We start from the raw sequence: 60,948 nt of genomic DNA, 5'->3' as shown, positions 1-60,948 counted from the left end.
TTTCCCTCTGGAAGCTCTTCGGAAGGTTCTCTCTCTCTCTTTCTTTCTTTCTCTCTCTCTTTTTCAGGGCCGCCTTTGCAGCCAAGCCACGCTGGGAAAGAGCGACCTCTAGCTGCGGAGGGCGGTTTTGGGGGGAGGAGAAGGCTTTCTCTGCCCACTTCCACCCTGATCTTTGCCGGCTGTTCAGCACGGGGTGGGGTGTGTGTGCGTGAGTGGGTGCGACCCGTCCATTTCTTACATGACCTTCGCGTTCCTTCGCCTCTTTAATCCCTAGATACCGCATCTGCTTGTTAATTTCCCTTTGATATCTTCTACAAACCGTTGATCTTTAAGAAAATAGAATTTTTAAAAAAAAAAATTAAAATACAGTATACGTAATAACTTAAAATAGGTGGCGCCGCTGGATAAAAATAAGGTTTTCATTCCAGCCGTCCACCATCCTTCTCATAAGGCAGGGGCGAAAATGGATTGGTGGACTTCGCCCGCTACGACAGGCGCTGCCAGCTGTATTAGGATGACACCTTCACAGAAAGAAGGATGAAAAGGAAGGAGGCTGCGGAGGTTGATTTCACCAAGGGTGTGGACGCCGTCGCCTACAACCCTGACACGCTTTTGCTCCAAAATTCATGCCTCTGTATCAGTGGCTCGGGCTGACCACTAGGAGCGCTTTGACGCCCGAGCGCTACTGGCATGTTACAGAGAAGGCAGTTGTTGGAAAAATGTTGCCCCCATCCCAGACGGTGCCGTTTTTGGATTACAAAGCACAGAATCCTCCAAGCTACCTGGCCTACAGTGGCCATACTCGGTAGAGGGTTCCAAACCAAAAAGCTAATTTCTAAGCATTGCTCAGGAGTACTATTGTACTTGTCCATGTAATCAAAGGCAAGTCATATTGAATTGTTTCAATGACGATACTGCCCTTTCCTGACTTTTAAAGAAAAGTCTGTGGACTTTTGTAATGAAACACTCTCAGGAAAGCTAGATAATGCATGTTGTATATTCCGAGGAAGAAAGAAAGGGAAAATATTTTCTCCATCAGCTTCTGCAGTTCTGGGCCTCCTTTTTGCAATAAAGTTGTTCTGGGCCAGAGCATATATGTTGGATAGCCTCTTGACTTCTCTTTATAAAGAGACATTTTTAGCTTCATTGTGATTTGGCTAAGTAGTTGCACTGAAACTTACTTGGGGTATTTTGTTTTCATATCATTTATTCCCATGCAGAAAAATGAGCCTTCACCAATGAATAATAACGATTTGCCACAATTAAATTTAGAACCAATGTGTGGCATACAAGGTTAACTGCAGCAGTAAATGTGAGGATGGATGGCAATGACATTGTTCTGAAGAGTTTACACTGTAGTTCTTTGTTTAAAGAGCTGAGTGGAAAAGTCCAACTCAGCGTTAAGTTTGGGGGTGAAGTTTGAAACCGCCCTCCAAGGTGGTTTGCACCCAGCATCTGAACTCATTTTAAGAAGTATAACTGCCATGATTTGTTTTCTTGTTTATAATTATTTTTTCTGCAGTATTGGTGCATGGCCTAAAGAAGTGGGATTTGGCCTGTAAAAAATTATCACTTCACCTGCACTTCACCTATACTAAATGTTACATACAGCACTGATGTTACCTGTCTGTCATGGGTTTGGAGGGAAAGTTCCATCCTATGGGGAGTGGAAGGCGGGACATCAGGAGGAGGGGCTGTACTGTATAAATATGTGATGCGTGTGTGGAGAAGCTAAGCAGACGAAGCAGCAGCTGGGAAGAAGGAGTTGGTGTGGGAGTCTGTGTGTCAGACAGGGTACTACTGTGTGTCAGAGTACCAACCTGATAGGTTCAGGTGTCTGTTGGTTAGCCAGAACTGATAGGTTCAGGGTCTGTGCTTTAAGTTAAGGTTCTGGGTGAACCAAACTGTGTGTATGTATGAGTGAGAATAAGCCACGTTACTTTATGTTATTCACCTAATTGTTTTATTTACCCTGTTTGTATTTAGAATAAACCTTATTCTTTTATTGTTTGAAAATCCATCCCTGGTCTGTGTGACTTATTATAGGGAATGGTTGGTGGCAGCTTAGTGTAACTGTGTGACAGGTCCCAGTAGGTCTGGGTTTGTCACATTGATTGGTGTCCAGCGTGTGGGATACGACTGGTCCAGTTGTCCAGTGGTCCAGCAAAGCCTTGGCAAGTGTGCCCAGAGCAAGGGGGGTCTAGTCAGGGACAGTCTGAGGCGCGTAGGTAATCTTCTAGGTGTACCTCACGGGGAGGTGCGCTAGTAGAAGAACGTGCCAACTGGGGAGACTTAGATTAAGGTGCTCTGAGGCAGCCTAGTTTTGGCGGGAAAAAGCTGAGGCAAAACTGCGTAGCAACAGTGAGCTAGCTTGCCAGCTGAGAGGCCCAGCAGAGGGGGGTAGGCTCTGACTCGATACTGTTGCAAATTTAGTGCTGAAGAACAGCAGCAATCTCTAGGGAGAGCTGGTTCTGAGGCAAAAAGGAAAAAAGTGGTCGTTTTATTCTGAGGCTTGACTTTTTAAAGCAGCCTGTTCTGAGGGGGGATTATGCCCTTGACTCGAAGCCAGATGGCAGAAATGAGTGACGTGAAAGACCCCCAGATTGACCAAGGTTCTGAGGATGAATTTGGCTCAGTGCAAGGTGACAGCACAGGAGAGCAGAACCCAGAACTCAGAAAATTGATCCTAGTCCAACAGCATGAACTGAGGATGAGGCAATTTGAAATGCAGGAAAGATTGGAGAGAGAGAGAATGGCGTTTGAATTAAAGAGATTGGAACTGATGAACCAGAACAATAATAATAATAGGGATTCTGAGGGAGGCCAATTGTCTAAGGCTGACCTGAAGAAATTCCCTGTGTACCACAAGGGAGATTGTCCTGAGGTGTTCTTTTCCTTAGTGGAAAGAGCGTTTGTGGACTTCTCAGTGAGGGAAACTGAGAAGATGACCATCATGCGGTCTTTAATCAGTGGTAGCCTGGCTGAGGTTTATGCCGAGATGCCTGAGGAACTGATGAAGGATTTTGCAGAGTTTAAGAAACTGGTGTTTGCCAGACATGGGATAAATGCAGAGCAGCTGAGACAAAGATTCAGGTCCCTCACGAAAAAACCAGAACAGACTTTTACCCAAGTGGGGGCCCAATTGGTGAGGCTGCTTGAGAAATGGCTATCGCAGGAGGGAACAGAGACCTATGAGCAGCTTAAAGATTTGATAGCACTGGAACAGTTCTATTCAGTCCTGCATGGGGAATTGAAATTCCAGGTGAGGGAAAGGAAACCGAAATCTGTGGCAGCAGCCGCAGAGATCGCGGATTTTATTTCCCAAATAAGAAAGCCCTTGGGTGAGGGGAAATCTGTAGGTAAACCCAAAGAAACCTACAGCAAGTACTCTCAGGGACCAGGGAGAAGCCAGCAAGGGGGAGGGGCCCATGGTGAAGGGAAGCCCTCAGACATGAAACCAAGACCTCAGATTTTGGAGGGAAAACCAAAACAAGATGAGAGAGAATCAAAATACACCAGAAAATGTTATTTCTGTCAGGGAAAGGGTCATCTAATCTCAGAGTGTGAGAAATTAAAGCAGCTAAAAGGAATGGTGCCTCAGAATTCTAGTGGGACCAAGCCAAAAGCTGTGTTCTGTGTCCAGAAGGAGCAAAGCTCATTGTCACAGAGGGAGCCTGTTGCCATGACTACTCAGTCTGGAACAGCTACCTCTGCTGATCAGGCTGAGGAAAATGGTCCTCTTGTGGAGGTAAAACGCTGCTTGCTGGTGAAAACAGATTCTCAGTTGTTTGAGACAGCAGGGGTGGACGTAGGAATACTTGACCGTCAGTATAGGGGGCTGCGGGACACTTGTTCCCAGGTAACCCTGTGCCATCCAGATATCATTCCTAGGGAGTTTATAATCCCAAATGAGAGCATGAAGGTGGCAGGGATTGAGGGGCAGGTAATCTCTCTGCCAGTAGCAGAGGTACCTGTCAACTTTCAAGGCTGGAGGGGAGATTGGCGGATAGCGATTTCATCGACTCTGCCAGCAGCCGTGCTCGTGGGAAATGACCTGGCTGAACATGTGAAACGGGTGCTAGTGATTACACGCTCACAAGCCACCACAGGGACAGTTCAGGGGGGTAATGATGAGCCAGAGACGGAAGCAGAGGGGAGTTCAGAAGCTGTGGTGGAAACCTTAACCACAGACAGCAGATTTGGACAGGAGCAAAAGGCAGACGCCACTCTCCAAAAGTGTTTTGAACAGGTGACTGACGCCCAGCTAACACCTGAAACCCCAGTGAGATTTCTGGAGAAAAAGGGGATTTTATATAGAGAAACCCTGAGGAATATCTCAAAAGGGGGAGATGGGATCAGAAGTCAGCTGGTGGTACCTGGAAAGTATCGCCCCATGATCTTACAAAGGGGTCACTCTGACATGTTTGCTGCACACTTAGGGGTGAAAGGGCCCCTTGATTTGATCAAACAAAATTGGGAGCAGATCACCCAGGATGACCCACAAGATGTTGTGACATACATAGACACCTTGATGAATGACCTAAGGAGAAATCTAGAGCTGGCAGCAGAAAACCTGCAAGCTCAGAAGGTCAGACAGAAAACATGGTATGACCGCAAAGCTAGAGAGAGGCACTTTGACCCAGGGGAGGAAGTGCTTTGGCTTAGGCCCTGCAGAGAGAATAAACTGCAGCTCAGATGGGCAGGACCATATAGGGTCATTTCCAAGATGTCAGACCTGAACTACCTTATAGAGCAGGAGGAGAACCAAGCAAGGAGGGTGGTTCATGTGAATGCCCTAAAACCCTACTACAGAGGGGAACAGAGGGTTTTATTCGCGATAAAAGCAGCTGAGAGTGAGGAAGCTGAATTACCCTTCTGGGAGGGTAGAGGGGAAGTAAAATACAACCCAGAGGAGGTAAAGATTAGTCCTGCACTCACCCAAGACCAGCAGCAAGAACTAAAAATGCTGCTTAGTAAATATCAGCAGGTGTTTTCCAACAAGCCGGGGATAGTGAAGGGAGTGATGCATCGGATCCATACAGGGGATGCACCCCTGCAGGCAGTATCCCCATACCGAGTAACGGGACCCTATAGGGACAAGGTGCGGAAGGAGCTGGACGAGATGCTGAGAGAGAACATAATCGTCCCCTCTTCTAGCCCTTGGTCCTCTCCGATAGTCCTTGTGGACAAGCCTGATGGGAGCATTAGGTTTTGTGTTGATTACAGGAAATTAAACCGTGTAACCACTCCTGATGCCTACCCAATGCCCAGGCTAGACAACCTGATTGAAACCATAGGGGGTTGTCGGTTCATTTCATCATTGGACCTGGTAAAGGGATATTGGCAATTAAGAATTGATCCCAGGGATCAAGAAAAGACTGCCTTTTGCAGCCCTTTTGGTCTCTATGAGTTTCGAGTCCTGAGCTTTGGTCTCAGAAATGCACCAGCCACATTCCAAAGGCTGATGGACCAGACCTTGGCAGGGCTCAGTGACTTTACAGTGGCCTACATTGACGACATAGGGATCTTCAGTAATACCTGGGAAGATCACCTGATACACCTGGAGTTAGTGCTGCAGAGGTTAAGTGCAGCAGGGCTAACAGTAAAGGCCAGCAAGTGTCAGCTGGGTAGCCCAGAAATAAAATACTTGGGTCACATGGTAGGGGGAGGAGTGATAAAACCCCTGGAGGCCAAAATAGAAGCTGTTCGTGATTGGCCTAGACCCAACACCAAGAAAAAAGTCAAATCATTTCTTGGGTTGGTGGGCTACTACAGAAAGTTCATCCCGAGGTTTAGCGAGATTGCGGCTCCGCTGACCGATCTGACGAGGAAGAAGGCTGATGACCGCATCCCGTGGACCAGCGACTGTGAGGCGGCGTTCCAGAGGTTGAAGGAGGCGTTAATCAACTATCCTGTCCTGCGTGCTCCAGACTTCGACCGGGAGTTCATCATCTACACCGATGCGTCTAACAGCGGGGTAGGAGCAGTTCTGTGCCAGGAGGATGAGAATGGTGACCAACATCCAGTGTCCTACCTGAGTAGGAAACTTCAAAAAGGTGAGAGACATTTGGCAACCGTGGAGAAGGAGTGTTTGGCCATAGTCTACGCGATCCAGAAGGCCAAGCCTTACATCTGGGGAAGACATTTTATTCTGTGTACTGACCATTCACCATTGCAATGGTTAAAGACAATGAAAACCCACAATAGCAAGCTTATGAGGTGGGCTTTAAACCTACAGGACTATGACTTTGAAGTGAAGGTGGTCAGAGGGTCAGTGAACTGTGTTGCTGACGCCTTATCAAGAAGACCTGAAGAATGAAGACGGCGAAGGAAACATGGACTATGTGTATATAATGCTGATAAAAAGTAAAATGTACCTGGTTTTGAATTTGGTTTGTATTAATAAAGGTAAATTGATGTACTGTATATGGTAAATGTTTAAATGCATATTTGCTATGGTTTAACTTAGAATGTAAGTATATGTAAGTATAATATGGTATGTATAACTGTTGTTGTGTATTTTATACAGGTTGTTTTTTTGGTGAAAAGCACCTTAGCTTTCCCCCTACAAAACAACTTTTAAAGAGGGGAGGTGTTACATACAGCACTGATGTTACCTGTCTGTCATGGGTTTGGAGGGAAAGTTCCATCCTATGGGGAGTGGAAGGCGGGACATCAGGAGGAGGGGCTGTACTGTATAAATATGTGATGCGTGTGTGGAGAAGCTAAGCAGACGAAGCAGCAGCTGGGAAGAAGGAGTTGGTGTGGGAGTCTGTGTGTCAGACAGGGTACTACTGTGTGTCAGAGTACCAACCTGATAGGTTCAGGTGTCTGTTGGTTAGCCAGAACTGATAGGTTCAGGGTCTGTGCTTTAAGTTAAGGTTCTGGGTGAACCAAACTGTGTGTATGTATGAGTGAGAATAAGCCACGTTACTTTATGTTATTCACCTAATTGTTTTATTTACCCTGTTTGTATTTAGAATAAACCTTATTCTTTTATTGTTTGAAAATCCATCCCTGGTCTGTGTGACTTATTATAGGGAATGGTTGGTGGCAGCTTAGTGTAACTGTGTGACAGGTCCCAGTAGGTCTGGGTTTGTCACACTAAACATCTAATTCCAATTCTGTGAAAAGGATAAAAGTTCCTCTGGTCCTCACTGGTCAGAATACTGTGATAAGGCCACTACCAGAGACAGCAGGAGCCACCCAAAGCAATACTTGGAACTTAAAGAGAGCCAACTGGCCACTCCTATGTCACTTCACCTCCCTATTTTTTCTTTACACAAAATGGTGGAACACTGGAAAAGACCCACCCCCCGCACCCTCCAGTGGCCAATTTTTTAAAAAATCAACATTTATAGAGGTGTGGAGAGGCTACAGTGCTGGGAGGTCCTATAGAATGTGACACATTTAAACCCAACCTGTCACTTCAGGGCAAAATACTGTATGCCCTTTTGAGCCACTTTCCTCTCATTTTTCCATTCGAAAAATGATATATGAAATACAGAAATCCTGGAGCCCACAAGCAATCTTTATGCCACTTTTCCCACTCCTCCACATAGATCAAAGTTTGAGAACCTCTTCCAGCCCGAGGTTAGAATTACATTTCAGATAAATTCTTGGGGGCATCAAGGCAAAAAAAAAGCTGTTCATTGGAATGTGACCATCAAAAATTATTTGAAAGTTAATTGTGTCCAGCATATATATACTGTATGCACTTATTTTAAACTAAAGCTGTGTTACTGGTTGCAACTAAACCTTAGAAGAGGCATTTCAGCCTTTTGGAATCGGGGTAGTGGCACCTCATACAATGCTGGAAACCTGCAAAGTGATAATGCCACATAGGAAGAATATGGCTGTATGGGGGGTCTCAGGAAGGTCTGAGCTTCTCAGCCTCTGAAATAGAACAAGAGGTGGTGCTAATTTTCTGCCTTCCCTTTGCAGAAAGTTCTTTCCTAATTAATTTTACCTTTGCCATTGTAGCATCCCATTTGCTTGCACATCTCTCTTCTGATGCAGTATAACAAGAGGAGTTTCACAGTCCTGAAAAATCATCAGGAAAGGCCACAGACATTTGAGTACAGACTTTACGATCATTGCTGATGTGTTTACTCCTTGACATTGTGCTAACATACACCTGAATGTTCCAGACGAGCAAAGTGCTAAAACTTTGCCTTTTATAGAGGTGGTCACACTTGCTGCTGATCAATTAGTCAAGGGCATTTGGTTAGCAGCACCTGGCTGCTACTTAGGTTCTTAATTCCTGTGGGAGCAGTAAGGATTTACTTAGTTTTTCACACATGGTGTCTCCATTTTGGCTTAATTTTCATCTAAAAAATAAAGACATGGTGTAATATGTCATGTGTTGTAGTTCATCTGAAGTTGTATTTATCTAATTTTCAGACCGGCTGTGGCCCAGATGATTTTTATTATGTCCTGATATACAAAACGATAGAATTCAAAGAGGGTGTACTCTCTTTTTCACATGAGTGTAGGATAATCAAGAGAATCCAAACATCTTTCCACTCAAAAAGCTAATTGCAGTGATTTCTTAGGTTGAGGGGGGAGGAAATGGAGAAATATCAGTTTCATATCTGCGAATGTGAGCAATAACACTAAGGACAGGAGACCCAAAGGGTGCCTTTGATGTTTTGAGTAACTCTGAGTGTCCAAGACACTGCCTGGTTCTCTCCCCACTTTTCCCCCCAACCCATACCATTTTGTGAAATATAGTTCTTGATGGATTTAAAGCCTTCTTGGTGCCATTCTTAAACATCCTCAACTTATGCCTGTTGTTCTTTTAATTTTGAAAAATGAGGTGGTTTTGCATCTTTGCTGGAAACTTTTAAGCTATTGTTTAAGAACATCATTAATGGCCATGCCTCCCCTCTAGAAACTGAACATGGAACTTTTGCTTCTCTGTCTCTTGCCAACCATGGCATTGCTTAACAGGACACAAACCTGTTTGTCTACATGGGTTGAAAATTTAACTACTGGTACCAAGGCTAGCAGATGACTCCCCGCTGCCCACTGCTGGCAAGGCTAGCAAAAGATGTTAAAGTAGTTTTTAAAAATAATTGTGAAGAGCTTTTTCTGTTACTGTTATAACCTGCAGCCTGTCTCCTGATAAAAAGTGTGCTGGTTTAATTGTTAAACTAATGTGACAGTTTATCTCCTTCCCTGTCTACTCTTTTAAGAATACCAACTTGACCAAGGATGTGTACTGGTTTTGAAGCCAACCCATCTTTAATAAACAAAAACTAGAACGTATTTGTGCAAAATTGTACTGATCCAATTATTAAACCTCAAGAAACTGCCTATTGATAGAACAATATATAAAAAATCCTATTTCCACAAACATGCTTCCAGGACCAAGACTAGGCAGGTGGTATGAAATGAAATTTACACACATTGTCTATGGAATTTTTTTTTTCAAAACCACATGGAAGCGTGGAGCTCATTGGTAAGCTGATCAATTGCTGCAAGAGGATACAGACAGTGTCCGTGCTGAGCAGCTTTATGTTCAGGATGTTTCCCCAAGTCCTCTGATCAGCAGAAGCCCCATTATTTTAATTTTCTTCTTTGTTTTTCATATACCTTCTATGTCAAACTGGCTGTTGGGATAACTGATACTATATTCCTCTTAGTTTGCAATCCTGTAAATCAGGCCCTGGAAAATATGTGGCCCTCTGGATGATTTCGGACTCCAGTACCCATCAGCATCTGCCAGCCTCATCAATAGTTAAGGAGGACGAGGAACAGCAGCCCAAGACTGGGTGGTAGTGGGGGATTAGTCATAGAATCAAGACCCAGGACAAGCATAGACCACAGTACGCTGAAAAGTTAAAAAAATATTTATTGATACTAAAACAATTAATTGAAAGTTATACAAAACTGTCCAGTATAACATCTTCTATGAGTTTTTTTATCCTGAAAAATAAATTAAAAAAAAAACACAAATGAAACAGCCTATTAAGTCTAAACTAATGTTAATGGCCAAGGAATACTGGAAGATAAGACAGCACACAAGAGAAGCAAGCAAGTCGGTCAGGGTCAAGCAAACAAACCCCCACAAAATGCATCAGTAAAGCCCACAGTGAAATCAATGGGCAGACCTTACTTTCAGCCTTATTTAATATTCTGGCTGGGAAGTCTGTCCCACTCTAACAAAGAACCTAAGCTTTCCCAGGGTAACAACATCTCCAACTTTTGTTCTCTTAGCACAAAAGCAAAGAAGCAGCTCTAGTTAAAGCAATTAGAAAATGTCATACAAGAACTATTTGGCTTTTTAAAAATTAAACACACAGTGATTGACACACATTACAAGAAGCAGTGAACCAATTTTCACAAGTTTCCATCTTGTGAAAGCTATTTCTTTTGAACTCAAAACTGAATACGCTGAATGTTATCGGACTGTCCCATACAAAGGAAATCTGATGTCTATGTATGTGTGTGTTTGATATTGTATATACTTCTTTTAAACTAGGGGACTAAAACTGACCACTTCTTTCAATCAAATCCTTGGTGGGAGAGGCCAACATCCAACTGAAATACAAAAGGTGTAGCACCGTTCAGTTTTTTTTTCCCAAATGATTCATAATTTGAGAAATATAGCAGTATCGTTTTAAGTTTGCCACACAACTAAAACATTGACAAATAGCAGCAAACTTAAGAACCCCCCCTCCTCATAAAGATTGGTTTTGAACACTAACATTTAATCAATTGATTAAATTTAACTGTGAATTCAAATGCAGTTTGCCTATGAGATGCCAATTTGTTTATATTTTTTAAATGTTCCGCTCACTTTAACACCTAGCAACTCATGGAGCCAACTCAAGTTATCAGAAACTTGTGGACCATTTTCCTGGTTAAGGTAAGGCGTTTTCAAGATTACAGACTTTGGGACTGAAGTAGCTGGTAAAAGAAAGGCACAGCATTTAGAGCTTCTAAATAAGAGAAAGACAGCAACAGGCCTTTCGGTCTTCCAAGCAAGCAAAGGAATATTAAAATGCCTGTTGACAATGGCACTGCCTGAAGACCAGAGTCAAGTGCTGCAAAGTGACAGCACAGAAATTTGAAAAACACATCACCCTAGCAAACAGGGAACCTGTTGCACTTTAAATTTACAACAGGAGAGTAAGCATATTGAAAATGAGCAGCTGCACAGGCTAGGAACAGAGGTTAGAACAAAGCCAAACAGGGCGCACTAGAGCAGAATAGATGTGGTGCAAGCTGCAACACTGGGAGTACAGTATAAGATCAGGCATATGTGTATATGTACACACACACACACATACTATAGCTAGGGCCTAAGATACATTAATGAAGATAGTGTGGCTGAATGGAGGCAATGTCACTCCTGATGTCTCAGACTGCATCAATGGGCACCTTCTAAAGAACAAGATGCCCCATTAATTCACCAGAAACCAGTCTTGTTTCTCTCACTTGTGAAAAGACAACGTCCTCTACAAAAAGAGGAAGATGGTACATCTAACCGAGAGCCGCCCAGCCAATTTAGCACAAGCATCAAGTGGGTATGAACTCTCTTCCCTTCACTTTGCTTGAGAACCGTGGCACTCCATGAAAAACAGGAACACCCACCTAGTTGTGGCAACAGCCTCAAACCACTGCAAGCAGATCCTTCTAAATAGGCACGCCATAGAGGTTAAAGGGAATTAAGATTTACAAATGCTAAATGTGGTATTAGTTTACATCCAGCAATGACAGTGAGGTAGCAGGTACCACCAGTTTGTCGATCCATCATCTTTAATACGAAAGCAGGGACCAGCCAATTCTATCTAAAGCACAGAAATAACCTCAGCAGCTTATTTGTCCAAGCCCAAACTGGCCAAGTTTTATCAAGTTTTCACTTCGTTGCCTACATGCAGAATCCCCTGGCTTGAGCTTAAACAAAAAAGACAGAAGCACCAACACACTGTTACATTATGCCACTCAGAATGGAAGAGACTGTTTCCTTGCTTGCCGGGGGGGGGGGGGGAAGAAATCATATATGCTAAACCCACACAGGTCTTAAGGGTTCTAATATTAGAGTAAAACAAATACAGCTCCCAAAACAGAGAAAACAGGAAGCCATGTCTCCTGAGTCATTCACTGTTCTATGAGATAGTTATATAGCAATTCACAGGCTCAACACACAAAAGGAGGGCACTTGAGTGGAGAAGATGAAAGAAAGATTTCCCCCCCCCCATCTCTGTGTACTTGTATTCAAAGTATATGTCGTGCTCCATTACCATTTATACAGATAGCTGAATTCTCAAGTTGACCACTATATTAGAAGAAGTGACATTCCTACAGATCTCTGCTTACTTTAGATGCAGCCAAGGTACCTTCTTATGATGCCATTGCCACTAAATAAACATGGAGGTCCATCTGTGTGCTGTCTGGGAGAACCAATCTCTCTGAACAATTGGAAAGCTGACTGTTTTTGCTACCAGAAAATGCATGAATTACCTAGTCAACTTTCACCACTTTATTCTATTCCATACTTCAGAGGCAGAAATGAGTTGGCAAGAGGAACCAGGAACTGTGTTATTGTAAAAACACTTCTTAAAACACAGTATCAATAGAAATCTTCACCCCAATTTTAAATGCAGCTAAATGGAAATGAATGCCACTGGATTTACCATGGCATTTATTTCTATACAATAAAACTTAGATAAATCCAGCTATCCATTTCTGAAGTAGAATCACTCAAATCAACTGCAGGCACCCATTTAGTGATGCAAGTTTTCAGGCTGCCTTTTTCTCCTCTTCCTTTTAAACAAGGGCAAAACATTGGTTTCAAAAGGTCCAAAAACCTGCAAACCAGTATGCATGATATATAAACAATAGGCCAAGATGCGCAAACCATCTGCCTCCTTTTCAGAAGCAAGTTAAGAGATATCACCTGTTGTCTGCATTGGCTCCAATCAAAAATATTTTAATGCCAATGTGCCCTGTGACTGTATTAGTCTTTGTAGAAGAATCCAAGGTTCGAGGGCATTTCTTTGGGAATAATTCAGCCACAACTCTTACTCCTTCCTGTATCTCCCCTCTTAGTATGCTGTGGGCTTGAGAATTCATCTAAAGAGCTTATCAAAGTTCTGGTTAAATAAGATAACTCAGGTCAGAGCCAAATATTCTGTTTAGTGCTAGCCCCAAGTGGCATACAGCTTTTGACCTACAGGAAACATTTGCTTCGGGATATATCTAAACTGATCTAGATCCTGGTAAATTTAACTGAAGGGCAAATATTGGTCTCAAGCTGCTTTCCAGCCCACCCGCCCCTGGTTTCATGGACTGGTGTCCAGTTGAAGGATGGTGTCACTGTAAATTCTTATTTCAGCTAAACAAACGTAAGGAGAACTTTCAATCCCCACTATGTCTGAAGATTAGCACTATGTCACAGAGGGATGCAAGACTTTAGCCTATTCATCCATCATTTCTCTTTGAGCACAGAGAGTGGAGCTCTGGAGTCACATTCAGCCAGATATGATTACAATTCCTTTTCAAGCCTTTCCTCCAATACTGGGAAGGCAGGAGGAGCTGGGGCTGAAGCACACACTCCCTTCTCAATGTGGAGAAAAGGATGCTTGAATAGGGCTATGGAGTTCCAATGCCTAGGACAGGAGAAAACGAGGAAATGGAATCTCCAACTGAACATTAAATCTATGGGATACTTAATGGTTAAGTCGGAGGCAAGGGTACAAGTCTGACAGAAACCCAAATCTTTCTCTAAACATCAAAGGCCCTCAATGGCTGTTCATACTTTACACCATTTTCTGAGAACACTTCTGTATCAGTCTTGCTTTTCTGTTTCTTCTCTGTAAGAAACACCATGCAACTGGTTTGGATACCATTTATCATTACTGCATGTACAATTCTTTTCCTATGGTTGTGGGGAGCCAATACTGACCGCATACATACAGAACTTCACTATATGGTTTTAAAAATGACCTGCATGCAACATGCACGACATTTTACACATGAATGCTTTCCTTGTCAAATTCTCGAACAGTTGTAGAAGGATAATCATGTTAGTCTGTGCAAGCATTATAGGTGAAAATGAAATTTTAAAAAGGTAAAATAAGAGACAAAAATGTGGTGGCATCTTAGACTTATATATATTTAACGTGAGCTTTCATGGACAATCTGATGAAGTGGACTTGTCTATGAAAGGTCATGTTAAAAAAATATAAAAATTAGTATTTAAGGTGCCACTATGTTTTTTTCTTTTTTTGCCTTTTATTTTTATTTTGTTTTCACCTAAATTCTCTAATGTGTGAGATACTCCTATGTATGCACAATCACACATACAGAGGTATTGATGAGGAAAAGAAGGCTGTGTTCTCCACTGAGTGTTGTATGGTAGCATGTGGCAAATGAAAGGGCATGCTGTGTTCATGGAAAGATCTGGTACTTAAAATTTCCAAAACTGCCTCCCTCTCCTGATTATTTCCTATCTACTGCAGTACAAGGATTTCCAGATAGCTCAGTTCCCTTCAAATGCTCAACCTGAGTCCCCTGTGTTCTTTATGCCCAACCCCTCAAATGCTCAGGGGGCTATGCCTCTTCTTCAAACTACCTGAGCTTCAGAAGCACGGCATACCATGTTTTCATTTCTTCTGCCCCTTTGCAGATGTCCTAAATGTAAAGATTTACTTCCAAGATTAGCTTGTGTTTAACTCACCATGGACAAGATCTGGATTGTTTGTTGGAAAAGCAAAGAACCATTTTCCTTCATGTTACTGTTTGGTAGGTTTATTTTTAGGACTTCTCTCTGCAGCCTATCTGGCAGTTGGATATCCAGTCTCTGCTATTTCAAAGGATAAAGCTAAGAAACCCAAGTACAGGGGGTGGGGAAGGGCTAGAAGCTAGCACCCAACTTCCTCTTTCCAACAACTAAAGCCAATTCTCATGGGGTTTCATGGGGGGGGGGGAAGAGTCTCAAAGCCCTTCTCTACATACTGATTGGCAGCTGCATAATATCTTGGCACCCAAGAAGAATTCCCTATAGGCTTCAGGATGTTTCCACAGATAACACTAGCAGAAGCCAAAAGCTACCAAGGCCAACATCTACAGAGTCTTCCAATACAGAGTTCTCATTTAATGGCATATAGCTTACAAGGGACAGTAGCAGCTGGGCTTCCCCACCCCCACCCCCACCCCTTTTTCTGGCATCTCAATCAACCATCAGGTAGAGCCAGTTGAGACAGACTGAGAGGGGAAATATTTCCCTTGCATGGCTCAGAGCTCAGTAATGTCTGAGATTAAAAAAGCCAACACTGGTTGGAGATTCTTTGACAGTGACTGTGATCAGATTAGCAGTCACATCTGTGACGAAGACATGTTCAATGAGGCTGCGAGTGGGCTTCCAGTCTTGGCTAGTCTGGATGGAGACAGACATGTTCTGGCCTCCTCCGGGGAAAGAAGCAGAGTCTCTATCGGAGTCAGAGCTCGTCTCCTCCTCTCCGGTGCTGACCTCTGAGAGGGCTGAAGTCTTGTGATTTTCTGCGGCAGGACATCCTTCCTGGGCACATGGGCCTTTTGTGGTTGGATCTCTCTTGTCAGTGGCTGTTCTTTGCACCCCTGACTTCTCACTCTTGCGAGTTTCTGGGTCCATCAACACTGACCCTGCAGTGGCAGCATTTGGACTCCCACCACCAGCCCCACTCCCTTTGGCTGCACCTATGCTTGTTGCTAGACTGCCGCCGCCGCTGCTTTTGGCTACAGTCCCACAGCTGTGGCGAGAAAGGCTGCTGCTGCTAGTGGAGCTCGGCCCGTTTTTCACGCTCTGCAGGTTTAAAGCTTGGAGATTGATCTCCTGATTGGAGGCTGGCTGGCTGCTGGGAGAGCCAGCAGGAACTTTATTGCCATTGTGCAAATTCTGAGCACCGACCCCGTACCCTGTCTTCTGTTCCCCCAATGCACTGCCGCTGGGCCTCTTAGTCACTTTGGACCCCTGCATGGTCAACTCCAGATCCCCAGCCCCTTTCTGGTTTTTCAGTTTCAAGTCCAGCCCTAGGCCACTGTTGACAGCCAGCCTTCCCACAGGGGAGGCATCTGCTGAGTTTTGGCTCTGGGACATCCTGTTCATATAATGCACAATGGAGCTTTGCCAGCTGATGCCACAGTTTGGGCTTCCAGGCGAGGTGCTCTTCACAATGCCAGAGAGCTTCTCAGTGGCAGGCGTTCCGGAACAGAAGCCACCCAACGCACCTTGGGCTTCCTTCATGTGGGATTTAAGCATGGCAATGCCGGAACTCTGAGCGCTGTGCGGCGGCAGCTGCATCTTGCTGATCAGTTTGGGTCCCCCTCCTGCTCCCATGTCCTTCCGGTTCGTTTTAAGCACCTTGGTCAGGTTGACGGTCTTCTTTGCTGCCTTCTGCTCTGGAGGCAATGGTTTGCGCCCGCGCTTCTTCCTCGCGGGCTCCTTGTTCTCAGGTTTGGCCACAAGAATCTGAGCTTTCTTTTGAGGCACCGGGTGACTCTCTCTGCTCCGCTGGGCTCTCTTTGCCTCAAGGTCACTTTCATCCTCCTCTTCAGAAGAGGAAGAGGAGGAGGACGTTGAGGAGGAAGAACTGCTGGATTTGCTCTTTGAGGGCACCTCAGGTTCCTTTAAACACAAAGTTAAAGACAAAAAAACAATACAATGGGAGCAACATTACTACTATGAACTACTCCTTCAGTACTACTGCCAGTAAAAAAAATCTGGGTGTCCAGCTGACAAGTCTATTGAAGTGGACAGATCTAGCCTGTAACAGGAAAGTGGCTAAAGCAGATGGCTATTTTTTGTTGCTAACAAAGGCTGGCTGCATCTGGTTCTCTTCCCTAGCATCCTAACCTCCGAGTGTTGTGTATAGCTGTATTATCTTAAGTAAGGTTAGAATAAGTACATTCCAGTTTTATTATGTGGACACCTTTTTGTTCTTCAAATTTGAGTACATGATATTTGCTTTCAGTTGCTTCAGTAAGGATATTGACATTAACATAGACATTAGTTATGTATTTTTCTGGTTTCCCATGGAGAGTGTCACGTCCCCCACAATATAGGATCTAGCCAGATTACACAAGAGATTCTTACCCATTAGAGCACAAGAAGCATGTCTTGAGCCCAAGCAAACATACCCCACAATGCCCAGCTATAGCTCAGCTTAGAGCTTTCTCCCAGAAGCTACCATTACTTACAATGTTTTTCCTAGGTCTTCCTCTTGGTCGCTTGCCCCTCTTCCGATTTTGCACCTCTTTCTCATGTTCCCTGAAAGACAACAAATCACATCATAATTGTTACACTCCCACATGTTCTCCCTCATCAAAGGATGGCTCATTTTAAATACAGCCACACTGCAAATTCAGTAGCACATTTTTATTAATCTACACAAATCTTTCTCTGCTTGACTGCAGCCATGCACAAATGCAGTTGTTATGTGTCATTCATTTGAATCTGGATCCTATGGTGACCTTAACAGGGTTTTCAAGGTAGGCGATATCTAAAGAGTTGTTTATCAGTACTATAGCTCCCCCCAACCATGTGAATTTACATGGCTGAGAAAGGAACCCAGGTCTCCGGAGTCTTAGTCTGACACTCTATCCTTCACACAGATGGCTATTTTAACACATGAGAGACATTGAAAGGTTGGCTGATTTCTTAAATGATCTGTTAACATGTTACAAAGCAAGATCCAAGGAATTTGGATTTGTAGAAGTCCTTGACTACTTTCTTTTATGAGCTTCTTCTGTTTCTATGGAGTAAAACTGTTAGTTCTGTCTAATCCTTTGTGCATAGCCTCATTCCCCCCCCCCCCCCGCATTTCCTTTCAGCAGATAATTTATTAGCCAGTCAAAGTGCAGTGGTGAAAATTACAGTGGAGAATCACTAGTTAATGAACCATGGCTTGTATTTATAACTTTGTACTACTGGTGTAACTTGGCATGTAACAAAGAACCCAAGTAGCAACCAATTCACTAGCAACAGTTTATTGCTGTGATTTAAGCCACTAAACCTATGCTAGTGTAAATAACCAATAGGATTCTGGCCATTTTCTTTATGCCACTTCAATCCCCTCCCCCCCCCCATATTAAGAATTGTGCAGAGGTCAGTAACAACTTCCCCTTTTTGGAGTTTCTCTGAACACAACATTCTGGTTTTTGAAAAAAGTCAACATCACTTTTAGAATAGCCAATTAAGTGTAATGCTGAATGATCTATATATTGTACCTTCAAACTAAATTGTGAAAAGACATTCTGATGCATACAATCACAAAATAAACCAATATGACATATTAAATCACATACAGTATAAGTACATCCCATAACACATAGAATAATGTATTTTTAAATACCCTTATTCTCTCATTTTCCCATACAGCAAAAGATATCAAAACACAGCTAAAGATATCAAAACAAAACTGCTTAACAGAACCAGTCATATCACTTAGATGACCATTCAACTACAGAGTAAATGTGCACAAATGGTATTTTGTAATACTCCAAATTTTCCAACACATTAGAATACATAAGAAAGGGGAAAATCACATCATATTTGTAGGAATGCTGACAACCAATCTGGTTTTAACGGCATTATGCTTGTCTTCTCCTATTATTCCTACAGTTATTTTTACTGTTGAAAGGCCTATGCAGTTGCAATGCTGCAGATATATTCCAATACCTGTATTCTGCTTTATTTCTTTCGTTTAAAAAAAAAACCCTAGATATTACATATTTACATTTTAAAGAAGCTATCTTTATGCACTGTGTCCTTAAATATGTTAGATACATATAGTAACAATGACCATTTCAGTGTTTTTACTAACTTTTTTAAAAAAATCACATTTTGATGTTCAAATGTTGCATCTTTTCAACTGTATCAAGTACATGCTGTTTGATTTCACATAACATGTACTGAATCCAAACAGATCTGCAATTTTATATCATTACAAGCAGAATAATTCTACACTGGCTTTATGCTAGAATAGAAGATACACCATTGCTATGTTGGCAGAATAGCCATACAGTACAATGGTGCCTCGCATGACGACATTAATTCGTTCCGCGAAAATTGCTGTAAAATGAAAACGTTGTCATGCAATTTTAAAAAGCCCATAGAAATGCATTAAAACCTGATTAATGTGTTCCTAGGGGCTCCAAACTCACCGTCCAGCGAAGATCCTCCATAGCGCGGCCATTTTCGCTGCCCGTGCAGCGAGGAATCCGTGCCAGAAAACAGCAGGCGGCCATTTTTTTTCCTGGTGGTCATTTTGAAACCGCCGATCAGCTGTGCGAAAATCATCGCTTTGCAATGACTGGTTACCGAAACAGGGGACCAATCATCGCAAAGCGAAATTCCCCCATAGGGAACATCGTTTTGCGATCGCTTTTGTGATCACAAAAACATCGACGTAAAGCGATTTTGTCGTCAAACGGAGAGCTTGTAATGTGAGGCACCACTATATATCAAATGCATGCTTAATTAAGGGGGGTGAATCAGTTACACAATATAAGTATGAAAGATTAGGCATTTAGTCCCCAGGGATTCAAATCACTTATGTCCACCGCAATCATTGTTTTGGAATGCAACATATACTCAAAGGGGATAAAGGAGAGTCAACAAGCACAATGTCTGCACAGCAGCCTGAGCAGGGGGTCTGTCAAGAGCATTCAGCGCCCCCTCTGGGAAAAAGGTCCAAGTCCCACCTAAGGGAGGAAACATTTTTGCAAAGCAAAGGAAGGATTAGGACACATGTGCACAGCCAGACTGGCTGAAACACTCTCTAGCAGCTCATACACACCACTCAGGGTTGGGAAGCACAGGTTTCTGAGCCCCATTGGGAGAAAAAAGCATGGCTCTACTCCTATTTTGCTTGTAGGGAGAAAAGTACGTCAGGGGCAAAGGAGCAGCTGCTCCTGGAACTGAAAACCACACTGCAAACTTCATAAAGCAGCTCCCTAATCATTCTGCTATAGTAAAAGACATACCATGGGACATTCATTTTCTCCATGATTCTCGGTTGAAGTCCCAGTCACAGAGGACCAGACTCAAAGGTTATTGGAGGAGCTCTAACCTGGTCAAACAGCTTACATGCCAGAGGTAACTCTGACAGTAAGTAAACCTAGTTCAAATCTATACCAGAACCATATACCAAGAAATGGGAAAGAAGACTCCTAGGTACACTGCCGCCAAACAGCTTGGCCCTGCATGGGCCAACCAGACTGTTTACCTCCTCTCTATGTTGCCCAATAGGCCAGTTGTTTTGGGTAGCATCCAAGTAGGCTAGACCTACACTATCACCTCTTAACATCACCCTTCTGACTCCCATATACATTCTAGTGGCAGCTGGCATTTCAGGTACAGTGGGATCTTGACTTGAGAACTTAATCCGTATTGGAAGGCGGTTCTCAAGTCAAAAAGTTCTCAGGTCAAATCTGCATTTCCCATAGGAATGCATTGAAAACCATTTGATCCGTATCTGTTCTTTTCCGACCATAGAAACTAATGGGAAGCTGCTATTCTGCCTTCGACCACTAGAGGGGGATATTAAGTTTCTTTTTTTTTCTTAGGTCAAGAAAGGTTCAGGGAAGGCAGGGAAAATACAGTCCAGGCAGTACCAGGCAGTCTGAAGACTCCCAATCCACTCTCTAAACGCTGGGAAGAGTGAGGAAGCAGACAGGCACCCTTTTCACTGGCCAACAGTTAGCTGAAAGTTCAAATTTTGCACTTTCCCTGCCTCCCATGTGGTTTTTTTTCAGTTCTTAACTCAAATCTAAGTACTTAAGTCAAGTCAATATTTTCCTACGAGACCAGTTCTTAAGTCAAAATGTTCTTAACTCGAGCCGTTCTTAAGTCAAGACCCCACTGTATATATATGGACTGATCTGCCATCTTATACTACACAGGAAAAGGAGGGGAGGCACTAACCTGCTCCAGTGTAACCCCCACCCCATTCCATCTTGACACCAGCTGAAACCAGAACATAGCATGTGAGAAAAGGCAAAAGGCAAACCAGCAATATGTTTGTATTGAGTAGCACCTAGGATGAAGTAGATCCTAAGTGGAAAAGATCCTGTGCCCAGTACTCCAACAGACACCACAGACAGTGTGCCTGATGATGATACCACCGCCTTGCTAGGAACACCTTCACCTGTTGCATCACTGAGTTGTCCTAGAGCATACAAAGGAATATGAGCCCATCTGAAGCCAGGAAGTCAAAAAAATCCAACAGGAACATTGCTGGGAGTATCCTATTCACTGCTAGGGGCTCCCTTCTGTTCTACATGGAACAGGATATAGGGCTGGCCATTTCTACCTGTTGAAGAGTGAAGTATGAGCACAGGAGATGCACAACACGAAGCAGCCAAAATTCTGTGGCTTAGCATAGTAAATTACACTAGAGTAAACTCAGCAACTCTGAAAGGATTGACTGGGTCAATGCCATAAGTTCCATAGATTCAAATGGATCTACTCCAACTGCAATGTGCTATGCTAAAGTAAGTTACAGTCAGTGTAGGCGAGAGAGGAAATACAGTATTCATATTTGTCTCCCAAGAGAGAAACATCACACCAATTGTGGAAGCAGCCTGGTTGGGGCATCCCAGCCTCCCTGTGCTGCTGACTACTCAGCAACTGAGAACAGAGATTCATCATCCTGCCTCCTTGCTGGAGTGGACAGCAGAGTGGGAAACTACAATAACTATGGGAACATTATTTCCCCTCTGGAATTGGAGGGATGCATTGCATGGTCAAGGGATAGTCGTTGTACTCCATACATGTTGCTCTCTGCTAACAGAGAGCTTGCCGGGGGAGGGGGGGCAGAAAGAATCTTCTCTGCTGTTTGAGGGCTAGGAAGTGTTAAAGCTGTACAATTCCAAAAAGACACAGTATTCACATATGGCAAAGTGGGTGGCTAGAGTCAGGAAAGACAGCTGGAGTGCTCACACATGAGAGCACATGTTCCTCATTGCCTTGCTTACCCAGATGATATTCTATCTTTGCTCTTGTAACTAATGGAATCCAGCAGAGCACAGGGTTCAGCTTTTATGCCTTGAGTCCCAAAGTGGGATACCTCTTTGGTTTCCAGGCAGAGATGTTAAAAATGTGCTTACATCCTCATGTTCTGTGAATACAGGTGTGTTTCAGAGTGCTTCCTCCCGGTATGAAGAGCACTTTCTCCACAGCTTCCTGCCACTTAAGAGTTCCCTCTTGCGACCTCTATGTATGCACAATGTGAGACTAGCACAGTGTGAGACCATGATGCACACTTTATAACCTGACTTAGTTGCCTGTGCAAGGTTTTTATGCTGGCAACGTGCTGTGACCAAGTATGGAATTAGACCATGTTGGCTGGATAGCTCATTTGAGTTGGGTACCTGGCTGCAGTGCAGAGTGGATGAAAATCAAAAATTGGTTCGGTTCAAATCATGATTTAAATGTCAAAACAAAGATTTCTGGATTCAAGTTGTGAAAAAAACTGATTCAAAAAAAGTTAATCATGATTTTAATCAAACTCACCCTGCTGCAGAGCCAGTTGTTGGAAGTGTGACTTCCCTTTGGGTCTCACAGGACAGTGGCCAGCCTGAGTGACCTTGGGAAAGCTGCACTCATCCCAAAGCACTCCCACAAGAAGGGAACTGTAAACAATTTCTGATTATTCTATAGCTTTGAAAATGCTGGAAAGGGCTGCCAGGAGTCAGATCCAGCTTGATGGCATGTAAATATTACTACAATTTTTCTGTCATGTTGATATACCCCACTTGGCTTTGCATGCTGCTGTCTATAACTTTCATGACCTTCATTTTCAGAATGTGTTCCCCCTGCCTTAGGCACTCAGCTTTCCATTTTATTTACTGTCGTTATGCACCATCAAGTTACATCCACCTTACGGAGATTCTAAATAGGGCTTCCAAGATATGTGAGGTATTTAAGGGGTGGGCTACCATTGCCACACACCCCCCACACAGAGTTTCTAAGGGCAAACAAGGATCTGAATCCCATTCATCTGAGTCCTACTCTGACCATCTGTCTATAAAACCACACTGGCAGCTCATTTTATTTATTAGCACCATCAATAGTAATATTCTTCCCATAACAACCATGACTTTTAAAACTGTATCATCCTCTTATTCTAGGGATCTTTTTTAATGTGTAGAATTAACAATTTACTGGAATTCAAATCTTTCATACCAACTGATAACATAAGATATTTTTATTTACCTTATTGAATTTGGATCAGGACAACTAAAACGTAATTTTGATGTAATTCCTACTTCTACCACACAGACAGGCAAATGAAGCTGCTGACCCTAGACTGGCTGAACTGGACAAGGGACAGCCAGAACAGGTAACAGCTGAAAATAGCAAGTTGAACCTTTAACAGTGCTAAAAGGCACAAGAGTCAGGGCAATATAAAGATAGCATTCCTGTTTTACAAAATAGGAAATTATTTTGACGTCTTGTGAAAAGTTTCACAGAAACCTAGTCTTCATATGTACTGTTCAAAATCTCCAAGACCTGCAGAAGGTACAGTCGTGGATCTCACTGCAAATAACCATAGCATCCATTGTCATGTTTTATTCTGGTAGTTCTGGGTCCTACACCTGTGAAAAGCCCTACACATATCAGCACTGAGATACAGCCAGAAATCTATGAAACACCTCTGCTTTTATCTTGTGTGCCAGAGCAAGAGATCTAAAATACAACTTCCTGCTTTTGCCACTTACTTCAGTGATATCTCTTTGGTGTGATACTGTATCTGGTTTCAGTTCTGAACACTTGCCTAATAAATTCTATCACTACACTTGTTTCTGTTACTGACAGAGTACACTGACCTGCCTAACATCTCCATAATCTTTAGTTTTGCCAGTGTTTTAACCAGTCAGCTTCTAAGTAACACAAAGTAGTTGGCAGCTGATTAGCTAGCCAAAACTGCTAGCAGCTGCCATATGATAAGAGGTGAGAGGGAAATTCCCAGCCCGTATAATTAGGTACAGTGTTACTTTGCCTCAACAACCAGCAATATTGCAGTCAAGCCTCTGCTCACAACCCAAGTTTGATCCCAACAGGTACAGGAAGCCAACTCAAGGTTAACTCAGCCCACTTGGGTGAGTGGGTGGGAGATATGTTTTTTCCATTATTATGTTGTAAACCATCCAAAGAGTGCTCTAGCACTGTGGGGCAATTGAAACAATAAACAAATAAGCATGGCATAACACACACTCCTTAATATCCAAGCAACCTTTGACCGTTTCATCTAGCAATCTCTCTTGCTACATATCACTGGTCCTTAGGATAATTTATCAATGCATATTACTTTAAAGTTAAGCTTGTCTGCCATTCTGTTTCTTCATCACACATATACAGAAAATTCCTTCTAGAGCCCTACACAGTTTGTTCACTCTTTGGTTTAAGCCTTGTAATGACATTTTGCTGGTCACCTTCCTTCAGAGAACTGGTGAGCAAGAATGGTCTTTAGCCTGATCCACAATAATTCTTTCTTAGGTACTTAAAATGAATGAAAAAACTAGGCACACCGCAGGCATCAGTACAGATGTTTGAGCACAACAATCAATCAAGTACAATCAGTACTACTTGATTTTATAAGAAATGTTGTCATAAATACACTGCCAGAAAAATTTTGTGCTGCTAATGGGGTAACTTCTGGACGTGAATTGCCTTAAGTTAAGAAACCACCACAGACATTATCTGTTGGCCAAAATCTTATTGCATAATGTAAGCAAAGTTTTGGTCTGTTTCTCACAAGTAAATAAAGCGCCCCTGCTACAATTCCCAGGGGTGGGTGCACATGCTGTCTTAATGTCTGAGTACACAGGCCCAAGAGTCAGTGGCGGCATTTAATTTAATTACCAAGGAGCATATCAAAACTTATGCCAACAGGATTTTGGCCACTATGTGCCAAGTCAGCTGCCTAGAGTGGTCGTATAGACCAGATGGGCGGGATACAAATCAATAAATAAATAAAATAAAGAGGTAATTTCTATGAGATTTCTCAGTTTGAAACAATTTGCCTCCAAAAGTAACACTGTTAGCATTACACCAGCATAATTTCACAAGATAATGGTTTATCGCCAAAAACATTAAACTGAAAAAAATGATAAATATATTAAGAGTTATTGTTGCAATCTCACACATAGAAGAAACAACAGCACTAAAAGCTACTGTAAGGGAAAAGAAACAGAATAATTTGAAATGTAATTATCACACTCCTGCCCATTTCACTTTTTAATTTTTTCTTTCCTTAATTAGACAACGAATGTGCCCCACTAACAACACACTGAAATTAAACAGTACAACTAATTCATGATCCAACTAGTTTAAGGGGCCCTCCCCCTACTTAACATTGCTGCATATGAACGGTGCTAATACAGCATGTAAAACAGGAGAAAGAGGCTTTATCTACTTAGTCAATTCATCCAGCCCAGAAGGAAAAGCAGGACAAATTAACCACTGTCTGAGAACACCCTGAACCAGTTTTATATTTGTTTCCACACTGGTCGTTAACTGTACCAGACTCTTAAACCCCTTCATATTTAGATATCAAAGAAGGTCTGGCTGATTTAGGTGGAACAATGAATACACAATGGCGTGCTCTGTATTCTGTGTCCATAAGCCCAGCAGGTCTGCTGGAAGAAACCATGCCCCTTCCTCCCCCCATCCCCAACCCTGGCAGTCCTACTCACTTCTTCTGAAAAGCCAAAAGAAGCCTGGGGTCAAGAATGTTCTCTTCAGGTTCCCAGCTGTTGTGCCTAGGAAAGAGGAACAGGTAACTGAAAACACACCTTGTTTTCTTAAACAGCTGGACATAGACTACTCTGAATGGTAAGTTATTAATCTGAGGCAAAGCATACTCGTTTTCACAAAGACACCACTCATCTGGTGAATGGGCATCCCATTTCATTACAGGGAGCCCTCCAGAAATGCACAGAGCACCAGTAGTGGCAGGCGATTGCTGGATCCCAGAGGAAATTTAAAACATTGATTGGGAAAGTGAGGTTTCAGGACTGTGGATCGTTAAATGCAGCAAGGATTTAGTGGCATAGGACAGGGCAGGTTCAATTTGGTTAATGAAAAAGACATGGGGAAGGAATCAGAAGAAGAATAGCCACTTATGAGAGGAAAGCTCAGATGGATTAGGAATAATTTGAGAACACACATCTGAGCTGTGGGGGCAGGGGAGTAAGATGAGAAGTCAAGCAAGGAAAGGATAAAACCAGAGAGGAAAGTCTGGCTTGCAGGAGCAGCTGGCGGGAGGGGTAAACAGAGAAGGTTCCCTCCGAGGTTGACAAACCCCCCCTCCTCTTCCAAAAGAGGGGGAGAAGCCCCACCATCTCCACATGGATCAATTGGGAACTCAGGTTTCATAAGGGAATCTACAGACAAGGGAAGGTTTCCCCCATTTCCGTCCAGGGGAGTTTTAAAGCTCCCACAGGCCTCTGCTCCTCAGGTTCCCTCAGACAGACAATCACCACCACCAGCACCGAACAGACAGGAAGGAAGGTGCCCCATCGCAAAGCAGGGAGTTTAGCGCCAGAAACAGAAGAAGATGCAACACATGGACGGAGAAGGAAACAACATCGAGGAGTTTGTGTAAGGCGGGGAGAGGGAGCGGCAAGAAAAAGAGAAAGAAAGACGGGGGAGGGGGGGGACGAATTGCTGGTAAACAAAAGGAGGTCCAGGGGGAGGAAGCTTGGCTCTTCAGACCCTCCCCTTCTTCTCGACTTAAATTTCTTTTTGAAACAAAACCTATAGTCACGCACGAACTCGAGGAACTTCCCAAACGACCCCCGAGAAGCAGCAGCGCCTCCCCAAAGTAGCCAACGTTTCGCGGAGTGTGTGTGGGGGGAGACACTCTCTCTCTCTCTCTCTCTCGCCTTTCCCTCCTCCCCGCCTTCCCGCCCGAGGAGCACTCCCCGCCACCCCTCTCGCCCTCGCTTGTCCGGTTCTCCTCCACACTCCCCCGGCCGCCGCCTCGGCCCGGCCGCCGCCTCGGCTCCAAGCCCCCAAGCCCCGCCCCGGGACCCCCTTCAGCCCCCACGGGCCGGCGGGCGCCCAGCTGCCGGGTCATTGTCCGAACTCACTTGGAAGACCAGCCTCTCCACTTCACCAAATACTCCAGCTTGCCCTGCGGAGGAGAAGGAACAAGAAAGAAAAAAAAGAGGCGGGTTAGCGGGAGGCCAGGCGGAGGCAACGGCTCCTGCGCCCGCCCGGCTGGCTCGCCCGCCCGCCCGCCTACCTTGCGGAGCCGCTTGCTGAGGATGCACTCGGCGGCGAAGACCTGCTCTCCCACGCTGCTCAGCTCCTCCATGGCGCCGGCTGGCTCGGCTGGGCTCCCGTCTCCTTCTCCGTCTCCTCCTCCTCTTCCTCCTCCTCTGGCTTGCTCTTAGCGGAGCCAGCGTTGTGCCTGCACCAGGCGAGAGGCCTCGGGAGCGCGCGCTCCCCCTCACCCGCTGCCGAGGCTGGTCTCGCGGCTGCCGCTGCTGCTGCTCCTCCTGCCGCCGCCGCCGCCGCCGCCCTCCCTCAGCAAGGAGGAGGAGGAGGAGGAGGAGGAGGAGGAGGAGGAAGCGCGCGCACACCGCACCGCCACCCCCCCCCCCCCTCCGCCGCCCGCCTCACTACCCTTCGCTTCGCTTCTGGAGCACACAATGCGGCGCGCGCGCGCGCAGCCGACTCCGCCTTCCCACGCCCAGCTCGGGGGGCTCCCCAAATTCCCAACGAGCCAATGAGAAACCGGGAAGGCGGAGCGGGCAGCTTCTGGCGAAGAAAGGGAGCGAAGCTGCTCCTATTGTCTCCCGTGGCGTTCGCGATCCTCTTTGATCCAGTAGTGGGATTGGAGCGATTCTCCGTCTCTTGAGTTTAAACCGTAGGAAAACGTCGCTACATTGCCCGGATTTGTGCTCAGCGTCCGTTTACACCTTCTTGAGCATGCTGCGCTGCGCCCCCTCCCCCCCCTCCCCCCCCCCGGAAACTTGCTGCTGGCGACGTTTGCTTCCATCGGAGGTTGCATTGCGCTCTGGAGTGGGGCTTTTAAACGCCTTTTCCGTCAACTTTCGAAAAACTCTCAAGCCCATTCACGGGGCGTTTTTCAAACTGTCCTAGTGAGTTTATAGAGGTGCCCGGAGGACGCGAGAAGTTTTTGCCTCCCCCATGCCCCCTCCCGTAATCTTTGCGGGGCTGGGTGCCATCAACTGGTTTCCAGTTTAAGGAGACCCTAGAAATTAAAGACTTCCCAAAACTCTTGTCATTAACATTCATACAAAATGAAGGCCCTGACTTGCTTTATTGAGGCCATCCATCTCATGTTCTGTCTTCCTTTTTTATTGCTGCTTTCCACTTTTCCCAACATTATTGTCTTTTCTGCTGAGTTTTCTCGTGGTGTGACCAAAATGTAGACTACTACATTCAATCATTTTTGCTTCAGACTTGTTCTGATTTGTTGTTATGTGGGGTCAAGTCAGAACTGCCTTTGAATGACCTTAATAAGGTGAGGTATTTAAGGAATGTTTTTAGTAGTTCCACCCACCCAGTGAGTTTCTAGAGCAGAGTCAGTGAATCAAACCCAAGTCTCCCAAGTTCTAGCTCATTACTCTTGTCTACTAAATCATACTGGGTAGGTACCTTGATCTAATGTAAGATCCACAGGTCTTCTAGCAGTCCATAGACTATAACACTGTCTTCCAACAGCACAATTCAGAAGAATCTATTTTGTTCCTGTCCAACTGTACATTCAACTGTACATAGCAATCAGAAATACTGCAGTATGGATTACCTTGTCTTTGGTGTCCAGTGACACATCCTGAAGAGGATATTTTCGGTTTCCCTCACAGCTTCTCCTCCAAATCTCTGTCTCCTCCTTTCCTGGATACAATTTTTAAAATTTTATTTATTTTTCGATTTTTATCCCGCCCTTCTAGACAAAAGTCTACTCAGGGCGGCTCACAATATATTGTGCATAAATAAGTTAAAAACAACAATTAAAATCTACAATAATGCTATAATCAAGATGGGAATAAACAACAAAAACCAAGAAAAGCAAAAGTCAAGTATTGGCAGGAGGGAAGGCTCAAAGAAATCTCCATTTTGATTGATCCAGGTATAGACAATCTTTCAACAACTGTTCTGTTTCTCTGTGTTCTATCCTAACAGTATCCTCTTGTCCAAAATATGAGTTGTCCAAATGTTGTGACACCCATAGATTTTTATCATCCACTCAGATTTATCATAATTTGTAAAGCTCAAAATCTTTTCCTTCTGAAATTATTTGATATGCTCCAATAGCCAACGCATATCTGAAGTATAATTTCTAATGCTTTTTGCTTTTCTGAATCTAGTTTAAACATCTGACATTTTGGGTTCCATATAAAGTAAAAGTTTGTGTTGAGAACTGCTTTGTATTCTTGGGAGACTAATATAATTAATATCCTACAGTTACTTCAGACTTTGGGCTCTCTTTTGTTTTGAATTGGAATGAATATTGAAAGTTTCCAGTCTGTGGTCCATTATTTGTTTAATATATTTGTTGGCATATTCTTTTGATAGATTCAGTGCATATAGCCTGGAATAGTTTTACTGGTATGCCATCTAATCCTGGGCCTTTATTTCCTCCATGTGCTTTGACAGTAGGTTTCACTTCACTATGTAAAACTGCAGATTCTTCATTAAAAAGGTTTTCATTGTGAAGGAATCATTTATTTATTTTTGTATAGTTCTTCATTACATTGCTTCCATCAAATAACATACTCCCTTTTTCATTTTTCAGCATCCCTAATTTTGATTTAAATTTCTTTTTTTATTTGTTGCATTTTTGGAAGCAATCTCTTGCTTTTTTCCTTTTTTTGCAGTGATTATTATAACAGGCCTTTTAGTCCCTATGAGCAAATAACTGAAATGTTGCATTTAGATTTTCATCTTATTTCTGTCACCTTTCTTTTTGTTTCTCATATGTTGTTAAAAATATTAAGAGTTTCCTCAGCTCTCTCTCAAGGTTTTTCTTTTTCTTTTTTTTTCCACAGCTATAAATACTCAACTATCCAACAAACAGCAACAGAGCATGGACAGAGTTCCTACTCCTGTCCTCTGAAGATGCCGGCCACAGAGACTGGTGAAAGGTCAGGAAGAACAACCTTCAGAACACGGCCAAAGAGCCCCAAAAATCCATAACAATCCCCAGGGATACTTCATTCTGTTTAATTTCTTAGCTTGGATTCTAATCACCTGTGATTATCAGCACATCCTATTTCGGTATGGATCAATTTCCTCCTGGACACTTGCACAACAGCTTTCCATTTCTTCTTCTTCTGCATATGTATTGAAGCATAAGCCTGAATTATTGTCATGTAGATAGGATTTCCATGAATTCTGCCTGGCATTATTTAGTCCTACCTTGCATTAGAGCCTGTAACACATGTGCTGGGTTTCACTTTATTATTAGGGCTACATCATTTCTTTTGAGTTTGTCATTCTCAGGGTAAAACATGTTGCCAGAATTCTGTTGCCAAATGCAGAACATAAGTGCTCCGTGGTCAGAAAAGGTTTACCCTTATGAACTTTGGCTTTCAGTTATACAGGGTGGAGATCACCGTGTTGATCCAGATCCAGGTTCCAGGTGTGAGTAGTCTGGACTGATAATGTCCCCTGTCTGGGCATACTAATTGGTGGGCAAGATAGCAGTCTCAATGCCACCTTGGCTAGACCTCCCCAAAAAGCCAGTTCTGCCACAAACCTACAGAAATAAATGTTCTCCATCAGAGAGAATGGCTGGTCATCCAGGACTATAATCTCTTCTAAGTGACAGATGGACCTGGCATTTTTACATTTGCAGAAGGCCTTTCTTTGCACCCTCCTGGACTCTTCCAGGACAGCCTGGAACTTATTCTTGAGATGTGGATCTGGCATTTCCTGCCTTCCACATCTTGCCTTTTGCCCATCTACCTCCTTGCTTCCTGGGCTGGTTAGCTTAACTTCTGCCTTCTGATAACTTGTACCCTTCACACTAAGGAAGCCACGTGCCTCCACGGTACCCACTTTATGTGCTGGCAGCAATGCCCTGTGCTGAGTCTTCAAATAACTTAGCATGCTACTATTGGAGAGGTGGCCCAAGTCCCTGCCCATTCTCGAGCACCTTTCTTGAAGCGCATGCACTCAGCCGTGTAAGTATTTGTTGCACATTGTTGAAATGCTTCCAGATTAGTGACTTCTTGGGAGCTCCACTTTTTGACTGCATGTTTCTAACAGGGATTGCTAACTTGTCATCACTACTGGTTCTGGCAGCTGGCGGGGCAAAGGCAGCTGGAGGGGCAGGGGTGCTTTCTGTGTCACATGCTTCTGAAATAGTGCCTGCCTGAGTCCCCTCAGTCTTCTCTCCCCCCCCCCCAGGCCAGATGTGTATGTACTTGAAGAGGAGTTCCCACCAACCACAATGCTTGCTTTGCACAGGAGAGATTGGCTGGGTCTGGGGGCTGGAAGCAAACCCTTCCTTGAATATGAGAGAGCTGCATGACATGGATATGGATGGCAATGTGTGGTGCTATAAAAACCTCTTTCCCAACCACAAGCGCAGCTGCATTGCTGCTGCCCAACTTGACAATGACAGTCTGAGTGCTAATGCCATCCTTCTCCTTCTCTGGCACATTGGCTCTTCGATGGAAAATAAGTGCCTTCCTCACCATCTTGTTGGTCCTTTGCCTTGGCTAGATTGCACAAATGAGTCTCCAAGCCTGGCAGAGGTAATGTTTCCTGGCTCATCAGCCACAGCCTTGGACATTAAAAACAAAACAAAAAGAAAAACAAAACAGAGAGAGAGAGAGAGAGAGAGAGAGAGAGAGAGAGAGCAGGAAAAGGAGTGGGGTGGAAGGGAAAAAATCCTGACTCATTTGGCAGCTCATGATTTTACACTCCCACTCAGGTATGTCAGAAATCTTTGGAATGTTTTGTGTTATATGCCACAGAAGTAGTGCAGTGCCTGTTATATTTTTAAGTAACTAGCCTTCAAATATACTTTAGGAGAGTAGGAGCTATACTTGGAGTTAACGATCCTGCTTAGGTGGAGCACAAGTTATTACAGTATGTCCCTTGGCTATTAGAGTCACATTCCTCTCTCCTCTTTGCAGTACCCACATCCTTTTCTTCCAGTTCCCTCTTGGGGCCCAGGAAATGGGATGGGGTAGGTGCTGCAGATTGGTGTCCCCCCATCCCAAGGCCAGGGGAATACATTTATGTGTGGCTTCAGAAAGCCATGCAGGCTGCTGGAAGCTCTCTCTCTCTCTCTCTCTCTGTCTCTCTCTGTGTGTGTGTGTGTGTGTGTTTGTGTGTTGAAAGTCAGCTAGTAGATAATTCCTTTTACCTCTCTTCCTGCCAAGCTTTTGGCATCTCAAAAACAAAAGGGGGTGTGTCTTTGTAGTCTCAAAGCTGGAGAGCAGAAGAATTGCTTCTTTTCCATATCAATCTGCTTCAGAACTGAAATCTGCATCACAGAGCTTAAATCAAAGTGTCTCCAATTCAGAGGTCATCAGTGGAGAAAGAGCCTTCCCACCAACCCCCAACCCCCGCCCTGCTCATAGCACCCATTCATGGTAGGACTTGCTGGGGTGACTTACTTGGAATATATATATTTCAGTCACCATTAAAAAATAATAGTAAAGAAATATTTGACTTTATATTAAAGGGTTTCATTTAGTTTTTTTTAACAAATTGAGCATTGGGCTTGTTTTTGTTGTGCTACCTCATTTTCAGAAGCCTTTTTAAAATTGTTCAAGGAATTTGCTGTTTTGGTTATTTTGTTAACTTGTGCCTTTTCTTACTGTAGATGTGGCCCCATGTCCTACCACACAGAGCAAACAGCCTTCTGTTTGTAAGTCTATCAGACGGCAAGCCTCAGTTTACAGCCATGCTTTGGTAGGAGGTCTGTGAGTTCCAGTTTAAAAAATGAGAACATGGATCAGAGAGTTTGGGGCCTAGGAGGCATGCAGTAAAGAGCTGGAAATTGCAGCAGGCCCATAGGTTACCTTGTCAGTGTATTCCCACCTATGGTAACATATATTAATTGTTACTTCATTCATACACATGGATCAGAATTTTGTTAGTTACACATGCCGGCATAAATCGAATACCTTAAATTTCAGCAGCAAACTGCCACCAGTTAAAACAAAGTTTGTATTTTTTTTTGTCACATACTAAGTCACACAACTGATGTGCAACAATGCATACAAGTGTTAAACTCTTAACTCATAGTAATTTACCAGTAAAATCTGTGCCCTCTGACTTTCACTAGCATATGTAAGCAAATAAGATTCTGGTAATTATTATAGCTGCCCAAGAGTTTACAGCTGCATGATAGTGCCTGTAGGTTATTGTGCAGCAGAGCAAATCAAGCTTCTACAAGGTGATTCTAAAAATGGGGGCAGCCGAAACAAAAAATAATAATTATAAATCCTGGTCTACAGATCACCCTCTTGTGCTCATTACCATTCATACTTGTTGAATAATAGCACCAACAATTGCTTTTTGTTTGGGTAAGGTTAACAAATGAAAAAAGGAATCAACTCAGGGATTTTCCCTTGTCATCTTGTGAATAGCAGTGAGCAGAAGAAGGTTGTCTTGTAGACCCTCTTGACGGCTGCCATGGGTGTGGTCAACATTCAGGCTGCCCTTTGCTATGTAAAGTTTGGCATCCTGTTTTCTGCTGGGCATGCTGGCAGAATTTTGTACAGCAAGATTCGGCCATTTCCTGGTGTTTTGAATTGTGAATACAAAAGCACAATATTCCACATTCATAAACTGAAGGATTTTTGAAGAAAATAATTGTTTCTAGTGTCCCTATATATCCATGCAAATAAGCACCTGTAGATGTTACACCAATCTCTTTCCTTGTTTTGTGCATGTGATGTATTCTTTGTCTCTCTTTTGAGGATATATTAGCTACCCAATGTGGGAATTTTTCCCATTTAGGCCGTGTTTCCCTACTTTGGGCCTCCAGAGGTTCTTGGACTACAACTCCCAGAAGCCTTTGTCGCCACCTCTGCTGACCAGGATTTCTGGGAGCTGAAGTCCATGAACCCCTGGAGGCCCAGGTTTGAGGACCACTGCCTTAATGGGGGGGGGGGGAATCAGTTAAAACTGTCTAAAATAAAATGTCCTTCATTGAATCTTGTACATGGTACACTTGGAATGAAATTGAAGATTCATCTAAGTCTAACCACTTTCCAGTGCAGGTAATCTATCACTAATGGATTCTAGACAGATGGCCATCTAACTTCTGTTCTCCCAGCCCACCTTTTAGGTAGAATGAAGTAGTTCTTGACAGGAAGGCAGGTAGGTTCATATGGTCAAGTTTACATATCTGGTTCTAAAAGCTTTACAAGTAAAAATGTATATGAGATTGAAAGTAGTATGATTTCATATCCCATGCTTCTCAGTGTTCTATTATATAGGGGAAAAAAGAGGCTGTATAGCTGTAGATGGCAGAGTAATCCTAAGCCCCCCCCCGTTCCAAAAAGGATGTGCACCAAAATGAGAAAGTTGGATGTGTGGCTTTGGTATCTCCTTCAATCTGTCAGCTAGTCACTTGTCATGTCCCAGCCTTAAGAACCAGAAGAACACCTGGAGCAACCCCCAAGCGGATCTCCTGACAGGCAGCTTTTCTGGACTCTCTATCCAGCGCTTTGGCCAGTTAAAGCCCCCACCACCACAACAACAAATGTCTTCCTAGCAGAGGAGAAAGCAAGGAGAACAAATGGTGTGGAAACACGTAGCAACCTGGGATGCTATATAACACACCCCACTCCCTGCTGAGCGGTGTGATTCACCTCCGTCTGGGAGGCAGGAGAAGCACAGGGGGAAGCCAGTCATTTTGGGAAGACTGTAACTCTCCTGCCAATCTTTCTGTTGAAACCAAACACTCTGAGGGTTCTTTGGCTTTTAGTAGGCAGCACCTCATCATGCTCTGGTCTCTTTGTTTGTTTAGTTATTTCTAAAACACATCTTTTAAAAGGTGCTACTGAATGAAATCTTAGAATGGGAGTCCAGAGGGAAGTAGTGGTGTATTTCCTTATTTATTTATTTATTTATTTATTTATTTATTTATTTATTTATTTATTTATTTATTTTTTTATTTTTTTATTTATTTTTTTATTTTATTTTATTTTATTTTATTTTATTTTATTTTATTTTATTTTATTTTATTTATATCCCGCCTATCTAGTCAATAGACCACTCTAGGCGGCTCACAACAGGGGTACAACAATAACTAAAAATGAATTTACAAAGAAGAAAACTTTCAACCATGAAATTATAAACTAAGAAAAAGGAAAAAGGAAAATCAGGATTAGCTAAGGGGGGGTGGGGGGGAAGGCCTGCCGAAACATCATTGTCTTTAATTGCTTTTTAAAAATACCCAGCGAGGGGGCCGCGCGAATGTCCGGGGGAAGGTTGTTCCAGAGGCGAGGAGCCACCGCCGAGAAGGCCCGATTTCTTGTCTTCTCCTTCCGGGCCTCCCTCGGCGTTAGGCTCCTCAACCTCACCTCCTGGCTCGCGCGAGTGACACGGGTAGAACGTGGTGGTAGAAGGCGTTCCGCCAAATATCGAGGCCCTAAACCGTTTAGGGCTTTGTACGTGAGCATCAACACCTTGAAGTCGATGCGGAATCGGATGGGCAGCCAGTGCAATGCGGCCAGAGTGGGTGAGATATGTTGGAATTTTCTCACCCCACTAAGGAGTCTGGCCGCCGCGTTCTGCACCACCTGAAGTTTCCGCAGCAGCCTCAAAGGTAGCCCCACGTAGAGCGCATTACAGTAGTCTAATCTTGAGATTACGAGCGCGTGCACCAAAGTGGTGAGCGCCCCAACATCAAGATAGGGCCGCAGCTGGGCCACCCGCCTGGGATTACTTACGTCATCCTTTCGAACCTGGTGCATTCCAGATATGCCTGACTACAACTCCTATCATGTTAACTGGCAATGGAAGTTGTTGTCCAAGAAGACATCTAAAGGGTATGAAGCTGGTTGCTGTATTCAGAGTTTTTTTTCCCTTTCATCCTTGTGTGATCCTTTGGGAACAGTCAAAGGAAGAAGATCATCTATGTTCCGTCCTGGGCACAAATCCTTGCAGCATAGACTATTCATAGAGCTTTTCATGGAGTACAGCACCCAGAATCCTATAACCAGCACAGGATTTTGGGGAATTGGGTAACCCCAAAATAAATCTTCCAAATTGTTCAAAGGTAATGAATACTTTCCTTTTTTGATCAACAAAAAGAGAATCCCCCCCCCTTGACATGCAGTTGTCCCTGGAAGAGAAATGACTCCCATTTTGTGTCAGGATATCTCTAAAAATGCCTTCAAATTCCCTTAAAAGTAATTAGATTTATGTGCTGCAAGTAAGTAAAGTGTTACTTTTTGCATCTAAAAAGTATTCTATGTACTAGTTACATTATTTCTTAACCCAAAATAATTCATTATGGTAACTGTAAGTGTTAATGTTTTCATTTTTGGATGACTTTATGTTTTTATATTGTTGTGTTTTATTATGTATGTAAGCCGCTCCGAGTAGACTTTGTCTAGAGGGGCAGGGTAAAATTCTAATAAATAAATAAATAAATAAATAAATAAATAAATAAATAAATAAATAAATAAAACTGTGTTGCTTATCACTAGTTACTTACAAGCCTCAAGGTGGCAGACTTTTAGAAACTAGTTTATGTTGATAAACTTTAGATTACTGTGTACAGTGGTGCCTCGCTTAATAGGTGCTCCGTTTAGCGACGAAACCGCATAGTGATGAAGATTTTGCGATCGCAAAAGCGATCACATTGCGATGTTTTAAAATTTTTTGCTTTGTGATGATCGGTTCCCTGTTTCGCTTACTGATCATCGCAAAGCGATGATTTTTTAACAGCTGATTGGTGGTTCCAAAATGGCCGCCGGGTAAAAAAAATGGCCGCCCACTGTGTTTAGGGACAGATTCCTCGCTTAAGAGGCAGCAAAAATGGCCGCTGTATGGAGGATCTTCGCTTTAAGGTCAGTTTTTTGTCCATAGGAACACATTAAACAGGTTTTAATGCGTTTCTATGGGCTTTTTAAAATCGCATAGCGACGAAATCGCTTAGCAGCGTTTTTTGCTGCATGGATTAACGTCACTATGTGAGGTACCACTGTATATACAATGCAGATTTCCTGCATGGATTCCTAATGCTTGTGAGATTTTAGATTAGGCATCCTTCAGTCTTGAGAGACTATGGTATCATGCTCTGTATGGAAGTCTTGTTACAGCGTCTAGTGTGGCTGGGAAGGTCAATTCAAAAGTGACAATCCTTTCCACACTGAAGGCAAATACAATCTGTCCCCTGTCCAGCTTCCTGATTTTGCTCATTTCGGGACTGCCTCTTTGCCTCAGCCTGCTGGACAAGGGTCTCTTCAAATTGGGAGAGGCCATGCTGCACCGCCTGCCTCTAGGCTGAATGCTCAGATGTCAAGGTTTCCCATCTGTTGAGGTCCATTCCTAAGGCCTTCAGATCCCGCTTGCAGATCTCCTTGTATCGCAGCTGTGGTCTCCCTCTGGGGCGATTTCCCTGCACTAATTTTCCATATAGATCTTTTGGAATCCAACCCTCAGCCATTCTCATGACATGCCTGAGACAATGTAGATGTATGCTTGTGAAGGGCTTTGAAATTAGCTTGGATTCCAGAACCTGGGTAAATCTGCTCAGAGAGACGCTTCATTTGCAGCACTCTGCATGCTACATACCTCTGCACCTTCCCTTCTGGTCTGACCTGGGAAGCTGACAGTTCCATAGCTGATGTTTCTTTATCACAGGTGTAGGCAAAATGGGAACCATGGACTACATGTGCCTCACAAGGTCTTATTATCTTTTTTTTTTAAAAAAAGACAGACCACTAAACATCAGTACTACCACCATAGGCAAAAACATTTGCAGGTCTGTCTCCCCATGCTCATTTTGTCCTCCTTGTTGAATCTTGTCCTCTTCCTTCCTTCCTTCCTTCCTTCCTTCCTTCCTTCCTTCCTTCCTTCCTTCCTTCCTTCCTTCCTTCCTTCCTTCCTTCCTTCCTTCCTTCCTTCCTTCCTTCCTTCCTTCCTTCCTTCCTTCCTTCACGCACTCACGCACTCACGCACTCACTCACACCAGAGAGAGCAGCCAGAGTTGCTGCTGGATTTTAGTTAACAGTAATGGAGGTGACACAGGAGCTTTACGGCCTTAATAATTTAATCCATGGGGATCTGACAACACTCCACCCCCCCACACACACCAGACAGTGAATTTGCCCACCCCTGCTTTATCTGTTGGTTTCTCAGCAGCAGTTGGTATAGGATTCACCAAACGTGGAGAGTCAGAGCTGTGCAGTCGGGGCATTCTGCATTTGCTCCAGTGGTCTATGGCTTGCACTGACACAAGCCAGGGAAGTCCTATTCCTAATCTCACCACTCCACTTCAGTGTTGTATGATTATATTCATACTGCATTTACGGGCATGACTGGAGCCTGGCAATGCTCACTTTAATTCATCCCACCCACACCGTTCCTCTACAGTAAAATTAATTTTGAGAAAATGTTGTCCTTTTTCCTGTTGTAAGATTGCATAATTCAAGTTTTGTCATGGTGTGTCATTTTAGAAATGTGATTATATCTGTAAACCTTCCTCTGTGGCACATAGGGCACCATCCTACACAGGGTTTCCAAGCAGCATCCTACCAGCAGCCAAACAGATACGGACCTGTCTAGCTTCAGAATGATATGAAAGTCAAGTCTGCAGTGTTAGAATGGTTTATTCCCACCCGCCCCATGAAAGTAGTCTCCAATGCGGCATTTAGGAAGTGGCCAACCTCTCTGTGTTAGCCAGAACTTAGATGGGCCATCAAAGTGAAAGCAGAGCGATGCTGGGCATCTGACTGCTTGAACATGAGAGTTACAGGCTGGGGTAAGTAGACAGTTGCTCCTATTATAGCTCTAGTAACAGGGGATTGAATCAGAGATGGCACATAGGATTAGAAGGGCCATGAACCTGACCTTGACTAGCAATGAGCTTGTGATGTAGACTAGAATTAGAAATTTCAAGGGTAAACTCCTTTATGCTGAGGCAGTAAAAAACATGTCATTTGGCTGCTTTTCTCCAGTGCAGTAGATTTTATACAGATAGAGGCACAGCTGAGAAATCTGCTGTTACTGTAACGCATCAGATCTACTGGCAAGATGTCTGTTCAAAAGTGATCGTTAACTAGGGATGCGCAGAAAGCGAGTTTTCATTTTGCTTCTATTTGAGGGTTTTTTTGGGTGGTGACTTCTCTCATGTTTTGGGGGAGCTTATGGTTATCAGATCTTTTGGCAAACTCAAAACTTTCTGGATGCTTTCATTTCAGGAGTATAACAGGGTTTGCAGAGGGGAAGAAATTACAGGAAGAAGGGGTAAATAATGGGGCTTGTATGGCAAGGAAATTACAGTAGAGGAGAGGGGGATAAAGAACAAGGTTCTTGGTGGTGAGACAATGACAGGAAGGGAAACACTTTACATGTTTGAGTCAAATGGAATCAACTCAACAGAAGAAATTCATAACAGATGCATACACTCTGGCCCCCTCTCTTTCAAAATCATGTATTTCAGATTGTCTCAGTCAGGAAGTCATGAAAGCCTCATGGCACAGTTGTTAAACTGTAGTACTGCAGTCAAGACTCTGCTCACAGCTTGTGTTAGATCCTGGGCTCAGGTACCCAGCTTGAGGTTGGCTGAGCCTTCCATCCTTCTGAGGTCAGTAAACTGAGTACCCAGCTCACTTGATGTGCGTGGGCGATGTGTACCCTGCATAATTAAATTGTAAACCACCCAGAGAGTGCTTTAAGTGCTATGGGGTGGTGTAAGAGCTGCACACTTTGCTTTGCATTGCATTGAAAAGCCCCAGAAATGATAGAGAGTGCCTCTTTCATGGGGTTTTCCATCCAAGTTAACCCAAAAACCCCACTCCTAATAGTAACTGGCCATGGATACAAACAGCTACTGCAGTGACTTTGGACAGTGGCGGGCATACCCTTGCTTTATGGATGATCGTCAGCTTTCAACGGGTGACTGTCTTCAGTCTGAGTTGCATCTTTCACCCTTTTTCAAGGAGAGAGACTCTTTTGGGAAAGAACATACAAGCCAAGTGAATTAGACTGTGGTACAAAGAACGTAAGTAGTGATCCTGGACCCCAATAATAAGAGTGGCAACTGGAACTGCTGGGTGTTTCAAGAATAAAATTGTGGGATACAGGTGTTTTTGTTTGTTTTTTAATACAGTAGAAGCTTGCTCTGGCATTGCAGCTGCAAAAGCTTTTGAGGGGCGGGGTTTAAATATGCTGCTGTAACCATTTCCAGAGAAGCACAGTTTGAGAGCCACCATCTGTTTGCAGAAGGTATTGCAGAATGTTGGAGTGGATGTATCTGGACTTTGGACCCCCATGGTGGCAAAGACATTTGAAGATGTGACCTTTCTATCCCAGGACATGAAGTGTGTTGACCTAGGAAATTGTGCAACTGTTAAAAACACCACAATGTTTCCTTGTATGAAGAATATAAAATAGGCAACACCCAAATTAATATGTACTGTATGTATGTATGTATGTATGTATGTATGTATGTATGTATGTATGTATGTATGTATGTATGTATGTATGTATGTGTGTGTATATATATATATGTATATATATGTATATATGTGTGTATATATATATATGTATATGTATATGTATATGTATATGTATATGTGTATGTGTGTGTGTGTGTGTATGTATGTATGTATGTATGTATGTATATGTATATGTATATGTATATATGTATATATGTATATATGTATATATGTATATTTAAGGTAATCTATATGCATTTCAGTCATGTTCCTGTACCAAGTGCAGATGGCAAGCACCAGCTGGTGATAAAAACAGTTTTTGATGAAACAAGAGTTGAAAGCCTCTCAGCAGAAAAAGTTGCAGCTAGAGCAGGCCAATTGCACCAGTGATCCTTTGGTGAAACAACAACTCTCTAAGTTCCTTTGATGCAATGGGCCTCTTCTAATAGCAATTTACTGGGCTAAGCAGCAAACATCTTTCAGCCATTATTTCTTGGAGACCTGCTTTTGCCAGCAGCTGGTGCTTGCCAGGGGCCCCCCCAAGCACGTGAAAATGAGTGATGTGCACATTGATAGCATTAAATGTATCATTTCCCTCTGTCCTGCATTTGTTGAAGTGGACTAGAATCTACAGAACCTTATGCAAAATAAAACCTGTTACTTTTTAAGTATTTAATTGCCACAAGATTCCTTGTGATCTCTAATCAGAGGGCATTTGTATATTGTTTATGAACAGGCTATCTTTGAAACTGAAGCCTTCCGGGGGGGAAAGGGTTTGATCAGAATCCATCTACAAAGCAGCACCTCTGCATTGTGAGAAACCAGTTAATTGGTTACATTGATCAGTGTTTTAAGTCATATGGATAAACAAGCCATTCCCCATATTTTATTATTTCCTGGCTTTTGGCATTCAGTGTTGTAAGGCACAATTGAATTTAAAATGATATCCGAATGTATTCTGGTTCACAAATAGCAAATTAATTTCCACATCATTAATTCTATTCTGCATTTTCCTGACTAGATTTGTTTATTAGTTTGCCTGCTTGCTTTGTCCTGCAATCTGTTGAAGATTTAAACAGATTGTTATATTTGTATTTATTAAATTAGTATGGGAAGACCTCATAATTTTGTCAGTATTTAAATACAGTGATCTAATGTTTCTTGTACTGTAGTAGAAATATTAAGCTGTATGAACAGAAATATTGAAATACTGCAAATAATGGATAATTCCTAATTATTAACTAACATGTGATATGGGAAGGAAAAATAAAAGGAGAGCTGGGGGGGGGGGGTAACCCCATGCATGCAATGTGTTTTTGTTGCCAAGGGAGACACTAACCTCAGATGATGATACTGCAGTTGTGCAGTTTTCTAGCAATGTCAGTGTTGTCAGATAGCCCCACCCCCACCCCTCTTTGGTGATTTTTGGCTGACATATCTTTGCGGTTGTCTGATGTTCTGTGGTTTTAAAAAAAGGGATGTACTTCTCAAAGCCAAACATCTCAGAAATTCTGATGGCAATCTTAAGCAGTACCCTTTTTGATGGCAAATTTGGACTACTGACATGGCCAGCTGAGGCAGGGATGGGAAGCAGAGAGGGTGATGTTCTGGCCTTGGTAGTGTTGCTGGTGGTGTTGATGGGTGGGGGTGCCTTTTGCTTTCCTTGAGTCTTCCTACCTGAGTTGGATGCTTTGCCCAGGCTAGGGTAGGGGCAGGTGATCTTGTTCTGAGTACCACACTGAGAGAAAAGAAGGAACTCTGAGGGGGCTAGCAGAGGGTGTCCGCATCCCTGCTAATCAAAAAGTCTACACCTCTGAGCGTCTGGTGTCATTAAACCACTTGCCTAAGCACACTTACTGTGGTGTAATGGAGCCTTTGGACTCGGTAAGATTTCGTTCTAATCAAGCATGCTCAAAGTTGCACTGTGAGTGTTTGAGGATTTTTTTTTTTTTTAAGGAAGTGGGCTCGTCCATGACACATTAAAATATAGCAGTTAGTCTTTAAGGTGTCTTCTTTATTTTTTTTATTTTTCTTTTGTTTTTGTCTGATTGTTTTAAAAAATATTTTTATTACTTTTGTTCTTCACCTTTCCTCCAAGGAGCTCTAGGTGGCTGGCTTCTTCGGTTCTGGCAACAGCCGTGGGGAAGAAATTCCTCTTGGGGGAAGGTTGATACCCTGGCTGGCTCATTTCTCTCGCATTTACTCTTCATTTCTTTTGTTTTTCTTGCTCCTGGGATAAATGATGTGGAGGATTTTGTACTGACCTGTTGCTTCCAAGCGTTGTGCAAAAGGCCTTTTAAGGTCTAAAATAGATGTTGAGAAGAATTTTATTTGTAGAGCAATTTGGTCCCTGAGGGTTCCGAAAGGTGTCGCTTGCAGTTTGGGGGCCTGAATGTTTTTGGTCAGGTTCAGGCATTTGGGACATGGGATGTGGGTGGAGGCCTGGGGTTGTGCTGGAATACTTGATAAGAATATTGTGCTGCACTTTGCCTTTCCTTGCTGTTGGAAGTTTATTTATTTTTATTTATTATGTACTTACAATATTTTTTTTTACCCTACCTTTCTCCTTAAAGAGGACCCGAGGTGGCTTACATCAATGAAATACAACATTTAAAGCTGAAAACAATGAGTATAAAGAGGCAGCTGACATCATTAAAAGACAACTGACAATATTGAAAGAGTTGGCAGTTTTTCTACCTGAACATAACACCACACCCTGAAACTCACCTTTGGAATAGCAGGATGGACAGATTTCTCCCTTTGTGACTTTGGAAAGTCCCACTCCACACAGACATAGAGAGAGTGAAAGAGGGAGTTGTGAATATTATAACCAGGCCATCATCAGGATATGTTCTTATTTGCACTTTCTCAGGCCCAGTGGGAGACCCACTGCCAATCTTAGGATCTTCCTAAATGGATGCTCCTTCTCTTCACTGCTTGTTCACCTCCAGAAAGGTGTACAGGCAGTCTGGTAACCGTCAAAGAAGAGTCAGCAAGAGGGACCCCAAAGGCACCAACTTACTGGATTTTGAAGTTAGTGAAATAATATACCTCAGGATCTACGGAGGCTGTCTCCTCATCAGACAATTAAGTACAGGATCTGAAATTACCTAACCCCACTCCTGAAAGAGCATCTTTCTCGTAAACAAGTCTCTTGCCTGAAACTTGGGACTGAGACGGATATATTTTCTCGAAAAGGATCTTCCAAACTTGTGCTTGCTTTGCTATGCCTAAAACTCTGGAGCAACAGCACGAGGGACAGACCAGTCCCCAAGACAGCTCCAAAATGCGTGCATGCTGGATACCACAAGTACCACAGGGAGAGAAAAGAAGGAACTTTCATTATTTTCACTGCTGGTGAATGGCTGCAAAGGTTATATTCACTGCACAAAGAGCGGTGAATTGTAAGATTGTAAAATCGAGTTGAGACTGACAATTCTTTATTATGCTCACAATAATGTTTGCTCTGACTTACTAAAAAAAAAATAAGAATAGAGTGGGGAATATATTTTGGAACATTGCCTCAGAACTCTGTGGCCTCTCTTCTCAACCTTTGCTCCCTCCCCTCCATGGCCCTCACTCCCCCCCCTCACCTCGCCTTGCAACAGGTTCTCAAGCCAAACATTTCCTTCCTGCTGTACTGAGTGAAGAGCGAGCGTCTCTTGTTTCATCTCATTAGTGGGAGAAATCTACCACCGGTGAGCGCAGCCGGAATTGGTTGCTATGGAAATGAATGTTTATTGAGCTCCTGAGATATGAGGTACTAGGCGGGGGAGAGGCGCTTTCAAACATTTGGGGGGGTGGGGTGGGGCTGTTGGTGAGAGTCTGAGGAGCTGCTGGGTTGACCGGCGGAGCTCTCCCCCTCGTGCTCGCTCCCCCAGTGTGGAAGTGTTCGGATAAGGAGGTGTGGGAGAGACAGGCTCCCTGCCATGAGACCCTTGGTTTCCCACCTGTCTATTGGAGGCGAAAGGGGCGTGCTTTGGTTTTCTGTAGGGGCCAAACAGTCTTTGAGCGGAGCCACATTATAGATTAGAATACTGTATAGACATAGAAATTGCCTTTATGTTACACAATGCCTTACAATGCCACTTCAGCAGACTTTGGGAATCAGCAGCTTTACAGTCACAGATATAATTTCTTCCTGATGCTTGGAGTGCAAAACCTGACTTGTATGCATGAAGGACTAGAGAAGGATGCAGAGACAGAGCTTGGACAAACAGGCAGGCATGCATGCATTTGGAGCACATTGCCTAGAATCCCCTAGCCATCTCTGGACTTTGGAGAGTTCTTCAAAACGGACCTTGAAAGGGTCAGCGCTTCAGTACAATATGGGGCTCCACGTCTCTTCTCATTAGGCAGCAGAAGCATCAAGTTGTTTATGTAACCTTATGGCCATCCTGAGAACTTTTGTATTGAGTACAGATCAAGTGCCTCTTGGACAATAAGGATTACCTGGGAGTATAATAATGTATGACAAGCCACTATAATGACAACAGGCTTCTACTTAATTTTTTTTTAAAAAATGTGGGAACATCAAGCTGTTCAGAGATGAATGACAGGCAGGTAAGTGAAATACAACAAGTACATCCAGTGAGGCGTACTGGGCACAATGTTTTTAGCCTCTTAGGTTCTTGCCCACAAAAATATGCTACTCTTAAGTAAACTGCAGTAATTGTAAGAAAAACAACAGAAGCAGCACTACTCTCAGCTCATGACAGCAGTGAGTTGAGATCCTCCTCAGTGGCTTCCATATGCCAATACTTCTTTGGTTTCTTCTTTACATCATAAAGAGTAGAATCTGCCCTTTTATTTTGCTATAAAAATGTGATTGATCTTCCAGTGGTGGGACTTTGCTGCTTCCTGCACACAGTTCATTGTAGCTTTGAAAACCATCTCTTTCTCCTTAGGTGACAGGAAAATTTGATCAGCCTGGCCAACAGACATAGTAGGCAATTGCTGTAGGGTCCTTGTGTTGCATATACATTTCCAGAATGTGCAGAACAGATGGAGCTGAAACATCGGCATTCAAGGCCAGGTGGAGGAATTAAGAATGAAGGTCTCACCAAGGTTGGCTGCTAAGGATACAACCACAGAAGCAGAAGAATTGAATAGAGCAGCAAGCAGCTTTCCAAAGCAGCCGGGGATTATTCCATGATGGGAGAAAGGTCCCCAAACTGCAGTTAAGCTTAACTAAATGCAACCCATGGAGAACAAACAAAGACACTGTTGATGGTTCAAAGCTGGACAAAATTGTATGCTAGCGCCATCCAAGACTAAGACTCTTTTTAAAAAAATGAAGTAGGGCACAAGAACCTTGATGTTTATTTTTACCCAGAGAAATCTCTGCCAGTGTGACAGACTATATTTACTCTCTCCAAGGAAGTCTGTGGGGAAAATTGACTTGTGTGAGAGGAAAGGGAGCACATTAGCATATAGTTGTATGGGGCTCATACTGGAGGTCTCACTGTGTGCAGCAGAGGGCCTTCACCAACTCCTATTCCTGATTGCATCCTATTTGCTCTCTTTTGAAGAAGATGATGACTATTATTGGAGTAAATAAAATTAATTACAATTGAGGATACAGCACGGAAGGAGGTAGAAGGGAAGAGTTTTGCTCAGATATTAACTCTTTTTCTAGTTGCAGCCCTGAGATCTATGAATGCATGTGAGCAATGAGGCTAACAAGGAAGATGATGGTTCTGCTGTTGTCTTGCTCCTGCAGGTTCTCTTCTTTATGGTCACTTTCATCCTAGGAGGAAGAGAACTGGGACAAGCGGACTTAAGCAATGCGTGTACAGAACCCGGCCTACTTTGTCTGTTGGTCATGCTGAGAAGAGTCTTAGAAACTATGACGCACAGGAATTCCAGCCTTCTCTCTTTGTATCAAAGTGTTGCACAGTTTTAAATTATGGACGTATTTGAAACGTAGGTCAAATTAAAAGCAAATTAAAATGGTTAGGAACACAACGAATGACATTTTGCCAAATGGAAGAATGATGAAGAGTATCTCGTGTGAAGGCAAGAGGAGAAGGGGACGACCGAGGATGAGATGGTTGGACAGTGTCATCGAAGCAACCAACATGAATTTGACACAACTCCGGGAGGCGGTGGAAGATAGGAGGGCCTGGCGTGCTCTGGTCCATGGGGTCACGAAGAGTCGGACACGTCGACTGAACAAACAAACAATCTCCCCTCAGGACAAGATGCTAATTGTACCATCTGGAATAGACACAGGAGCAAGTAAGAAGATCAAAGAAGAATCAAGTAAAATGGGGCCCCTTGGATACAGGATGAATTTTCTGTGACTGTGGATAAATTAAATTAATCCAACACTTAATATGCATGCAATTTATGCCCCTCCATGTATACAAAAGAAGATTTAGCAAATGGCTGAGATAACACTGTTCGAGCCACTCTTTTTCTGGTCAAAAACAGTCTATAATTTCAATGTGACCAGGGAAAGAAGCTAGGAACTTTGTTTTTTAAATACATTACTGTACTTGTTCATGTCTTCTAGAAGACAAACCTGTATGTTCTCTTAAGCTAAAAACATTAACATAAAGTACATATAATTGCAATTTCTTCAACCATTTAATTATTTCTTCTGTTATTATATGGCTGAAACAGAATCTGTTTTCTAAGGTTTGCTAGGCTGCAGAAGTGATAAAGCAAATATTCCCAATTATTTTGTTCTGGGACAATGTAGGATTTGGAGGTGAAAATCTCATATAGCATCCTAAAAGAAAAAAATGTTGCTCATGTTTGCAATGACAAAACTATAGAAAAATTGGTTGTGTACTTAGAAAAAGCTTCAAAACTTAATTTCATCCTGAAGCAGTAGGGATTTCCTAGTCAAATCCTTTTTGGAGAAGCCGTAGCAAAAATGTGCCACACAGTTTAAGTGCAAGTTTTAGATACCTGGTTCAGCGCTAGTCATTTCGTGTTTCTTCCCCCTCATGCTTGCCAGATGATGCAGAGCCTAGTAACTATTATCCATGCCCCTTCCTCTGACTTCAGTCTTCTTCTGTTGTTGTTGTTTCAAGGAGGAGGGCATTATTTTGTACCAAGCGTTGTGGTGGAGATTAGCACTACAGTGCTTCCTATAGAAAATTGATTTCAATAGGCTTTCAGTCTGTAGACTCTTAACTAATTCAGTCCAGTGTCTTTTTAAACATTCAGGGTGAGAGGACTGCAGAGGCAAAAATGCAGTGAGAACATCAGTGTATAAGGAATAATTTTTGAAAAGCTTAAGGATGATATTTGCTCTTTTTGTAAATCCTGCTCTTTGGGGGGAGAACAATTGCCAGTGCTCATCTGGTGCTGTGCTTTTGTCTGTCTTGTCAAGCCCCAAGTCAGGGGTCAGGAGGATTGTGTATGTATGTGTGGTAAGGAGGGCTGGTGTTCAGGGTGGGCAAACCAGATATCTGTCCTGCAAACTGTCTTGACAGGGTGCTCAGCTAAGGTGAATGCAGTGCCTCAGGGTTTGTTAACTGTAAGGGCAATTCTACAGTTAAATGAAGTATTCCAACGTGCCCAAAGCCCCTACTAGGCTTGTGGTGGGAAGAAGAAATGACTTTGGATTCCCTCCTGCAGCGGCTTCTGTTTTGTTTTGTTTCATGGCATGCCATAGGGAAGGAATCACGCAGGGAGCAGCGCCAGGGCTTGTCCAATAGCCTCTCCCATATTGAGGATGTGAGTGAGGGCTGGGCCTGGGTGCTCAGGATCCCCTAGATCCGCCACGTGCTACTGATCCCACCTGTGACACCAGAGCTCCCAACACAGGAGAGATGAAGAGTAGACATTTTCCACGGTGTGTCCAAGATCAGAGTGTTGCTTCCAAAATCTGATGGGACTTTTGTCCTACAGAATTATATGTCTAAACCTTGCCTTTAACCTTCCCTCCCTGCAGAGTTTACACGTTTGGATACTGTCCATAAAAACAAAGTCCACTACTGTAATTCACTTCTACAATTAAAAATTTAAAATATCCGTCTAGGAAAGAGTGAAGGAAAAAATTCCAGAAGCCAAGGTTCAGGAATAGGTTTGTTAAGATAAACCTTCTTTTTGAATTTTTCCAGTTTCCAGTTTGATCTAGATTAGGCACATGCAACCGTTTCTGTTCTAAAGGGGGTGCACCTGGTGCTTACATGTGTTCACGTGCACACAGTTATGCTGAGTTGGGGGAAAAGCTGCCTCAGGATGACTGAAGAAAGCAGAGCTATAGCCCTTGATCTTTCCTGTGCTCCAGTGGCCACCACTGCCAGGGCCAGCTCAGCCATTTGGTGCAGTGAAGTACCACTTCAGGCAGCAGAGTCCAAGGAGTGTCGAACTATGCTATTCTCTCGGGAGATCTCCTGTGTCTTCACTGTTTGAACAAACTGAGTGTCTCTGAAGTTCGCCAAACACATATAAACTGACCATGGTTCTGCCATCTCTGTGGAGGGCAGCACTGGCTGCTTTGTACAGCCAAGTCTGTGCTCCAGAGAGCCTGCCCTCCCCCTCTCTTATAGAGAAGGGGGCGAGGCCCTTGGGCCCTGAGGAGGAGTGGAAGGAAGGAAGGAAGGAAGGAAGGAAGGAAGGAAGGAAGGAAGGAAGGAAGGAAGGAAGGAAGGAAGGAAGGAAGGAAGGAAGGAAGGAAGGAAGGAAGGAAGGAAGGAAGGAAGGAGGAAGGAGGGAGGGAGGGAGGGAGGGAGGGAGGGAGGGAGGAAGGGAGGAAGGAAGGAAGGAAGGAAGGAAGGAAGGAAGGAAGAAAGAAAGAAAGAAAGAAAGAAAGAAAGAAAGAAAGAAAGAAAGAAAGAAAGAAAGAAAGAAAGAAAGAAAGAAAGAAAGAAAGAAAGAAAGAAAGAAAGAAAGAGTGGAGGGGTGTTAAAGATAGAAATTGCTGGCACTTCTGGCCATCTAGCTGGTAGGAGAGTTTGGGCTACCACTGGGCATTTCTGCTCCCATAGAGCCAAGTGCCGGGGAAACGAGTTGGAAGAAGGAAGGGAAGCGTGCAGCAGGAGTGGGAAGGGGTATGGAGGCTGCTCAACTAAGTTCTGGGGGGGGGGTGGTCACACAGACCCTGTGATCTATGTGTAATGCACCCATATTCTAGATAAAAATCAGGGAAACATGGCATTCCTTTGCTGACTTCTGCAATTCTGCCACAAGCTATAATAGTTGGCACCACTGTTGACCACGGAGGCAAGCTGAGGGAGGAGAAAATTGCTCAGCTAGGGAGATACAGTGGTGTCAGAGGGAAGTGTAGGAGTAGCAGCGATTGTTTTCCTTGTGCCCCAAATTCTTCCTTGTCTGGAACATTCCAACCAAAAGCTTTTTAACCAATGGTGTGCCTGAGGGCTATTTCATGTCCAGACATGTGCCGCCTCGTAAGAATTGTTTCCATTGAAGCATGCAGGCACACCAGTCTTGTGTGTGTAAAGTAATCAATATAGTAAGATTCTTGGCTGATCCATTACAGAAGGTGGGAGGCTCCTCTTGAGGTGTATGGTTTCTGTTGTTGCTCGCCGAGATAGCCTTCTTGTACCATCTAGGTGCTGCCATATTCATTTTCACTGTGGGACAGAAGAATTCTGAAGTGAGATAGCCTTTTCTACCATATCACATGAAAGAGCAACACAGAACCACTAAGAAGGTGTTGTTGTTGTGATTTTAGTGGCTCCTTTGGGGCTATAAATTGTTTGTTTTTTAAAGTCAATATATATCAAGCTGCTTTCCTTGCATTTCACAGAATCCTACCAGCCCACTGATCCCACCCCAACTCTTTTTCCAATGGCAAAAATTTTTTTTGTTCACATATTGAAATTTGTACATATGATTTTTTAAAGAGTACAGTTTTTCCACCTCACATAGGGTTTTAATGCATTTCCTCTACTGACTAAAGCATAGCTGTGCAGCTATGAGAAACAGTGGCATGTTTAGCTGGGTGCATTTTTCAGAGGCACACATGATTTTGTGTGCATTTGTCCTTGCTGAAATATATCACAAGCCTCAGAAATGTCGGAATTTCCAAGCAATGTGTGCTTTGTCCTGTAACTAGTACTAGGAGGTGCAAAGTGAATACTTTCATGGGGAAATGTGAACCCAGCGGATTTCTTTTCCATCCTTTCTCAGTCCAGCAGCTGCAGCTGCACTCAAACCACTCTCTTTTAAAAAATTGAAATCTTGCCAATTAGCTGTTCAGAAAAAGTAGTGGGAAGGGGAAGGGGGAAGGGGACTAGAACTCGTTCCCCTAGCACAAGATGCAAGCTCAACAAGGTACTGAAGAAATACTTTGAGCTCTTTACAGAAATGTTCTCAACATTCTGCTGTGACTGCTGAGGACTCTTGACTAATGTGCTTTGATAAAAACATCCAAACACCAAATTCAGAATATACTGTACAACTAATGTAGACATTAGGGCATTATCATGTTGCTCAAATATTTCAATGTACATTTATATTTCGGAAAAAAATTCTCTCAGGATCTCAATTATTGGAATCACTCTCCCCTTCCTGGCCAAACATCTGAGGTTAAAAGCTGATTATTTCACAGGGATCTATGCATGTTGCCTTTGCGCTTGGCCACATCTGAACTGCAATGTGATGTTGTTGTTGTTTAGTCGTTAAGTCATGTCCAACTCTTCATGAACCCATGGACCAGAGCATGCCAGGCCCTCCTGTCTTCCACTACCTTCCAGAGTTTGGTCAAATTCATGTTGGTAGCTTTGATGACATTGTCCAACCATCTCGTCCTCTGTCGTACCCTTCTCTTCTTGCCTTCACACTTTCCCAACATCAGGGTCTTTCCCAGGGAGTCTTCTCTGCTCATGAGATGCCCAAAGTATTGCAGTCTCAGCTTCAGGATCTGTCCTTCCAGTGAGCACTCAGGGTTGATTTCCTTCAAAATGGAGAGGTTTGTTTTCCTTGCAGTCCAAGAGACTCTCAACAATCTCCTCCAGCACCACAATTCAAAAACATCAATTATTTGGTGGTCAGCCTTCTTTATGGTCCATCTCTCACTTCCATACATCGCTACTGGAAAAACCATAGCTTTGATTATGCGGACCTTTGTTGGCAAGGTGATGTCTCTGCTTTTTAAGATGCTGTCTAGGTTTGTCATCGCTTTCCTTCCAAGAAGCAGGGGTCTTTTAATTTCGTGGCTGCTGTCACCACCTGCAGTGATCATGGAGCCCAAGAAAATAAAATATGTCACTGCCTCCATATCTTCCCATTCTGTTTGCCAGGAGGTGATGGGATTAGTGGCCATGATCTTTGTTTTTTTTATGTTGAGCTCCAGACCATTTTTTGCACTCTCCTTTTTCACCCTCATTACAAGGTTCTTTAGTTCCTCCTCACTTTCTGCCATCAGAGTGGTATCATCTATTGCAAGCTATTTCTGCCTTATTAGGAACTCAGTTGTTGAATCGGATCAAGGGTCTTTATAGCCCAGCATTCTCCTGGGGTGCCCTCTGGAAGGTCACAACAAGCAGGGCATGTATGGCAAAGAACATTGCAACCCTGGAGAGAGCCCACATTCCTTGATCCAAGAAGTTCCAGTAACACACAAAGTGCACAATACAGATGCATGCGTTTGATCCTTCTCAGATAGACAATGGGAAAGAATTTGCTTTGGAGCAGAAGTACTACATTTTGTTGCCCAACCATTTCTCTTCAAAAGTAAATGGGAAGAAGCTCACCCATCCAAGGCATTGCATACTTCTCTTATGCAGACAGGAAGTTTGTAAATAGAATACATCACCCCTAGGGTTGCCGCTGGAATCAAGCTGCATCCCTTACAGTGATGCCAGAGAAACAAACCCTGATGCACTGAAAAAAGATGTCCCACGTCAGCGCAACAGATACTGGAGCAGAGACCTACCTGTGGAACTCTCCTCAGCAGGGATTGCTTCTGGAGGGTACTGAATTGACTGAATGTGACAAGGGTCTGCCAATTCAGTCCCCTTGGGCAGGCACAGTAATACAGTTCCATATGGTCTGGATTTTAATCCTGTAGTATAAAGTACATACTGTAGAAAACATTCTGGCTGCTTGAGGGTTAATGTTGTAGGAGAGCCAGCAGCCTCCTAACTCTGTGCAGAGAAACAGAATCTGCCCAAACTATTTTAAGGTAGTTAGTTGTCCTGTAACAGAATGATGAGCCCTGCCTTATGAATTCATTGTTGGAGCTGTAATTTTGTAATTTACATACACTGTTGGCATAGTGTTGTTCTTGTTGTTTTTTAAAAAAAAAACATTTGCATATTTTAACAATTACGAAATTCCTTGAGTCCTTTTTGAAAGGACATCTAAGAACTGGAATAAAGAGAGTTCCAGTTGTTCATACCTGGTTGTTGTGTTTCTCGGGAGGTTGGAGAAGAGCTTCACAAAAGCAGTCGAAGGACACCCAACAACAACATCATTTTCCAAGTAGAAAGAAAGGCCATACTGGTCCCTGTAAGATGAAATAAAGTAATGGAAGACTTCAGGGTTGCTTGTTTTGCTTTTTTGCCTTTGGTTTTTTGCTTAAGACGTTCAAGATCAGGCAATTTTCAAGGTAATGGATTTTCCCCTAAGGAAAAGAGTAAGCGGTTATGCCTATACAGTATTTGGCCACTAGATGTCACTACGGAAACAAATATATCTCATAGCTGGCCTGTTGGCTCCATGCTGTACACTGAATGATCTCTATAACCTGTAAATCCACCACTGTGGGAGGAATGGCTTGCAGAGTTAACAGTCGTTGTGTATTTATCAAACTTTTTTCTTCTTAATGCATTCTTTTTCTGGTAAAAAAGAATGTGGAAGAGGCAGGGGAAAAACACAAAACAGGAGGATTGCAAAACAAATGAAATATGACGGTCTGTACATGCCATAATATTGTAAATTTGAGGCAGGATTACTGCATGACAGCACATTTTGGAAATTGCTCATTCATAGGGTTGCTCGGAGATGACTTGATGGCATGCAACAACAACATATAAGCACCCACAAGTTCCTGCACTCTTTCCATCACAAAGCAGAATTCTAAAAATAAAAATGGGCAGAACCAGGAGTTAAGTCCATCATATGTATGGCTTATGTTTTATCACACGCAAGGGGGCTGGGTCCCATACAGCCCTATGTCTACAGGGCATGCAGCATAGCAATGTTGGTTTGAGCCTTGGCACCAAGGGGGCTAGTGGACTACACCAAACTTCTTTATTGCTTCACTCGCTTGTGATTGTGGCTACTTAAAAGCTCAGATTTCACCACCAAGATTGCAGTTGGATCATGGTGTCTGAAATGTCTGACAGTCAGCACCAACGGTACCTGTTGCAACTGTACCCCACTGGGATTTGGGCCCTCAACTTGACTGCTACTATAAGTCTGTGTTGACTACTGTAGGTATTACTCCAGCTGAACACAGGTTCTACTCTGAGGCTAAATGAAGGATCTGCGCTCATGAACTACACATGTTCAGCAGAATTTCAGAGCTAGGACCAGGATATTCCAGGTACATTATAAACAAATAATTCATGCTTGCTAAGCGTTTTTCTTCTTTTCACTAGTTTCTTCCTCAAATGCTTCATTAGAAGGGCCTGATTATAGCCTTAAAAAGGTAAAGGTAAAGATTCCCCTTGACAATTTTTGTCCAGTCGTGTCCAACTCTAGGGGGCGGTGCTCATCCCTGTTTCCAAGCTATAGAGCCAGCGTTTGTCCAAAGACAATCTTCTGTGGTCACATGGCCAGTGCGACTTAGACACGGAACGCTGTTACCTTCCCACCGAGGTGGTCCCTATTGATCTACTTGCATTTGCATGCTTTCGAACCGCTAGGTTGGCGGGAGCTGGGACAAAGCAACGGGAGCTCACTCCGTCGCATGGATTCGATCTTGCGACTGCTTGGTCTTCTGACCCTGCAGCACAGGCTTCTGCGGTTTAGCCCGCAGCGCCACCACCCCAGTTCCATTTCTCTTTTGTTGCCCTTGTATGTCAGATAGCAGATGAGGCAGCCATTTGCTGCAGTTAAGCTGGCCTGAATCTGGTCAGTACCTGACTGGAAAGTTGCACCCTGCGTACAACACCTGGCCTTGCATGGCAGGAGAAAGGCCGGAGAGAAATGCACTGTATTAAAAGCCAGTTGAGATTTTGCTTTCTCTCCCATAAGCAAAGCTTCAAGCTGTAGTCCCAGTTTTCTGACCCTACAGCAACTGTACACAATATGTAGTAGCCCTCCATGTTGTTGTTGTGTTTTTTTACACAACTCCCATCATCCCTCACTACTGCCTGGGCCAACACCATTTGCAGCCCACATGTTCCCAGACTGTGCCCAACAGCTACTGCTCCTGGGCCTTTTTATAAGTTTGTCCAGGGAAACACTCACAGTAGGTACATAGGCCGTGCTGCAGCAAGTACCACCATCAGGTACTCCCTGTACACAGAAACAAGTTTCCCACATGAAGGGTGACTGGCAACTTACCTCAGCCCACACATCCAGGATGGGTGCACACACACCTCCTCTTTTGCATCTCCCGCCCCCAACATGGAGTTTTCAAAATGGTTCCCTTGCCAGTTGCTTCAAAGGGAAGCAGAGAGGAGCCAAGGAAATGAAGGAGGGGTCCCTCCCTCCTGTGCCCTTCACACCCTTGCTTTCCAGCGTTCTATACAGACTAAGCCAGGACATGCTGTGCAATGGCCCATTTTAACTAATAACTATCGACAAAGTAATCTGCAAATGTCTGCAGTTCTTTCCAAACCCAATTATGCCACTTTTCTTTCACATCTCATTCCAATAAGCATCATAGTATAATTGGACACGGGATGTTAAAACTCCTTCTGTGTTTAGATGGCTGTCAGAAGATCTGCCAGTCAGAGGGCTCCCTGCTATTTTCGGAATACGTAACACATTCCTCCCTATCCACCTCTCCCTGTTTTGTTTCCGTAGAAGCGCTGACAGGAGGGTCGGTCTGGCACAAGCAAGTTCTTATCTCTCAGACCAGACATTTTTCAGAGGGGGGCAGCTCTTGTCTCTCTGATGGGTTCACATGGAGAGACTGACCCTCTCCCAGAAAGTGGTAGGGCAGATTTCAGATCGACCCTGGACAGAACAAAAAGTATGATACACATGTGGGGGTGGGTGGGGTCATCACCGCAAAAGGATGTAAATAGACGCTTGAACCAATAGGATTTGCTGGCAGTGGACAGAAAATCCTATAACCTGTGAATTCTGGAACTCCCTCCCACGGGAAGCCAGTCTGGCTCCCTCTTTGCTATCCTTCTGCAAGCAAGTGGAGACCTCTCTTTTCGGGGGAGGCATTCCCTTAATGACTGTATAGTGACTCTATAAGAGTTTTTTTTAAAATCAGGATGGTTGCTTCTAATCTGCTTCAGTAATCCTTTTATTTAACATTTAATACTATGTTTATTTTTTTAAAAAATATTTGAATAATGTATCATTTTAACTATCTTTTCAAATGATGTAAGCTGCCTCAGGTACTTTTATGGAGGACAGTGCTGTAAAAATAATGTTAAATATTAATTATTTAATTAATATTAAATATTAATTATTCAAATTATTATTTAAATTAAATCAATTATTTTATTAAATATTAATTATTGAAATATTTCTATGCCGCCTTTCTCCCCAAAAGGACCCAAGACGGCTTACATCATGAGAACAGTATTTAAAGCTAAAACAGTAAGTATACAAATATTAAAAAAGAATTAAACAAATATTATATTAAAATAGTAACTAAGATCAATATTAAAACACATTTAAAACAACAGAGCATATTCCTATAGGCATCATTCATTCTCGAGAGACTATGGTAACCTGCTTTGAATAGAGGTCTTGGAACAATGTCTGGTGTGGCTGAGAAGGCCAATTCGAGAGTGACAATCCCGTCCACAATGAGGACAAATACAATCTGTCCCCTGTCCAGCTCCCTGATTTTGCTGGTTTTAGGACTGCCTTTGCCTCAGCCTGCTGGACAACTGCCTCTTCAAATTGGGAGAGACCATAATGTGCCACCTGCCTCCAGGCTGAACGCTCAGATGTCAAGTTTTCCTATCTGTTGAGGTCCATTTCTAAGGCCTTCAGATCCCGCTTGCAGAGCACAACAATCCATTAAAAAACCCTCTCAGCCATCAGTCATTAAAAGCCTGCTTGAAGAGAAAGGTCTTTGCCTGCTTGTGGAAGGACAGCAAAGATGGGAGCCAGCCTGGCTTTCCTTGGGAGGGCGTTCCAGAGTCTGGGAGTAGTGACAGAGAAGGCCCTCTTTCATGCACCACTTGGATGTTTGAATGTGAGGAGCTTGGTGTGTTTACAGTCTAATTTGAGAATATATTGATGATCTGAAACCACGGTGTGATTGGCTAATTTTCATGAACTGTTGTTTAATTTTCTGTTGTTCCACACATCTGGATATCACAGAGAAATTTAGTTTAGAACAAAAAGCCGAAGCTTTCTGTCTCTTCCTCTGGCACACAAATGAACAGAGGAGCGTGTAAGTGTGAGATGTTTCACAGCATAGTTTTATAATGGGAACCATTACTTCTAAACCAAACCACTTCCTATCACTGGTATTTTTCATTTATAAGGAAACAAATATACAATGGAATGTCTATCTGCATTTACTTCTCCTATATTCCAACCTCAGGATCTGGAATTTTTTACTTCTTTGGACTATAGTTCCAACAGTCCCTCAGCTACTCTCTCTTCTCCCTCCCTCCCCCCTTCTTGGTGGCAGTGGAGGGTGATGAATTAATTAATCTTAACTCAATATAATGGATGTTCCCTAATATGTCTGGGCACTGAAGTTCTCCTGGGCCCAGAGTCTTCCCAAACAAGATGATACAGTCAACAAGTCTTAGAATTAATTACATAATTGCATTTTATATGCTATTTTAACGTGTTTTAACTTATGTAAGCCTCCCTGAGTAGATGTTGTCTAGAGGGGTGGGGTAAAAATTGAATGAATGAATGAATGAATGAATGAATGAATGAATGAATGAGTCTCAAAACAGCTTTGCTATTAGTGACCATTTATGCTAATGGGTGCTCACGTCAACCTGCATTTGCATGTCTGATTTCTCAGGCATATAGCTTTGAGGCATTTGCATGTCTGGAGGGAAAATGGTGTAAGGGGAGGAAATATGCATTTCCCTTACATGTAATCTAAGTTACACAAGGATTTGCTACAGTGGTCCTAGTATCTCACGAAAAGCTGCCTCAGAGTTCAAGAATTCTCATTTCTCATGCTGATGGAAAGAACTGTCATTTCAGTGATGCTGCTTGACACTCAGAGTGTCAGGTAACCATTTTTCTTTTTAACTAACAGAAACAGGAGATGGAAACAGTCGCCCAAAGTGCAAGTTCAAAAGTAAAATAGTCATAAGAATTCACTGGCCTTTTCATGAAAACACAAACACATCGCTCCTTTCACAGAAAGCGGGGCTGTCTTTCCCTTTGATAATAATGAGGTTGAAATCCTGAATTTTAAATATATTGTCGTGTACTTGCTTGGAAACCTCTGACTCAATTGTTATAGTTTTCTAATGTAACTTATCAAAATGGGTTGTTTTGATAAGTTGATCTGCCAAGTTTTCCTACAAACACCTTAGCATTTGCTGGGATAAGTATGATGTTGTATTAACACCGCCAGATCAAGGGTCTGCCATTTAAAAGCAGAGTGCAGAGAATTTACAACCTTCCTACTTGCAAAATCTTCCCATACTTTAAAACCATAACTGGCTTTTCTTCTCACACCAGCCCCTATTAAGCCCATGGGCAGTTTTCATGCAGCTTGACACATCTGCATTTTTTTTTCATTCTAAAAGTCAACCAGTCCTTATCAGATATGGGTAACACATAGAGAGTAGCTGGAGGCAGTTAGTGGCCACATCCTAAAGGCAGAGCATGGCTCAACTTGAGAAATTTGTCCGGAGTCTCTGACTGCATTTTCTTGAATGTGGCAAGAATGTAGTTTGCCTTTCCTCCTGCACTTTGCCTCTCTGATGTTGGAGAAGTCTGTCGGAAGACAAACTGTAGGTTGAACAGGCAAAAACACATGAAGTGTGTTTTTCATATCACTTTAGTTTCATCTGGCCAATGAAACGAAGGAAGAGGGATGGGACAGTCTTTCAGATTTTGCTTTCTCTCATATTCAAATTTTGCAGCAGCATCTTCAGCCAGTCCTGCTATTCCCACTAATCCCTCAATTTCTGCACACACCCCGGGTTTGGGAACATGAGCACTGGACAGTTTGTAGAAAGCAATGGTTGCTATTCCCAGAACTTGAAAAGATCTGTTATTTTAGACTTCAGCTCCCAGGATCTCCCAGCCAGAGCTGGGAGCTGTAGACAAAAAAAGGAACTTTTAAAATCTCTCATGATTCCATAGGGAGAGGTGGTCCATCCAAGATGAGAAGACAAGAAACGAGAAGATTCTTTCTGAGGTTTGATAGTCTGTATAAGGCATTGTTTAGGCACATCACTGAAATTCCACTGCATGGGCCTATTTATCAGAACCCATCAATGTAGACTGAATCAGTTCACTGACCAATTCATTATTTATCACATTGAAAGCTTACTAAGAAACAAAACCAGACCTGCATTGGTAGCCAGCATCTCCTGCGTGACGCTCAAGGATCCATCATTTGGCTCCGGTGTAATCTTCAGCAGTTTGCAAAGAAGGGCATAAATATTAACACTTTCAAAAGGCTCCACCTCCAGTCCTCTCTTGAAAGCTGGTCCCACAGCTCGGAAGATGGTCTTCATGTTCATATCCTCATTGTCAAACCCGTGCTCTCCTTTATTGAACTGTAGTTTGAGCCGCTGAAAAGAAAGGAGAGGATTTAAATTATTGGGCCCCCCCTCTTTGTAACCCTCCCTGCTTCTAGTAGGCAACAAAGGAAACACATCGCGTTTCATGCAGTGTTCTGCAGAGGTAGCTGCTGAACATGTAAACAACTGATAAGAAAAATAAAAAAATGAAGAAGGAAAAACCTACTTGAATTCTCAAACGAGAATAGAGCAAATAGGTATCTGATCAACTTGTAGTAGTTTGCCCGCAGTTTATGTTCATGGCATTTTCCCTACCCAGTAAAATAATGCCCAAGTAAATTACTATGGGACGTTAGCTATTTCCAGAGGTGCAGGGACCCATTTAGTCTAAACAAAAAGCAACTGTTTGCCAAAGGGGCAACTTGCTGGTCTTGTAATTTACAGTGGTCGTACTTTGCCACCCCAGTAAAAGCAATCGAGATATCCCTTTGAAAATTCCTGCCTGTTTCTGGAGATCAGGTACTTTACTACACTGGCAAGATCCAATTATTTACAGGTGAAGGAAATATAAATATAGGGAAGCAAGACACACACATGTCATTGCCACACCACAAACACTGGATACCAGCAACACTGACACTGGGAACAAGACATCAAAGAGCAGCAACACCATGGAACAGACAAGAAGAACAAGGATTTGTCTTCCATAGATATAAACTGGTTTGGTGGGATGCACACTTAACATATTTTTATGTGTGTCCAGTAATATGCTTACAGTTTAAAGATTGCTCCAAGTTATAATGCTTTTTACTTTTTAATGATGTATTTTAGAGGTATATGGTGTGCCTTTTGGATTGAAATTTGATTTAAGTTCTTATCTATTAAGTACTATAGCTATAAGCTTATAACTGAAATAGATTTTTCTAACTTAAGTTCTGTCTACAACTTAAGTTTCGGGTTTGCAATATTTCTTATTTGCAACTTTTCATAGTTCTAAGAATTTTAGATGGCAACAGTTCTTACAGCATTTTCAATATATTTTAAATTATTATTTTTTGGATTTCATTTTTGTGGCTATGGAACATAGAAAATCTTATAAACTCTGATACCCCGATGAACTTTGATTTGATTCGAAGGGGTGTTTGGTTCACAGTGGAACTAGCCAGGGATAAATGCTGGCTGGGTGAACACAGCATTCTGGTTTTTCCTATAAGGATCTATAGGGCTCTTAGGAAGTTTGTAAATTTTCTGACCTGACAGCACCTACCTACTCTCCAACAGCGAGAGAAATCTTAATATTTTTACCAATTCTCATCCTGTAAAAATTCACAAGAATTCCTGCTTGCATTTTCTCTGGACTTCCAGGATGTCAAGCTTGTGCCGTTGAACTACATTTTGCATCCATTTCTTTCTGGCCATCGCAGAGGTGGTTGCAAATGAAAAGGCACCCATCCTTACATCAGCAGAATTGTTGTCATTGTTGTTAATATTATCCATATTCATTAATAATTTTGTTTTATTCAAACAGCTAAATTTGCAGGCACCTGTGGGATAGGCAGTTCAGCTAGGCTGTTCGTCATGGGTAGGGTCTTCT

At 43.1% G+C, this 60,948-nt stretch overlaps 2 protein-coding genes and 1 long non-coding RNA gene across 3 annotated transcripts in view; all 3 read right to left on the bottom strand.

Moving 5' to 3' along the window:
- Positions 1 to 9,834: 9,834 nt before the first annotated feature.
- Positions 9,835 to 27,454, bottom strand: CBX2 (chromobox 2). Its single transcript, XM_072990698.2, has 5 exons — positions 27,243 to 27,454; positions 27,088 to 27,131; positions 25,690 to 25,755; positions 17,188 to 17,257; positions 9,835 to 16,615 (listed from the first exon to the last, which is right to left on the bottom strand). The coding sequence occupies exons 1-5, from the start codon at positions 27,312 to 27,314 to the stop codon at positions 15,254 to 15,256; spliced, it is 1,614 nt and encodes a 537-aa protein (XP_072846799.2). The 5' UTR covers positions 27,315 to 27,454; the 3' UTR covers positions 9,835 to 15,253.
- Positions 27,455 to 42,674: 15,220 nt separating this feature from the next.
- On the bottom strand, positions 42,675 to 54,527 carry LOC144586296 (uncharacterized). The gene is made up of 2 exons (XR_013541040.1): positions 52,937 to 54,527; positions 42,675 to 50,165 (listed from the first exon to the last, which is right to left on the bottom strand). It is a non-coding gene; the product is annotated as an uncharacterized LOC144586296 (long non-coding RNA).
- A 3,093-nt stretch (positions 54,528 to 57,620) lies between these two features.
- ENPP7 (ectonucleotide pyrophosphatase/phosphodiesterase 7) overlaps positions 57,621 to 60,948 on the bottom strand; it is a 13,090-nt gene continuing 9,762 nt past the window's right edge. The window contains exons 4-5 of the mRNA XM_020815333.3: positions 59,180 to 59,405; positions 57,621 to 57,694 (exon numbers count right to left, since the gene is read on the bottom strand). Of these exons, the coding sequence (XP_020670992.3) occupies positions 57,621 to 57,694; positions 59,180 to 59,405 (300 nt within the window). The remainder of the gene's footprint in view (positions 57,695 to 59,179; positions 59,406 to 60,948) is intronic.

Source organism: Pogona vitticeps, chromosome 2, assembly GCF_051106095.1.
Source record: "Pogona vitticeps strain Pit_001003342236 chromosome 2, PviZW2.1, whole genome shotgun sequence".
In the NCBI taxonomy this organism is placed as follows: domain Eukaryota; kingdom Metazoa; phylum Chordata; class Lepidosauria; order Squamata; family Agamidae; genus Pogona; species Pogona vitticeps.
The sequence above is the reverse complement of the archived record's forward strand: the minus strand, read 5'-3'. Positions and strand labels throughout refer to the sequence as shown.

Coding starts and splice junctions, on each gene's coding strand:
- CBX2 (XM_072990698.2), bottom strand. CDS start 27,314: ATGGAGGAGCTGAGCAGCGTGGGAGAGCAGGTCTTCGCCGCCGAGTGC. Junction 25,756..27,087: donor TGGAGAGGCTGGTCTTCCAA/GTGAGTTCGGAC, acceptor CCTCTTTCCTAG/GCACAACAGCTGGGAACCTG. Junction 16,616..17,187: donor GAAGACCTAGGAAAAACATT/GTAAGTAATGGT, acceptor TTGTGTTTAAAG/GAACCTGAGGTGCCCTCAAA.